Here is a 72,089-nt window from a genome sequence, read left to right as displayed (position 1 = left end):
AGGAGGAAACCCAGTATCTTCAACTTCTGCAGATGGAATGCTCCACTCAGAGTTTGTGAATTTAGAGCTGAATTAGTCAGCTTTAAAGTCTGTTGCCCATTTGAGTATCAGAACGTTGAGACCATGGTCCACAATCCCAAGGAGACAATCATTTTTTTTTTTTAATGTAGGCCTAGAGTTAAGGAGCAAAGCAAATAGTGGCTGGGTAACTTTTGCGCAACAACAACTGATTCAGTGTTCTCCAAGTGAAATGGCTCAAGGGAACAGGGGAAAGCGGTCACCTGCGTCCCCAAAAAAGATCTCTCTGTAAACCAGAGAATTCAATGGAAGAAGACAAGTTGTCCCCGAGCACATACTCGAAAAATTATAGTTGTCAAATCCCATACTAAAAATAAAGGACAGACCACTATCATACACCCAGCTAGTACACCAAAACGCGGGCCGTAAATATGGATCCAGAGCACATCCCATCATTTAATGTCCAAGAGTTACATGAAATGCCCAATATATAGTCGAAAAGAGGTCCAATTAATCATGAGCAGATCATAAGAAATTAGAAACCAAAAAAGGAAAAGAAAGCAGGTAAGGGAGAGTGTGCATACAGGAGAAGAGAGTAAGCATCAGAATATGAAGTGATACATATGAGCAAATTATGGGATGGTTTGAGGCGGGGCATATCTGGGGCCCATCGGGGGCTAAGTGGCAGAAATATATCCTGTATTATGGTCGTTACATTGACGATTGCTTATTAATCTGGACGGGCTCGGATGAGGACCTATAATTATAATTTTTCGAGTTATGTTCTGAACTAGTTATATGTCTTTGGTTTCTCTTTTATGGTTGAGTTAGAGTTAACTCTGTGACTAAACGAGTGTTGGAATTATCAAATTTTCTTTGCAATTCGGATTTTATATAGCGCGATTCCTAGAAAGAGTTTTAGTTTACCATTCAAAAATGGCGGCCGGTCATAAGATGAGTAACTCTGTTGATGTCCTATGTCTATTTCGTGATCAGATTGGAAACTGTGGCACGATCGGGTATTTAAACGCCGTGTAATGGCGACTCGGTTGATGATGAAAACGGAACCCACCTGACGGTGTAGGGAGTACTCTCCCTGGTAAGTTTATGGGTGTTCCTAATGGGTTGTTGTGTGATATGTGTACTGTTGGGGACTCTCGGTTTGGGGAAGTCGGATTGAATGCGTAATGATGGAACTTTGCCCCATTGCTTTTTATATAGATTACCGGTCTGGTTCTTCTTGGTTCGTATGTCTACTGATCAAATAATGCGTAATGTACCAAGTATAACGCTTAGATTGGGCTCTAGAATCTATCGACATTGGTATGTGGGTCATCCATATTTCATTGTCGTTTTAGCGGGAATCTTATTTTATCAGATTGACCTATGCTTTTGTCGTTTTAGATGATGACATATAGATATAATGAGTTTGGCTAATTTTATAAACACCTCTTTATTGTGTGACAATCGGGTCTGAAATAAAATTATAATATTAGTTAAATTCTCGAAAACTTTTTCTTAGATTTAATGGTTTATTAACCCTTAGTATTTATAGCTGTTGCAATGTATTATTTTTAACTTTAAACATGCTATAGTGAATCTTGAAAAATATATATTGGTTCACATTTTTTATTGCAGAAATAACTAAAATATTACTCTACAAGAAGAACTCTGAGATAAGAAAATGAATAGAGGTAACTCTCCCAACTTATCTAATAGGGATGGTTTTTATAAATTAATTTTTCGTTTAGTTTAAAGTGTTTGGACTACGTGGTAATGATGGGTACTATTGACTTACGTATGAATAGTTAGTGGTTTAGCTTAAGTAGCTGAATTTTGCACAATTCGATAGAATATGGGTTCTAATTGCATTTTTGTTTTTGATTCAGTTCTAAATTATTATCTGAGAAACTACTGACTTCTGGAATTGGCTCGCATGATTTTGAAACAAATTACTCTTATGGTGAGTAAATTGCTTGATTCTAGCTAGATTACACCTTTAGTAGAGTTTGTCCTTTTTCATTGGACATGTTTTTGAGGTTTGACACTTTGTCTTTTAAATATGTCTTGGTATCACCCTAATATATGCTCTTACACCCTTTTCTTTTGACTATTACTAATATTTTGGGTAATAAGGTTGTCATTTTTTATTTGGGTGACTTATCACACTACAGTTTTACTTAATCTGTGGCCTGTTCTATTCTTTGTATCCTTTTCCTCTTTTTCTTTATTTGGTAATGGACTTATTAAATAAACTTGATCTTGTGCTCTGCTTTTTCAGTGCAAACTATACAAGTAGTCCTTATGTGACTTTCTCCGCTCTGTATATCTCTTATGTCTTTTTGTATTTTAAAAACTGGTTCTTAGGTGGAGTGTATAACCACTGGTGATGGTTTGGTTCAGAATTGAAAGAGTATTGTACATATTATGTATTTTCCTTATTTTGTTGTAGCCCTGAAGAAGTCATTTGGGTGACTGTACCCCATGACGAAATACGTGTTGGCATTGGTTTTTTGATGTATTGGCTACATTCTATATGAATTTGATGAATTTTGAAGACTGATATTTTGATGAAGAATATTCTGATGTATGAAGAGAAAATAAAATAAAATAAAAGGAATTGATTCAATGGACTCTGAAAGAACATTAATTTGACTGTGGATATCTTTTCTGTTGAGACAATATAAGAAGTTGCTTGTATGTGCTCGGGGACAACTTGTCTTCTTCCTAGAGTTAAGGAGTCATGCTCTCCCAGCCCCATAATATGGCCTTTTGGCTGGGTTTTTATAGAATGCAGGAACTGTGCATCGTAGACTTCAGTTGTGGTCAGGCAATCATATCCTTTAAATCAACAGGCTCAAATTCAAAATGGTTGACCACAGGAAAGCTTCCTAGTCTAATGAGGATTCCTTATTTTTTGCATTTTGGCCCACAAACAGTCCTTGAGGCCGGGTCTGAACTAGACATAGAGTAATGTTCAAGATAGCTTTGTCATTCACCCCTTTGAAGCCTACCCAACACATTTTTTCTAACACTATTTTCTGGAAAGCTAGTGAACATATTCACATCAAACCAAAGACACTCCTCTGAGTAAGGTTCTAGTTTCATACCAAGCTTAATGTAATTCATTCAGTAGTGTTTCCTGTAAAGTGAAGCAAAGCTTTCTTATGACTTGAAAATGCTCTTTTTTTACTTCCTCCATATTTTCCCTCCTGCATGGTTCTTCATGAAGTTAGACATTCTAGGGCTTAATCACAAACTGCATTTGCAGTACAGTTCGTAGTACTACAAAATACTATTTACAAAAATATGTGTGGAGTTTACACCTCTACCTCTCCTATCTTTTTCTTTGCAGCATTTCTGCTTGAGTGGGGAGATTCCACACATGTAAGTATACATTTTATTCACTAATGTGAGTGGCACAGAGAGGAGTGGCTGGAAAACGGGAAATACATCCTACTAAAAAGGATGGGAATAGGGAGGCATAAGGAGAGGTTATGGAAGGGTCTGGGAGCTGTTAGGGGGAGGGCTGTTTACCGACCCACAAAAGAACCAGCCCATTTCTATTCATAAAGCGCACTTCTAAAGTTAATATAAGTATAAACGTAGCCCAAAATGGCAAAACATCACCCCAGCTCAGAGCTGAAGTAAGTCCAGCTCCACACATGCCAACCACTAGTACTGCAAAACCCTTCCATAGAAATCAAAGGAGTTTAAAGTAAAACCAATAGGAAAAATAGTTGAATTAAATTAAATGTATTTAAATAATTAAAGATTCAAATAAATATAACTTAATGTTAAGACATATATAACAATGGCATATATTAATATAATTATGATATATTTAAATACATTTTTGATTTATAAATTAATGTAACAATAAATATTATTAAATATAAAGGCATTATTTATTGCATAGTAAAATATATATTTTTTAACTTTAGGTAGGAGTTTATTTATTTATTTGGCTAGAGACAAATACTTTTATTGTAAGTTAATATATTTAAAAAAATTAAATTTTAAAGTCTTTAGTTCTACAATTGAAATAAATATATAACATTTATTTCTACTAATATTTAACATTAAAAAAATATTTTAACATACTTTTTCCAAGTTGAATAAACGTTCTTACTTTTCCTTATGCTTTACCATACAAAGACCCTGCAGTCTGTGCAGAGATTTCTCATGGTAAAGTATAGGGAAAAGTGGACTTCTTTACAGCTTTGAAAAGGTCATTAGAGCACCTCTATGGGAAAAACTGAATGATGTAAAACCCTCCTGAAACCGATAATTGACCTTTATTCTTTTACTTGGTGGTAGCTTTTAATAGGTGGTGACAAGAGGCTCTGTGTTTATATTAAAGCTGAGAATGGCCTAAAAAACAGGCTGCATGCTGGCTCCATTGTTGATCTCAGTGTACTTGCTTGACCTTCCTAAAAAATGTATCTTCCTAAATAACTATCCTCACGATAAGTATCCTACTATTTTTATACTCTTCCATATGTTAATGACTTAACTTTGTTTCAGATAATTCCCATTGGCCTTCCACACAATCTACAAGCACTTCATCATTTTGCAATACTCAATCATTTAAAGATCAACGTGCAAAAATGTAAGGTTGTGGTATTTTATGCAAAAGGAAATCGGACATCTACACTTGGGAGTTAGGCAAGGACAAACTAGCTCGGATAAAAGTTTACCTGTGATGGGTATTTTCCTATGACTCAAGTTCAATCCATCGGAGTGCCAAAGCTGTGGAACATGTTAAAGCTTTGAACACCTTCTACAAAGTGTTTGTGAAAAGACTTTTAAAGTACCTAAATCTGGGGCGCAAGAGAGCCGGTGAACAAGATGGCTGCACACCTGTGAGGCTCTATTAGCCCGGGAACATAATCCACCAAAATCCTCCTTATTAAAGTGGCGAAAACTGCCCATAAGCACGAGATTTCCTACGTGACCTACTGCAGAGCCGGTGGGACAAATGCGGACTCAATAACCACCATTTAAGCAACCCAACGCAGCACGTCCTTGATTTGCGGACTCTGACTGCTCAAGATGGCGGCAGGAGGAATGAGCTAGCTGGGCTTGCATCGCCTGGCTCTTCCGCCTAACATTGCTGCGGGAAGATCCCTACTGCCGCCGCTGCCGGAGGCCAGTACCAGCCCACCACGGTGCTGAATGGCGGAGAGACAACTGGGTGCTGAGCTGGAGACTGCCGACCAAGACTGTGACCGTGGGAGGTAGCCCTGCACCGGCGCTGTGACAAGATTGGGCTGTGCCTATACTGTCTCCCCCGAAAGATCGCGGACTACGGCTGAGGTGTCTGGCCGGTCTGGTGTGGGACGCAAGACTGCGTGGGTGGCCGACGGCCATATCCCCGCTTCCACGGTATCCTGGGGGCTGAAAAGGCAAAGAACAAAACCCTGTTGGGACACGCCACGAGATGGGCGCTGCGAGACCCGGGCAGCCTGTGCAACACTGCAAGGTGGTAAAAGAAGCTAGGAGGCCTGGGGCGCGGAACAACCTCACCAGGACCCAAATAGAGGTGCTGCTGCCTCGGGAGGACCAGAGGGGCTGGCAGAGGAGAACACTGCTTGTGGCTTTCTGAGCAGGGTGCACTGTTGCTTCACGGCTGCCGGCCCCCTTCAGAGACACAAGCAATGAGGAGCTGGGAGGGGAACCAGGCTGAAGAAGGACTTCGACCTGCTTTCACAATCACGTGAGCCCACTTATTAGTGCCTATTGATCTGGGAAGACTTGAAAACCCTGAAGACCAAGCGGAAATTACCATTATATCCCAGTCTTCCAGAGAGACTTGCCATCTCTGACCTGATCACGCACAGAGGGGCGAATCAAGGGCAACACGCATGGCAAACAGGCCAAACTCCAAATCACAACTCGGAAAAATAATACTTATATGGCCGAAGACACGGACACATGCCTTGAAGAGGAAAACACAGCATCAAATACCCCACAAGATACAGATATAAAAGAACTTCTCCTCACAATGCACCAAAGCTGCAACTCCATCGAGTCCAAAATGGACCCCATGAATATGTGCATGACACAACGATTGGAAAAATACGATGGTCATATTACCAAAGCAGAGCAGCGCATATCCACCCTTGAGGACTCCTCTTCTGAAAGCAGTGGACAACTGGTCGCCTGGAGGACTATGTTAAATGACTACTGCTTGGCCTCTTCGGTTCATAGGCGCTTTCCAAGGTTATTGTGGTTGAAAGGGCCCATCGTTCACTCGCAGCCAGATCACCACTGGGTGCGCCTCTCCGCCCCATACTGGTGCGACTACTCAACTACAAAGACCGTGACACAGTCCCGAGGCTGGCAAGGGGAAAGCAAGAACTGATTTACAAAGGGAACAAACTTTAGATCTACCCGAATTTCGCCATGGTGGTGCAGGAAGCACGCAGGAAGGTTCTACCGATCAAGCAGAAGCTCCGCCAAACAAACATACAATATGCGATGCTCCCCCGCAGGACTGCGAATCCCCTACCATTGAAAGACACACATTTTTAACAACCCGCAACAGGCTCAGGACTTTCTAAAAACCATTGAGAAACGGTCGTCCATGAACCGTGATGATGATCCTGGCTCCCTACGGTTGTCACCTGCTCCTGAAGATGTCTAAGGCCAGGTTTTTGTAGTGTATTGGTAACCGACAACACTAGTAAGAATATGCATTCTCTATCTCATGGCTAATCAGTCGGACAATATGCGTGGGCCAGGATGGAAATGGCCGAGCAACAACCCTGCTGGAACCTGCAGGTGAGGTATTGACAGGACTAATACCTTTGCCAAGTAAAAATGTCTTCCCAGGCACCCTTGCTCCTTCGAGGTGCGCTTACGGTCTCTCTATTGCATTCCCCCAGCAGGAATTCCCCGAATGATGTATTTTGTTGAAGTTATTTTATTAATGGATTTATGTTTGAGAATATTGGGCCCAATTCACAAAAGTAATCTGAGACAAAGCCTAACTTTATGACTTTTGGTATTCACAAAAGACATTTAGTAGTAAAGTTAGGATTTCTAACTTTACTACTTCTAAACTGAGACAAAATCCTAACTTTGCGTCTTTCGGTATTCAAAAAAGGCATTTAGTAGTAGCAAAGTTAGGATTCACAACTTTACTACTACTAAACTGAGAGAAATTCTAGCTTTACGACTCTCGGTATTCACAAAAGGTATTCAGTAGTAGTAAAGTTAGTATTCCTAACTTTACTACTACTAAATGCCTTTTGTGAATACCGAAAGTCGTAAAGTTAGGATGTTGTCTCAGATTACTTTTGTGAATCGGGCCCCTTGTTATTATCACTCCTAGTTTGCTATGAGGCACACCTCTTGCTTATTATCTCATGGTTGTGAATGAGCATATCGAATTGGAGGTGCCAGCATTCATCTCGGAACAACATAAAAGGATGGACATATAGCAGGATGGTTGGTGGGACACTCTTCACCTATGGGTTTGGGCCTTGGGTGTGGGTGGGGAGTGGGTTGGGCTTATGTTTGTTACACACGGCAGCGCGGCACAGACCAATACTGAACACATACGACTACGAACACACAGGGAGCGATCCAAACAAAATTACCATGACAGATCACACAGACTCATCCAGTTCTAGAGAGGACATGACAAGTGGGGAAGTGCCAAGAGCAGGTCAGACCCCCAGCTACCCCTTCCTTTTCTAACATGGAATGTGTGGGTACTCATAGACTCCCACAAGCACAGGTGATCTTGGGATATTTAGACAGACACCAAGTACCAGTGGCCATGTTGCAGGAGACGCATCTGGACCCTAAGGCAACACCCACCTTTGGAGGGAAATGGGTGGCTCACAGCTGCTTCTCTTCTTATTCGGCATATGCCAGAGGCACAGCCATTCTCATTAAGGCTAGCGTGAGATTTTGCATGCTGGGAGCACTACAGGACACACAGGGCAGATTCTGCTTGATGTGGGGCAGACTGGCTGGACACACAGTAACCCTGGTGAGTTGCTACGCCCCCAACATCGACAACATCAGCTACTTCGACACGCTATGGGGTCCCAACCTGGCAATAGGATCCACCTTTATTATATGGAGAGGTGATTTAAATTTAGTATTAGACTTACATGCTGATCACTCGCACAGTACCCCAGCCTCACACCCGCAGGCAACCAAACACCTCACAGGCATCATGGCAGATCATCAGCCTGGAGGTCCCTCCATCCATCACGTAGGAAGGGAACCTTTTTTTCTAGTGTGCTCTCCATCTGGTCCCATATAGACCTATGGCTGATGTTGAGGGGCCTAAATACATGGCTCAGAGAAGTGACACACCTGGCACGAACCTTCTCAGATCATTCCCCCGTACTCATGAGATTATCCCCACCGGGTAATGAGCCCCCATACCATTCCTAGTGACTCTAACCCACAACCTTCCTAGACAGAGCCTTCTGTGAAATCTTTGAGTTCTTCCACCGTAACAAAGACAGTGTCTCAACACTTGGATATGTATGGGAGAGCTTCAAAGTCAGTATTCGGGGGCTGTGTATAGCCAAAAGCAGAGGGATTCTAAGGTCCATCAGGGTAACCCTAACTAGACTAGAGAGAGACATCAAAAGAACAGAGAAGCTGACCTCCATCCTTGCCTGACCGCAGAGGATCCAGCTTAAATAATTATTAATTGAATACTCTAACGAGGCAGACCGTGAGGCTAAATTCCACTCCAAATATCACGTGGCCAGATCATATGTCGAAGGTGAACGCCCCGGCAGAGCCCTGTCGTAAGCAACCAGACCCCCCAGATTTGCTAATCAAATTTTGGAAATAATACATGAGACAGGCACTAGGCATATTGAGTTGCAGAAGATCCTTAATATCTTCACTATCTATTATTCTAAACTCTACCACATGTGTAAGAGGGCCCCTCCTGATGTAGCGTCCTGCTTAGAAGACACTGCCCTTGGGTGGCTTAACGACTCTAGCAGAGAACTTCTGTCTGCCGATATCGAGGAGGACAAAATTCGGGCTGCAATAATGGGCCTGCTCTCCGGTAAGGCCCCAGGACCTGATGCTCTACTGGTGGACTTTTATAAATGTTACATAGACGAACTAGCCCCCTTCCTTAAACAATTATTTGAGGAGGCCAGTAGAATAGGGACTGGGCAAAGAGGCCAGCAACTGCGAGGCCTACAGACCCATGACTCTCATCAACTGTGATACCAAGATCCTAGCCAAAATCATTGCAAATAGGTTGACATTACTGATGGAGGGCCTGGTCCTCCCTGATCAGAAAGATTTCATACCCGGCAGAGACACATCCCATAAACTGCGCACAACATTTGTGTTGCTACATGACATAGACCTGGAGATTAGCGCAGCAGGTATTTTTTGGGATGCCACAAAGGCCTTTGATTCCCTGGAATGGGACTACATGTTCGCAATCCTGGGTAGGAGGGGACTTCCCCAGCTATTCCTGGCATGGATAAGGCATTTGTATGCCCAGCCTGAGGCTATTATACAGATTAATGGCCTGTATTCCTCACCCACCCCCCATAATGTGAGGCACACACCAGGGCTGCTCTCTATCCCCGTTGCTTTTCGCCCTCGCCATCGAACCCCTAGCAGCCAAAATACGGCAACATCATAGGGAGTATGCCATACTATACCCCACACGTCAGATACTAATATCATTGTATGCTGACAACGTCACTCTTTGTATACGAGAGCCACAGATTAGTCTCAATCCGATCCTGCAAGAATGTATCAGATTTGGTTCCTTCTCCGCTATATAGGGATCAGCTGGAGCAAATTGGACATTTTCCCGCTCACGCCCAACACCGTTCAATTTACCCCTGACTTCCCATTGAAATGGTGCGAAATGGAAATAAAATAGCTAGGCGTAATAATAACCAGAAAAAAGTAGAAATGCTCCACGCACACTATGGCACTGCTATCGAAACCATCACCAACTGGGTGTGCCGATGGTTCACAATTCCATTGTCTCTGGCTGGCAGGGTGACCCTGCTGAAAATGATCATACTACTTAAATTATTATATTTATTCACTAATATACCCTAGAACCAGGGGTGCCCCTACTTTGACACCCTTCCCTCACTACTCATCAGACTAGCATGATGTGGGAAACAGCCCCGAGTGGGTTTGCGGACCATGACACAACCATTCTCTAATGAGGGCTTCGAAGCCCCAGATATGGAGATATACTTCCTGGTGGCTCAAGCCATTACGCAATATACTGGCTTCACTCACCACCCTTTATGCCACATCTGGCCATCGAGCAGTGATATATGACTCCCAATGACCTTCTTTCTAGGAACGCGTGTCCCTGGAGAGGGGGTAGCGCACCATACAGTAACCTGCACCAAGCCTGCATGGGAGCACCTAGCCAGAATAGTGGGCAAACCGATACTGTATTCCCCACTCGTGACCCTCCCATATCTCGCGTGTGCACCAGTCACCCATGAGGCTGTGTGTCATGAGGTGGAAGAGGTGTGGCGCAGCACCCAGGGTGCCTGCCTCTGGAGCACAGGGTTCACTGTTCGATCCCTGGCACTGGCAGGCAGGTCAGCCCAGCACCATGTGACTCTGGGCAATAGCTCGTTTAATCTTCCCGAGGGACCCTGGCGCCGGGACACCACTTCGGAGGTAGCTGTGCGCTTTACAAATACTGGTATGAGATGCTCGGGTAGAAGAAACCTAAATTTCTGGGGCGACCTCTACTGGGAGGAGTATTCAGGGAGCTGCGGGAACTACTGACCGAGGACAATGTCACCCTTCTGGACATATTCCTATACATAAGACTGAAACACAAACTTTGAGCCAATGTCCCGGGATTCCCTCAGGAACCTCCCACTCTAGAAACACTGCATACCCTATTTAAAATGGCTGGACCGGCGCTTGCGGTGTCCAGAATATATCGGGCCACACTGCTTGAGAGGACACAGCTGAAACACGGGGGCAGGGAGGCGTGGGATCTCGACCTGGAACTACCCCTGACAGATTGTCAGTGGACATACTGCTGCACACAGACAGAAGCTATCACAGCGAGCAGTCGCTTACGAATTTTACATTTCAAATATCTACACCGAACTTATTATACACCCATTTGGATGCACAAGTACAAACTAAGAAATTATATCCTATGTGAGAGATGTCGACAGGCGGTGCGGATTTCTTACACCTTGCTTGACAATGTGACTAAGTTCATGAGTATTGGTGCAAGGTGATCGCTGCTCTATCCCAAATGATAGGCACCCCTCTCCCTGTGTTTTCCCTACTGGTGCTTCTGGGCTACACGGCTGACATACAAGCACCACACAGAAAATTTGTAGCAATGGGACTGTTACTGGCTAAACGAAGGGTGGCGTGTAGATAGGGCAGAGGGCGAGCCCCTAAATTTAAGGAATGGTTGACGTACCTTGTTTATTGTAAGGATCAGTTAATGACCTATGAAGAGCTCCTGCCGGCCTCGTCTCGCCCAAGAGAAATCTGGGAACCCCATATGCATTATCTGAAGGAACACTTGATCTGAACCTGTGTGCTCTGGATTTGGGTGCCCTAACTAGACATTCAGTGAATGGCCCCGCGGATGGGGAGGAACACATGACAATTATATTTTACCTGCCTGCCTATGCTGCTTTACGGGCCAACTGGGGATGGGGCACTGTCTCACAGAGCTGTGCCTTTATTATGGTGAAGATTTGTGCCCCATCCACAAATGCTTGTCAAAATGCAGTTGCAATCTGATGTAGATACTAAACTGCAGTATGACCATTTGAAGTATATAAGCTTATTGTCTGTGCTGTGCATCTATATGACGCATTGATGTATGTTATACATTCATGTAAGTTGGGAAAATTGATAAATAAAGGTTTTAAAAAAGTACCTAATTCCCATATACAACAATTAAATTCCTGCTACGCTCTTGCATGGAGTGGAAAACTTGCCTTTTGAGATTACGTCTACCTTCCAAAGAATGGAAGGACATATTCTGCATTCACTCTTTGCAGTAGGATCGTATATATCAGCCCAAGACCTCATGGGGAAATTTGGATTATTGAGTATGTGTAGTTTAGCTCTTAACAGTACTTATACATTAGGACTACCAAGTGTTACACTCAAAAGAAGACTCTTTGAGCTTGCTCTAAGAAAGGAGCTGTCATTAAACAATGCCAAAAATACTGTATTCATCCAGAACTATAGTCACACATGACGTACTTTTGACTTTACTAATGAAGATCTACTTAATTTGTGCAATGCCAATTAAAATTAACATTGAAAAGGGCTGTTCTAAAAAGAACGCTACAAATTAGGCAAGGCACACTGCCTGAAATTAAAGCACCATCATGCTATGACTAACTCTGTCTCCTCAAGAAGATGCAATCATATCTCAAATTATTATTATTATTTTGTTTAAACATGTTTGTATTGGTTTTCACAGTACATGCATATTTTATTTATTTTATTTATTTTATTTTATTTATTTTAGCTGTTTTATAGCGCGCTCTGTTACTACCAGAGTATCCTGGCGCGAAGAAGGAAAAACAAGCAGATGGCCAGCAGATAAAAGTTATATATATATATAAAATCTAATATGCAATTCTGAAAAGATACGTTTTGAGTGCTTTTTTAAAAGGAACAACATTTTCGATCGATATCAAGGGTAGGGGCAGAGTATTCCAGGTCCGTGCTGCGAGAACAGCAAGTGACTGGCCTCCCAGACGCACTCGCTGGAAGCGGGGTACTCTCAGGAATTTGCAATTGGCTGAGCGTAGGGACCGAGTGGGAGTATAGTAGCTAAATCTTTTCCTCAGGTAGAACGGCCCAAGTTCATTGACTGCTTTAAATGCTAATGTTAGGATTTTAAAAGTAATCCTTTGAGCAACCGGCAGCCAATGTAGTTCCTTCATATGTATGCGCACACTTTCTCTACTAGGCACATTGTACAGCAGTCGTACCGTCGCATTTTGAATAATCTGTAGTCTAGCGACTAGAAAGGCAGGAGTTCCACTAAAGAGAGAGTTGGCGTAGTCGAGCCGAGATAAAATTAAAGCCCTCGCAACAGACTCTCTTGCTGAAGATGGCAAATAAGGAAAGAACTTTCTCATGGCTTTAAGAGATCCGAAGCACACCCCTGTAAGTTTTTTTATGTGTGCCTCAAATCTCAGATCCTCCCCAAACCAAACTCCCAAGTTCTTTGCAGGGATAGTAACCGAACTTAGTTGGGGAAAATCAGTAAGCCACAAGAGTTCTCTAAAATTAGGCGGAAATTGGCCATACAACAAAATTTCAGTCTTGTCTTCCTTGCATTTCAGCTGTGCTACTGCTAACCAGTTAAACACAGCTGAAAGGCACGAACAAATAACCTCTGTGTTAGTTACTGCTTCAGGCCATGTAAATAAAAGTTGCATGTCATCTGCATACGCTATAATTTGAGCTCCCATTTGTTCGGCCAGCACAATAAGGGGGGTAAGGTATACGTTAAAAAGTAGGGGGCTTAATGCAGATCCCTGAGGGACTCCAGTAGTAAGAGTCCTAGTCGAGGATGAAAAAGGTGGGATCCAGACCTGCTGAGACCTATCCGAAAGAAAAGATTTCACCCATTCTAGTGCTGAACCCAGCACACCAATCTTAGCCAAACGAGTCAGGAGGAGTGAGTGTGGGACAGTGTCGAATGCGGCAGAGAGGTCCAATAAAATTTGAACCGCTCTGCCTCCGCTGTCCAGACACTCCCTAATCGCCTCCATGATCTCCACCAAAGCCGACTCCGTGCTATAAGCTGCACGAAAGCCAGACTGAGCAGGGTGAAGAGCCTCCGAGGATTCCACAAAGGCATTCAACTGAGCAAAGGCGAGTTTCTTTCCAATTTTTGCCATGCTGGGAGTAAAGATATGGGTCTATAGTTGCTCGACACAGCTGGATCCGCACCAGTCTTCTTCAACAAGGGAAGAAGCTTAGCCTGTTTCCATGCTTTAGGAACCCTAGCTGTTGTAAAGGATAGACCCATTATTTGAGAAACCTCTGCTGCCACTAATTCTGCCGCTTCAGCCAACACCCGGGCCGGGCAGATATCACCAGGGGCACCAGATTTAAGAGATTTAATTGCCACCAAGGTATCATCCATTGAAGGGGGGATAAATCTCTCCATAATATGAATAGGAGGAACATTAGGTCCAACATTATCAGCAATCGTACTCCCCTCACCGATTGCTCTAAGACTTTGTTGAATTTTAGCAATTTTTGTTAAAAAGAAAGAGGAGAGATTTTCACACCATTCAGCAGAGGGTTTCATCGATGTTTGCTCAGCGCAGGGAGAAAGAAAGCTCTTAACTATAGAAAAAATTTCGCGGCTGTTATTATTGGCCCTCTCAATTCTTTTGGCGAAATATTCAGATTTAGCCAATTTAATGCTAGCATAATATTCTCGCTGTGCAGAGCGGTAAACTACCTTCGCTTGTGGGCAATAGGCCATCCTCCATACTCGCTCCAATTTTTTGCAAGCTAATTTAAGAGTGCGTAGTTGGGGCGAATACCAGGGCTGCGATGGAGTTATCCTATTTCTGCCTAAATCTGTCCCCTTCGATGAGGCGGACACTGCTGCTCTCATCCAACTATCAAATATCTGCAATGCAGGATCTAGTTCCTCTCCCAGAATAGGTCTGTTTTGATCAAGCCAGGCAGTAAAATTGCCTACATTAATCTTAGGGGGCACGTATTCCTGGAGGACTTGGGTAAGTCTTTCATGGCTGACCAAGTAAATCTAATAAGTCGATGATCAGTCCAAGTTAGAATTTGGGGGGTATCCACCTTCAACAGAAAATTAGAGCATATAACATCTAAAGTGTGCCCACCTGTGTGTGTAGGGGAGGATACCCGTTGGGTTAGAGAGGCCAGATCAAAGGAGTCATATACAAGCTTACTTTCCTGACGTTCCCGACAGTCAACATGGATATTTAGGTCACCGAGCAGTAAAAAGCGAGAGAACCTCACTGCTCGGGGAACCAGAGTCTCCAAAAGAGCTTTAAGAAAAGGACCGGAGGGGCCAGGAGGTCGGTATATAAGAGAGCCACCCAATGTAAAATGTGGGGACAAAATCAAAGAAAAATTCACAATCTCACCTTCGGCTAAATCATCCGAGTTTTCAATATTAAGGGCCCAAGAATCTCTAAAAATGATAGCTAACCCGCCACCCCTACCACTAACCTGTCTTTCCTTCGAATCTTAAACCCTCTGGGAATGGCCAATTCAATGTCGGGAGCACATGAGCCATTCAACCATGTTTCGGTAATGAATAACAGGTCCAATGTCCCATCTTCTAGCAAAGAAAACATTTCTGAAGCATGTTTACACATTGAGCGCGCATTTATTAAAGCCGCGGAAATAGAGGCTAAATCTAAGGTAGAATCTAATGAAATAGTGTCATTAATACAGCATGCAAAACCGCAAGCAGAGCAAGAGTTAAGGCTTGCTGGATCGATGCTTACACAAGTTAAGCCTATATCAAGCGGCGGGCGTAGCGCCATCAAACGCGATCGAGTGTATCTAATCGTAGTATCAGTCGAGTTCTGTGTCTGCAAGGCAGCCCGCCCCGCATCCGCCACGTCCGAGGCGCAGATGGGCTGACCTTTGGCTTACCTTCGGGGCGCCTTAGGCGCGCCGGCCATGCGCGACCGCTGCGCGCTAATGAAGGCATGCTAATTTTATGCCGTGTCCTCTCTCCCCCAGCTAGAACGCTGCCACCAGTTCTGCTGGGGAGAAGGACTACTCCCAAGATGGCCGCCCACCCTCGCCACGACCGTAACACCAGCCGCGGTGAAAGGGGCCAGGAGAGGCTTGTAAAGAATAACGGGTGAGTCCGAGCTCACTCGCGATGTACCTGCACAACAAAAAAGGGTTAGGCAGAATAAAATGTAGATAAAAGAAATACGATCTTTTCGTTTTTAAAATTTCAAACAAACAGTCTTAAAATCACCGCTGTTCTGAATATTATGGCCACAAGCTAAGCGGAAGTAACAGGGAGCTGCCACCACCCCAAACACACCGCAAAGATTACCGGCCTCGGCAGAATTTATGCCGTGTCCTCTCTCCCCCAGCTAGAACGCTGCCACCTGTTCTGCTGGGGAGAAGGACTACTCCCAAGATGGCTGCCCACCCTCGCCACGACCGTAACACCAGCCGCGGTGAAAGGGGCCAGGAGAGGCTTGTAAAGAATAACGGGTGAGTCCGAGCTCACTCGCGATGTACCTGCACAACAAAAAAGGGTTAGGCAGCATAAAAAGTAGATAAAAGAAATACGATCTTTTCGTTTTTAAAATTTCAAACAAACAGTCTTAAAATCACCGCTTTTCTGAATATTATGGCCACAAGCTAAGCGGAGGTAACAGGGAGCTGCCACCACCCCAAACACACCGCAAAGACTACCGGCCTCGGCAGAATTTATGCCGTGTCCTCTCTCCCCCAGCTAGAACGCTGCCACCAGTTCTGCTGGGGAGAAGGACTACTCCCAAGATGGCCGCCCACCCTCGCCACGACCGTGACACCAGCCGCGGTGAAAGGGGCCAGGAGAGGCTTGTAAAGAATAACGGGTGAGTCCGAGCTCACTCGCGATGTACCTGCACAACATATGCAGTATGCAATTCAGTATTCAATTTTATTAAATATGTTTTGGAACTCCGTGGAGATCCACATATTATACAATTACAAAAGACAATGAAAAATTTTGACCGTATAAAACAACTCATACAGACAGTAATTATACAAAAGTAATTTACCATTCTATTAATAAAGTTCTAAGAAACATTTAAAAAAATTAAAAATTTTGTTACAAAAAATTCCATTCGGGGGGCTAAAAATAGCATCCAACAGAGCTGTTGCAGAAGAAATACCAAACTGAATACAAGCCGGTTTTATCCAGAGGCGCCGGTAAGTCAATAATGCAGGACAAGCTAACAGGGCATGTTTGGAGTCTTGAATTGCTAGGTTACAGAAATTACATACATTGGATATTCCGTACCATTTGGCCAACAACTTGTTCAGGGGGAGCAAGTCCTGCCTGAGAAGTAGCCAAAAGCGGCGTAAGCCATGCGGGATGTTCCATGACAGATAGGGTTGTATCTGTCTGATTGAATAGGAATCAAGAACTTGAGTGGCCCCTTTTTTTGTGTTGTTAAATTCCGATCCCTCTCGTAGCTTAGCTTCCATGTAGCTTGTTTTAGTTGTAATTTCAATTGATTCATGGAAAGCTCTAAGATAGAAGCTTCCTCCAACTCCAAGAGAGTGATAGCTTTCCTATAGTTCTTTATTAGGATCGAGTATGCATTTAGGGGGCCCATCAACTCTTTTGTAATAAGAGATCTGAGAGTGGATGGCTTTCCTTTAATCAGACTAATGACCCAGCGAATCACTCCTGCAAGTCCCTGAGCCCAGCTACTCCTAAGGCCGAGTTCTAGACGCAGGGTTGCAGAGCTACAACTATTGTTAACCGAGGTTAAATTTCTCAGTAGGGAGCCCTCCACTGTGTCTAAAAAGCCCCATTCCGCTAGGTCAATTAATTCTACCCCGTAGAGCAGAGTCGGGGGAACTTTTGCCCGAAAGGCCTCCAAAGGATTGAACGAAGTGTCTCTGACCTGTTGATTTATACAGAGTTCTTAGGCCTTTACCCTGTGACTTTGCTTTTCGAGAACTGCTTTCAATGTGTAATTTATTACTTAAATTACTAGTGACTACCATACCTAGAAAGACGTACGATTTTACTCTTTCTAATTTCTGACCTCCCAATTCCCAACTAATGTGGTCCAGTTTTAGTTTGTTTCGTCCCTCCAAGCACATTATCTTACTTTTAGAAATATTTATTTTCAAAAAGTGCTCTTCAGAAAAGATGTGTAGTGCATGCAGACGGTTATTAAGACCCTTAGGGGAGAGGTCTAATATTAAAATATTGTCTGCATACATTAGGCAGGGGATGTGTCTTTCGCCTAAATGTGGAGCAATTCCTACACATGTTGATAGAGTAAGGGGAAGGTCACTAACATAAAGGGAAAATAGGAGGGGAGCTAGTAGGCAGCCCTGTTTGAGGCCATTTGCAGATGGAATGAGCCCGGAGAGACCTCTTTCTCCTCCCAACAGAACCTTGCACCATGTATCGTCATGCAGGTCCTGGACCAAGCGTAAGAGGCTATGTGGCATTCCTAAGATGTGTAGCTTTCTCCACAATACCTGACGGTCGACCTTATCAAAGGCCGTGGAGAAATCTATGAAAGCCACATAGACTCTTCCCTTCCTCGCTCTTATGTACTTATCAACTATTACCTGGAGGGCAGTTAGATTATCCATGGTCCCGTGGTTTTTTCTAAAGCCTGTCTGTTCAAGTGGAAGGATATTTGCAGATTCAACCCAAGCATTTATCCGTTTGAGCAGGCATCTAGTAAAAACTTTGCCGATTGCATCCAACAATGCAATCTGGCGATAGTTCTGGGGGAGAAGACGATCACCCTTTTTGTACAATGGGACCAGGATGCTTCCCTTCCAGGAAGGTAGGACCTTTCCGCTGAATATGCAGGAATTAAAGATAGGGCATAAGAGCTTGCTCCATTTGACCCTGTTCTGCTTTAACACATTAATTGGGACTTCATCGGGGCCCATAGCCCCTGAGCGTCTCATTTCCCCAATGGCGAGTTCTATGTCCTTTTCTGAAAGAGACTCTGTCGGTGGGCAAATGTCTAAAACCCGTACTTGAGGGGAAACTGAATGGTTACTGGCATAGAGGTTAGAGACAAAATCCCTCCATATGTGTTCCTCGATAGGGATAGGGAGTGGAATGGTTCTCGTTCCGCACCCTTCGCCTATAAGGGACCAAAATTGTCTCAATTCTCCATTAGTTGCAGCTTCCCTTATTTTTACCCAGATGGTATCCTCTTTTTCTTTTTGAAGAGCATATAAGAGTCGCCTCCTTCTCCTTTTTAGTGTTGTTATTTGTTGGGATTTATCCTCAGTTCTATTTAAGTATTGGGCCCTTATAAGTTTATTCAGGTCTACATTGAGCAATTTCAGGGGACAGTAGATTATTTTGGGAGATTTTTTCTTATTCTGCTTTTCAACCCCTGTTATTATTGAATTCAGGAATAAGGAAAAAAGCTCGTTTTCACGGCCATACCAAGAGGGGAGCTCGGAGATTGCTATATCTAGCATATCCTCCAGGTAACGGTGAGCCCTTGCATTCCAATAACATCTTCCCGAACTGTTACCAAAATTTATTTGGTTACTGTTCAAGGACCATTGGTCACATTTAGGGGGATGTACGTTCATTAAGATTGAAATGATTTTATGATCGCTGAAGATGGTATCGATTACAGCGATATCCTTTAATAACTCAAATGTATGAGACCCTGTTATAACATAATCAAGAATCGATTCCCCTTGATACGATCTGTGGGTAAAGTTTGCTGGAGAGTCCGAGGGGAGTCGCCCGTTTGCGATTATCCCATCGATTTCTGCCAACTCGTTTAGTAATAATTTACCCCGTTTATTTGTTAATATATTTTCAGGGAACGTTGCCCGAGGAATATGGAGTGTTTCTTCTCTTATTTTGTCAGAAAATAGATTTAAGCTAAAGTTGGAGATTTTACAATTCAAGTCCCCGGTTAGGATAATAACCGTTCCAGGATCTTTCTCCTTAATGCTCTGTATATGGAGGAAGATTTTATTTAAAATTGTGTTAAAACCCGTTTCAGGAGGGATGTAGGCATTTATCAAGGCCAGGTGGATTCCAGCTAAAAGGTTGCCTGACCCAAACAAGGTAACTACCTGGAAAAGTTTACTCGAGTCCAGGAAGTGGTTGTAGTCCCAGTTTATACGGTTGGATAATAGGCAGGCTATGCCCCCGCTGGCGTGGCCTTTTTTATTCGCAGTGGCGCTGCCTTCTAGAACGATATAGTCCTTCCCTATTTGGATATTTTCATTGCACCATGTCTCCTGGAGGCATATAATGTTTGCTTCTAGGGATAGGAGAAATTGTATTTTCTCCATATTGTTTTTTAGACCTGCTGAATTCCACGATATTATAGATAAATCCGTGCTAAAGGAACTGATTAGATAATGGTTTTCCCGAAGATTTGTTGGCTAATACTTTGGGCAGCCAATTCCAGAGATCCTTTTCCTCTCTGGGAGTAGTTTGATAAGTTAAAAAGGAGGTTTGAGCATATGATACCACACGAGAATCACTAGACTTGCTTATTTTTAATTCTTTGATTTCACCCAAGTTATTTATATTGCCTGCTGCGGCAAGCAGCAGGGAAGACGGGGGATTCCGTTGGTTTAGCGTTTTAACAGCCTTATTCCGACAGGAGGGCATTAAAACAGGAATTACATCTATTCCCCTACTCTGGAGGTCTTCAGCCCGTTGCAAGATGAGGTTAGCTACCAGTTTAGAGTAAAACTTCACCCTCGTAACCTTCCCCACTTCGGACTCTTGTTGCAGAACTATATCTAGGTCGGCTGATTGAATAAGTTTCAGATTGGCGGATTCTTGGAAGTATTTCAACAGGAGGGATCTGTTCAGAATACAGTCAGGTTCAAAAAGGGGAAAGAAGTCTACCCATACAGTATCTATATTATTTTCTATGTATTCTTTGCCCGAGGTAACCTTTGCAGGAGCTTCCGTGGGAGTAATTACAAAGGGATTGAAAGAAGACATTTTTTCGGCGGGGTGATTATGCTCTTGCCCTAATGGAGTTGGTTTATCTGCTTCTTGGTTCATAGAGCCTTGGGGAGGAGCACCCTGAGCTGTTACACCCTGGAAGATGGATGCGAAGGGATTAAGTGCCATGGTTGCTTGGGTAAGTGGCTTTAAAACCTGACATGGGGAGGTCGATTTATGTGCCACTTTTGTAACCCTAGTATTATTGCTTTGTTGGCCAAAGGTAATTATGTTAGTAATTGCTGACAAGGGGGATGTATGGGTAGGTAAGAAGGGTGATTTTGCCTTGGATGTTAAGGAAGTGTTTTCTTTGGCTGACATATTGACGGGGTTTTTGTTATTACCCGCTGCCATCTGTGCTTGAGGTGACACTTCCAGTGGGGGAAAGTTTAAGTATTTCCTGAATAAAATTTTCCTCCGCCTATTTTTATCTATCCGTCTTAACAGTTTCCTTTTGTGCTTTCCGTTCTTTTTTAAAGGCCCTATTTTCTCTCTATTATCAGTTTCCCCCTGAATAGCTTCCTCCTCTGTTTCCCCGTCCCCCTTCTGTTTCTTAAAAATTGGGAATAAATTATTTCCAGTTTTTAGCGGGGTTTCCCCATGGGGTTTTATTACAAAATCGTGATTTACTGAGCCATTTAGATTGGAAAATGGATAGGGAGCACCTGTTTTCTCTTGCACTATTTTTGAAGTAGTTGTAGCTACTAGGGGTTGCTCATTTATGCCAATCTGATCTGGGGCCGTGGGAGGGGAGGAGGGCCCCTTCCCGCCCGCTTCATTCTCTTTTTGGGACCTCAGCAGGACTTTTAGGATTTGGGTCACTGTGTCAAGCACACAATCAGATCCCCCCACAAATTTTTCCAATAAGTGTAAGATAGAGGCCAATAAATGTTCTAAGATGCAGAGGGAGTCCGAAAGCGGTTTGTCGGGCCCCTTACATTGGGAGGAATTTATTCCGAACAAGTTTAAAGTTGGGCTAGAGGAAAAGTGAGAGTGTGAGGTTTTGGAAGGGGTACTGCTGTAAAGTTGTAGGCCGGCATGGTTTGACATTAGCGGAGTATTCTGGGGTAACTCAACTGCTGTGGGATCGGATTCTAAATACCGTTGACATAGGGCTTCATCTAGGATCATTGGAGACAAACCATTGTGAAATGAAGTTTTGGTTAGAGAACTGTTTGCAGGCTGAGTAGCTTCATCGAGGGGAATTGCCATGATGTTTAAATTGTCTTGCTCTATATCTTTTTTTGTTTTTATAATTACCTCTGGTACTAGGTCAATATTATTTTTCAGAGTAGAAAACAGGGGGGGGTGAGAACTCACTCTTGGGGGGGGATTGTAGCGTCCTAGCTGGACATGAGTCCGCCTTAGCTTTTTTAATTTCAAGATTTTCTGAAACATCATTTAGGGTAAAGTCTAAATGGATAACTCCGGGATCTTTTGGGTCCATTGCTTTATTGGCCAACCCTAAGGCTTTGTTTTTTCCCTTTTCCCAGAAGTTAAAAAGCTGGCAGGTACTTTTCATGTTGGTAGATTGGCTATGTTTGTTTCGAAGGGGATTTGATTTTGTTTTGGAGCTGGATCTTCCTACTATTATTTTACCAGATCTTAGTTTCTTTGTCATCTTGACTGGGGAACACTATCGTGAGTGCGCTGTAAAGGAGCGAGTTTTATGTCGAACGGGAAGTCTGTGATTACACTGCAAGTAAGTGTTTCTAATGGAAAGGAGCTTAAATGCCTACCCGGCTGCAGATTAGCTTTAGGTGCAGTCTCACAGGTAGTTTACAATAAGGTATGACTTACCGGGCCTAAGGGGATGGGCCTAGCCTAGCCTTCTCGTGCCTCTGAGGGCCCGCCCTTGTCCCGGGCTTCTCCCGGGCGCTACCCGCGCGCTCCCGCGCAGCAGTGCACGGAGTCTCTGTTTATTGACTGACCTTAGGAGGGGGCGTGGCCTTGAGGGAGAGCGTCACCAGGTGTGATCGGTGAGGCAGCTGCTGGGACTCTTGGGAGTTGGAGTCCAGCAGTCTGCTCGCTCGCAGCCCTGAGTGCCTCAAGCCCTTAGTCCAGAGATGTCAGTTACAGCAATGAGCTGCTCCGGCGAAAAGTAGCGTTTACAGATGCGCTTCGACAGGAACACAAAGCGCTATACCAGTCCTCCAGCGCTTGATACAGGAACAGTTCAGCAGGCAAAGGTGCAGAAGGGTATCCGCTGTTGGTGGAAATCCGGCGCCTTTTGCAGGGAAGAAGGGGGCGTGGCCTTGAGGGAGAGCGTCACCAGGTGTGATCGGTGAGGCAGCTGCTGGGACTCTTGGGAGTTGGAGTCCAGCAGTCTGCTCGCTCGCAGCCCTGAGTGCCTCAAGCCCTTAGTCCAGAGATGTCAGTTACAGCAATGAGCTGCTCCGGTGAAGCGGGACCCGCGGAGCGGGTCCGGCGAAAAGTAGCGTTTACAGATGCGCTTCGACAGGAACACAAAGCGCTATACCAGTCCTCCAGCGCTTGATACAGGAACAGTTCAGCAGGCAAAGGTGCAGAAGGGTATCCGCTGTTGGTGGAAATCCGGCGCCTTTTGCAGGGAAGAAGGGGGCGTGGCCTTGAGGGAGAGCGTCACCAGGTGTGATCGGTGAGGCAGCTGCTGGGACTCTTGGGAGTTGGAGTCCAGCAGTCTGCTCGCTCGCAGCCCTGAGTGCCTCAAGCCCTTAGACCAGAGATGTCAGTTACAGCAATGAGCTGCTCCGGTGAAGCGGGACCCGCGGAGCGGGTCCGGCGAAAAGTAGCGTTTACAGATGCGCTTCGACAGGAACACAAAGCGCTATACCAGTCCTCCAGCGCTTGATACAGGAACAGTTCAGCAGGCAAAGGTGCAGAAGGGTATCACAACATATGCATATAATGGAGCACAACATTCTTCCATAGCATTTCAAATGGAATATCGAGTATAGTACATTAAAATGAGTATAGGCAGGCTGAATGAGAACTCGAGCAAACGAGAATAAGTCAAAATTCTGCGGGGAAGGAAACAGAGGTGGAGAGCAGGGTAAATTCTTAAGATGTCACCAGAAGTAAGAGAAACAATCAAACAACAAACATAATTTGAAAAATTTGCCCTCCCATTGGTAGTACGGTGAATCATGTGTGATAAAGATTCGCTCAGTCCTGGTGTTATGATCCAGAAGCCATGAAACTACGAAGGGGGAAGAAGGGACTGGTGTGAGGGGGCGGGGTGCTGAGGCTATGGGGGGGGCTCCCTATGGGAGATGTGAGCCGGATGGAAGGGGTGGCACATAATGCAATGCGAGGTGTTGTGTTGTTCACCGTCTGAAAGGCCTGAGAAGAATCAGTCACTGACAGCAGGTTAGTAAGGAGGGTTGCCATATGTCCTTTGGTCTGGAAGACGGAGGTTGACGTGAGGCCTATAGCTCACTGCTGGTGTAGCAGTAAACTACACTTGTTTGCCAGTCCTTGACAGTGAGTGGGTGCCGCCTCCCCAATGTAGTGCAACTTCCGACCTAGCAAGTAGGAGAGCCATCGCTATGTATCAAAAAATTATTTACGGGAGATCTTGCATATATCCCAGTAACGCCAGGAGGGGAGCAGGGACGAATTCCATTTACACCATTTTGTCCAAAAGTGAGCAATGTGTCTACATGTCTAAGTCATATGCAGGAAGTCTGCCCCTGTGATGTGTCATTTGGGGCAGTCAGGTTATCCAGTGCAGTCAAATCTTTGTTGATTGGCAGGAGTGGTGTAGGATAGGTGCAAGCATTTGAAATGTAGGAACTTATGGCAATGATTATTGGGAGATATGGAACATGTTTGTGTAAAGTAGGCAGCTCATGTTTTGGCCGTCAACCAGCAACCCAGATAGTGCTCTCAAACACCCCTAAGTTTCAGGTCAAGGGTAGGCAACAAATCCAAACTGGTATGGTTCAATTTAGACACCAGCCAGGTGCCTCCATTGTCATTGATCACAAGTGTCAGGGGTGTGAACTCCTCTAGTGCTAATAGGCATGTCTGGATCTGCGCCCTGAGTGCTCTATACATACGGTGCATCACAATTTGGTCCATGCCGGGAGCAGTGACAAAGTACACATCTGTGGAATGCAAGAGAACATGCCCATCAGGAAAAATGCCAACAAATGTGTGGAGGTCATGGCGAGCCAAGGTGTGCTTAGCTAAATTCTCGCAAGTGATGGGGAGTTACAGGTTAACTTATAATTCCAAGGAAGGTGAGTAAAGCGTTGAGGCCCCCAGCACACCCAGGAGTTTTTGCGCTAGACCCAACCTGTAGTGGAAAAGATTTTACATCGTCGGGCTCCAGAGAGATACCTTTTGACAGAATAGAGGCTAGAGGCACACGAGAGGTCTTGTAAAGTTCAGGTTTAGTGTATCGGAACCTGGCGTTCGTGTGGAACCAGTGGTGCGCATATGGCTACTGTGCTGCCAAGTAGTACAGGTAAAAATGAGACACTCTGAACACACCCTTCTCATATTGGAGGGCCAGTGTGTCTCAACCAATGCGGGGGTGTTTATTGCCCAGAGGAGCTTCAATAGTAGTCCAGGTAATGTGGTGAAGAAGAAATTGGTCTAGGGGATCGGGATATTTTGAAAAAGATATAAGAAGTGGGAATGACCACCATTTTGATAATTGCAATGCATCTGGCCATTGACAGCAGTAGGCAAATCCAGCACTTCACCTCCGTGGCCAAAGTGTCTATAGCAGGGTTGTAATTCAGGTGTATTGTCATATGTTCAGTGCATGGCCCATTGTAGTTTTCCCTATGTTAGATTAACAGTGCATGATACAGGCTGTATTTGCTTGGCACACGTTACTATAAACACAAGCCTATTTCTGTGCCACATTGTATTTTCACACATAACTTGCATCTGTTTTCGTGTTCTGTTCTTTCCTGGGATTTAGTCTGAACACAGCAGAAAAGGTCAAACAACAATGTCCCTTGTTATTTCATTCTGGTCAGGCGCTAGCACCTATACACAACAAAAAAAGCTCAGCTGTTGTTTGTGAGCATATGAGCGTTGTCATAGAGGTAAGCACGGAAATGTAATATACATGGAGAGAGAGAGACTTTATGAGAGGAGATCAAGACTGTATTGGAGATGTAGAATGTCAACTGGTGCATGCTAAGGTACGGGATCTGCTACTAATCCAAGACATCTTTGTTATATAATCATTCTGCTTCCGTAGAAGGGGAGGTTAGGTTAATCTGTTTTATAATATGACATGGCTGTATATAATATGTGATTTACGGACTATGCTGACTGTATTTTTGTTATGATTGTGGCATGAATACTTCATTCTAGAGCACAATAGTTTAAATAAACATTTCAAACCTCCTTTGTGTATCTGTTATATCTTATTGTGAGCCAGTACAAGTTTGAGTACGGTGTCCTGTTACCATGACCCCTGAGAGAGTCAAGAGTGTTGTGTTCTGGGGTGTCAATTCACATGTCTCTATAGTAAGGTTGGGAGGGCTGGTGAGACACTATAGCTAGTTGGACTTGGGCTCATTGGTACTGAGGTGATATGATGACTCAGTCCCTACCTACTGATGGTCTATGGTCTATGGTCCCAAGCATAGTTCTGTTCCTGAGCAGAATCCCTGCAACAGTGTCAGCTGTTCCTTGTCCTAGTGTAGGTGAATGCCCAAGTATTTACCCGGGCTGTCGCACCAGTACAATGGAAACTCCCCGAAAAGGAACAGTGGACTCGGTGAGGGGAAATTGTTAGGATTCAGACTAGTTGATCATAAGCTCTGAGTGGCCCCCGAAGCGCACTACCTCTTGTAGGATAAGGGCCAGGTTGCCGTCCAGGTGTCGAACAAACAGAAGCATATCATCTGCATGGAGAGATATAAGGAGTCTGGGACGGAATTGTAGGCCATGATGCATGTGATCCTTCTGTAGGTGGTGGACCAGTAGGTTCATTGCTATGATAAAGAGCAATGGAGATAGGTGGCATTCCTGTTGCGTGCCTCAGGTAACGGGCAAGGGTGGAGTGAGATAGGAGTTAGCCCTAATGCGTGCCAGGAGACTAGAGTACAATAGAGTGATCATCCATGAGAATTTGCAGGGACGGCCCAGCTTGCGTAGGACAGCATTGAGAAATGGACATTCAAGGGAGACGCAAGCGTTCTCCACGTCTATTGCAGCTGGTGGATCCGGAGAAATTTTGTGGACAACAGAGTTTAAGTTTAGGGATGTGGAGCGCTGTGGAACAAACCCACATTGTGTGAGAGAGATTATTTGCTCCATCAAGAGGACAAGGCGGTTTGAGAGTACTTTTCTAAGTAATTTGTTGTCAAAATTTAAGAGTGAAAGGGGCCTATAGGATCCACATTGCCGGGCGGTTCTTGCCTGGTTTGAGGAGTAAGGTATGACTGCCTCCCAAAGGAAGGTGGAGTGCACCCGTCTCAACAGAATCTGTGTACATAGCCAGTATTCGCTGTGCTAGTACACTTTTAAAAGCTCAATTCAAGAATCCAAGAGAAGGCCCTGGACTGGACCACATCCTTCCTCTCCGGCAGAACACAGAGCGTCCGCCTCCCCCTTCCGCTCCAAAGCCACCAAGATCATCTGCGGCATACCCCAAGGCTCATCCCTCAGCCCAATGTTGTTCAACGTCTACATGGCACCGCTCGCCCATGTCGCACGACGGCACGACCTCAACATCATCTCCTATGCCGACGACACCCAGCTGATCCTCTCTCTCACCAAAGACCCCCACATCGCCAAAACCAACCTCCACGAAGGAATGAAGGCCTTTGCTGACTGGATGAGCAACAGCTGTATGAAGCTGAACTCGGACAAGACGAAGGTCCTCATCCTCAGATCCACCCCCGCGGCCTGGGACGACTCCTGGTGGCCGACTGCACTAGGAGCACCCCTTATACCCACCGACCACGCACGCAACCTAGGGATCATCCTTGACTCCACCCTTTCCATGATGAAGCAGGTCAACGCCGTCTCCTCCTCCTGCTTCCACACCCTCCACATGCTTCACAAGATCTTCAAGTGGATCCCCACTGAAACAAGAAGGACGGTCACCCAGGCCCTCGTCAGCAGTAAACTGGACTACGGAAACGCACTCTACGCAGGAGCCCCGGCCAAACTCCTGAAATGGCTCCAACGCATCTAGAACACCTCCGCACATCTGATCCTCGACATCCCTTGCCGCAGCCACATCACACCCTACTTGAGAGACCTGCACTGGCTCCCCATCAACAAATGTAAATGTAAATGTAGTGTATTTTGTAAAGCACACAGCTGCCCCAACGGGGCGTCCCGGCGCTGTATAACGCTGTGGAACCCTTCCTGGCTCTCCCTGTGAGATGCCCCTCCTGGGCACCCCCAAGGTGAAGCCAGGCATCCCAGTGTTGTAGGGGCCATTGTGGAGATTAAGCAAGCTATTGCCCAGAGTTGCAGCGTGGGACCCATGATTAGAGTAGGCGTCGAAGCGAGAATTATCGAGTCTGCGGACATTGAGCCCAAGCCCCGGCCGCTTCGGGACTTGAACCCTGGTCCTGGGCCAGATCTCTGCTTCAGAGTCTGCCGCTCTAACGAGTGAGCCACACTTCTCCACAAGAGGATAACCTTCAAACTCCTCACCCACGCACACAAGGCACTCCACAACAGACCAGCGTACCTCAACAGCCGACTCAGCCTCTACACCCCCACCCGCCAGCTCCGCTTCGCAGACCGCGCCCTCACCATCGTCCCCCACATCCAAAGAGTGACCGCTGGTGGCAGATCATTATCCCACCTCGCCACCAAGCCATGGAACACCCTCCCCATCCGCCTGCGGCAGACCTTCTTACCTTCTTGCCTTCAGGAGACTTCTCAAGATCCGGTTCTTCGAACAGTAGCAGCGCCCCCCCCTAGCGCCTTGAGACCCCCACTGGTATGTAGTGCTCTTTATAAATGCAATGATTGATTGATTGAAAGCTTTGAATCCATCCATGGAGTCTATGGCCAACACGATCTCCCGGGTAGTGATGGGTTCACTGAGGAATTGTTGCTGAGCCGTGGTCAGCCACACCATGACAATCTCCACTAGGTATATGGTTTTGGACAAGGAATCATTGGAGCGTCTAGTAGTATATAGGTGGGCATAGTACCAGAGTACAGTGTTTGGACGTCAGCAATGGTGATTACTGTGGTATCGTTGTGTAGTCCAAGGATAAAAGGAAGTGACCCTAGGAGGGGGCAGTGAAGTCTGGCCAACGTGCACCTGGTGTTCACCATCCCCACATCTCTGAGTCCTGGTGTACTTCTCGAGGAACAAAACTTCACAGTTCGGTTGGTCATGGTACTCCATGAGGAGTGCAGTGCAATTAAATGAATACGTGATACCATGGTGTTGAGGAGTAGCCGAGTCTAGATTGGTCAGATCTTCTTCAATGTGCACCAGTCCACTGCGCAGATCCCGCATACTCTCCCAAGTGTTTGCAGATAGATATCCCTCTAATGTATACTTTAAATGCCTCCCACAGGGTGGCTTGTGTCTCTACTGAGCCCTCATGAAGCTGAATGTACTCCAGAATTAAAGTTTGTAAATCAGAGTAAAAGAGTCCATCTTGCAGCGCCAATGTGGTAACCCACCATGGTCCATACCGGTCACCTCTACATGGGAAATGAAAAGTAGTACGCACTGGGGCATGATCGGAGAGCATGCATGCCAAATGGTGGACTGAGTCCTGCTGAGGACTTAATATTGCAGATATGAGGCAATAGCCAATGCGGGTCCATGTGTTATGAGGGGCCTAGTAATGGGTGTACGCTATCAGTGAGAACCCCTTTATGCACCAATCGCCCCAAAGTGCAAAGGAGCTGCAAATGCCATTAAGGTGTGGAGAGATCATGGTTTAACAGACGGAGAGGTCTTGCTGGATCATAGTCATGCGAATTGGGTATGCAGTGTCTGACAAAAATGCAGGTGACTACAACAGCACCAGGTGGGATGCCAGTATTGCAGTTGCCAGGGCATAGTGGCCATGCTCATCATGGATAGTAGTCAGAGGGCTGAACGGCACACTTTTATGAGTTAAGATGCAGACCCTCTTGAGTATGTGCTGTAGCATAAATAATAGTGGTGGGAAACCTAGTGGGATGCAAATGTGTGTAGCCTACCAGGTGGGTCCCCTGCAGGAAGGAGATTTTAGCACCTTAACACGTGAGATATTTCGGAACCTGCTTTTCCTTGCTGGGATTATTGAGGCCTTGTATGTTCCAGAACAGAAGAGTGCACCTAATAGAGTGTGAGCCAGGGCGGTGTAAAGGTTTCATCAGTGAATTGTAAAAGACAGTAGGACAGTGCAAATGGTGAGCATAGGTGAAGATCAGCATGTGTGAAAAAAACATGAACAGCAAATGTAAACAATGTCATAAACCCTCCCACACCTCCCACCCTGAGTAATAAATAGCCCAGCGAATCCCTAGTAAAATAGTCCCATAAACACAAAAAAGGCAATTGTGAATTTTACTGTGTATAACACTGGGAGGTGACAACGATATGGCGGTAGTTTGGAATACAGTTGGATCCATGCTGAGAATCTAAGGAATGACGCAATATTCTGCTACAAATAGCATTGCTGAGGCAGACATTATAGGTCTATATTGCTAATGTATGGGTCTTGCAGGCATCCATGTCACAGGGGCATGCCAATGGTTGTTGTGAAGGTGGAAGAATCACCCTGAGGGAAACAGGTCAACTCTGGCATTAGAATGAACATCCGACAAGGATCTCTTGGGAGTGGAGAATCACAAAGGATTGTGGTCTTTGGAATATTCTTCACAAATGTTCTATGCAGCTGTGGGTATGTCATAAAAGAAAAGTGGGCTTTACCTTCTACGCCCAACCTGAGACATGCAGGGTAACGGCGTGCTGGAGGCCCAGCTTTCAGAAAGCCACTTTAACTTCATTGAATTTGTGATGAACGTCCTGCACTGCTATAGTGAAGTTAGGAAATAACAAGATCTCAGATCCTTGCCCGTATAGTGAACCATTATTTCATGCCAGTCTGAGGGCCAGATCATGGTCCTGGAAACTAACCAGCGGTTATGAGCGGCCTTGGAGGGTATCTGGAGTTTGGGTGACAACCCAAGAAGTGATGTGCATCCTTCACCTCGAACGTGAATGTGAAGTGCTGTCGGACCATCGAGTCTGTTAGTAGCTTCTCAGCAAAGAGATCTTTGCGTCTGGTATTGGTTGTCTCAGCGACTACCAGGATGCACAGGTTATTACGCCATTCCCTGGCCTCAAGATCTTCGTTTTCTAGCGACAGTCTTCAACAACTTCTCCAGTCTCTCCAGGTGTTTTGTAGTGTGTGATGCTCCTTCCTCAAGACTCAAAACCATCTCCTCCGCAGTTTCCAATCTGGAGGTATGCCTATTGAGGCGTTCGGTCGTAGTGTAGAGGCATCCAGCGAGGTCATCAAATCTCCCATGAATGGCACAAAAGACAGCTCTCAATTCTTCCATGATGGCATCAGCTCCAGATATTTGTCCTGGTTTAGGGCCCTCCACAGCACCCTATCTGCCATGAGTGTGGGATCCACGGTGTCAGACTGTTGAAGGCAAGTTTTCATTGTTTAGGATCACCCCAAAGCTTAACTGGAGCGTAGGACAGAGTGGTAGCTCTACAGCGTAAGGGGGAACCAAGGCACACACAGGATGGTTGCAATTTGCCCTCTAGGGACAGGAGAGATGGTAAAGGACCTCAACTGGTGTTGCAATTGGGGTCTGCAATTGAAATAAGCAGGCTCTGATTGAGTAGACGGGTAGTGTCAAAAGAAGTCCTCAACAACATCAAGGTAGGTATGTGGAGATGTACAGTGGGAGTCAGACCTGGTGTACCCAATGATGGGGATGGCACCCCATCATACAGTACAATGTCAGGCCATACTATACAGAGAGGCATCCAAGCAAGCACAGTAGAGGTAGTTATCCAGGCAGCGCCACATTGCAGGACCCCCGGTGGCTGCAGTTAGGAGGGAGTGTACAGAGCGGAGAGAGTGACCCTCGTGTAGTGATGCTCCGCCTGGTGATGCAGTGCTGTTTCTGTAGAGGCCAGGGGAGCAAATGTGGTTGAGGCGTCCAACCTCCACACTCAAACAGGTCATGCAGGAGCGGCAGGGCAGTCATCAGCCCCTAAGGGGGAGGGGAAAGTATCCCAACAGGTGTCAGAAGGCCACAAAGGGCAAGCCAGAATCTCCACAGCGATGTGCCCATGAAGGAGGAGGCCCACTTCCACCAATGCCTCTGGATGAGGGTGAATTAGTGCCACAAGGGGGGTCCACATCCCACCTCAGAGAAAATATGATCTGGCCAAGCAATCACCGAGAGTCATGTAGATACAGGGTATGGAGAGGAGCGTGGTCAGGCCACCGGGCCCTCACAGCATGATACCCTACACTGCATCAGAGGGTGTATTCCAGCATCCCAGCCATGCCACTCAACCACCCAGGAGCTGCACATATGCTGCTGCACCGCTCCAGCCAAGCTGCAAAGAGAGGCATGCTCTATTGGTGTCAGTAGGTCCTACTGGTTGATGATCTCTCAGGGGGTGGCCATCGGGAGGAGGCGGGCAGGTGCAGGACAGAAATCAGGGGAAGCAGGATGTGGCAGGACCACATGAGTCCAAAGAGGTGATGGCTAGCCTGCTGCCAGGAAGGCCGATGCAATGGGTGCAGCGACCCTGGGGCAGAATGCACCTCAGTACCTGCGAGCCGTGAAGGCACCTGCGAGGAGCCCAGGGTTCGTAAACAGCAGATCGGGCTCCAAATGGAAGGGGAGAGAGGCGTGTGACCCAACATCTCAGGCTCACTTGCAGTTCCTGTCACCTTGGGGCCTCCGAGGGTAGGCTGGCACGCCCACCATCTCACCCTGTCTGCGTGGTGTACGTCTCCATTTCCACACAGCCAGCACCCTGTGCACCAGGCGTGTATCTCCAATGGTTTAGTGCAAGGCAGGATCTTGATGGATGCAGAAGTGATCCCTTTCCAGCAATCTCCGGGGCCAAGCTGCCAGAGCTTCAATGCTGTGCGGCTAGCTTGGTCGGCCGCTAGGCCATACCCCCCATATCTCAAATTATTAATGCAACATAAATTAGAAGAACCATAGTGCTTCTTAGAACAGATAACCTATAAACACTAGTCTTTGGGATTAAGATGGATCACTCCCTTGTCCCCTGCCTATGACCCGTATGCAAAACTGGTATACAGGATCCTAATCAGATATGATTTCTTTGTCTGGCCCTAAAAATTCAGCGTAGAAAAATTGTGTACCCCCTTTTTTCAAACTGGATGGCAAACACACGAATAAACATGTTTGCTTTAATTGTTATTGCCTATAAACAGGACAGTGGTCCCTAGACAAAGCAATTGTATCAAATAAATATAGGCTAAATAGACGCTATATTCTTAGTCCAGCCGGACAGATTTATTTTGTAATAAACAATTTTAGAAAAAAGTTTTTTGAAAAGTGTTGCAGCAGGACACCAGCCGATGTCAACTGACACACTAAGAAAAACAAACAAGGCAACTAAAACAGTCTGTGTAGTCAATTCACAATCAGACAATAATACAAACACACTATTGCCGATACAAATTAGTACATTTCAACTGCATACAGTGTGGTATAGTCGACGACGTTTCGAACCTATGGTTAATACATGTTCATCCTCAGGACATTACATATATGCCTTTTACTTTATTGCTATTTTGATTCTTCCAGAGATAGTGGGCAAAAGCGACAGGCTATACTGGGGGATTACATAAATGTAAATGATCCTAGTGCAATGAATAATTTATACATACAGAGCAAAGGGTAAGCATAGTACCAACACATGAACCACATCAGAGATTAATTTCCAGAGTTCATAGTAGTGGGGTCCAGTCTTCGGCTCGGTTGAGCCCATTCTGTATACTCTTAGTTTTAAGTATCCAATGGAACTCTTCTTTATTGAGGAGCTATTGTACGTTGGCCCCTCTTGGAGGTATTTTGATTTGGGTAATCACAGTCCATTGAAAATCCAGTTCCGTATGGTCCAATGCACTGCAGTTTGTTTACATGCCCTAATCTATGAAATTTGTTTGTCTCCCTTTTGTTTCCCAAATTTTTATGTTTGTTACAATGTATGGTTTGGCAATTTTTGTTATATATAGAGGCTGAGCAAGTCAATTCTGATTTTGTTATATTCTCTGATAAAGTAAAAGGCATATATGTAATTTCCTGAGGATGAACCTGTATTAACCATAGGTTCGAAACGTCGTCGACTATACCACACTATATGCAGTTGAAATGTACTAATTTGTATCGGCAATAGTGTGTTTGTATTATTGTCTGATTGTGAATTGACTACACAGACTGTTTTAGTTGCCTTGTTTGTTTTTCTTAGTGTGTCAGTTGACATCGGCTGGTGTCCTGCTGCAACACTTTTTAAAAAACTTTTTTCTAAAATTGTTTAATACAAAATAAATCTGTCCGGCTGGACTAAGAATATAGCGTCTATTTAGCCTATATTTATTTGATACAATTGCTTTGTCTAGGGACCACTGTCCTGTTTATAGATATAACTACCCTAAGGTCCCTAGCTTATTGCTTCCTTGGGTTCCCTTGTATACTGAAAATGTTAATTGTTATTGCCAACAATGCACATACCTGCTGTTGTGTGTTTAAAATGTTTAAATATTTCTTAAATATTCTTAAATTTCCGGGAGATAGATGGCCTGCTCACAAAGTTTTTATGGGGGGGAGAGGAGGCCCAGGCTGGCCGTGGCCCAATGTCGCATTCCACCTTTTGACGGTGGTCTTGGGCTGACAAGCCTTTATTCGTATTATTTAGCAACCCGACTCCTCACGCTGCATGACTGGTTTAACGGCGGATGGGCTGACCCTGTGTGTCGCCTGGAATTGCACACCCTGGGCTTCGCCTCCCTTCAGGGGATGCTGTATGGTGCAGTTGTCCCTCGGACTCTCCCCTAGGTTACCCGTGGAGTGTTCCTGGCTTGGCGGGCCTCATTGTGCCACACCTGCTGGTCGGGCAGGCTGACTCGGTATACCCCCCTGGCTCAGAGAGGTGGCTTCCTTGGCAGGGTTTTGCAGGGTTCCGGCAGTGGGCCCTCATTGGGATATCCCTGTTGGGCGATGTCTGGAGCGGTACCCATTTGCTCTCCTTTCAAGATCTGCAGGCCAGGCACTCTCTCCACTCCTCCCAATTTTACCGCTATCTGCAGCTGCACCATGCCCTACACCCATATATCCCGGATGGTACTTCCTTGCCGGAATACAGTCCGCCGGAAGCTCAGATTACGACTGGTGACTTGGGGAAAGGTGGGATTTCCAGAATATACCGTTCACTTACCAATAATACCCCCAACTCCCTCTCTCAACTCCACGATAAGTGAGAGGGCTGGCTCGGGGCTCTGGAGGATGCCGACTAGAGGGATGCCTTGATGGGCCCTAAAACTATCACGGTCTCGGCACGGCTTCGGGTTGGTCCAAGTCTACTTCCTGCATGCTGCCTATCTTACCCCGCTGCGCCTTCACAGTGCGGGCTCTGATTTGATGCTCTTTGCCCCCGCTGCTCCCACCCCCGCGCAGACTTCTACCACATGGTGTGGCTCTGCCCTGCGATACAGCGGTACTGGGAGTCCATAATAGAAGAATTGACGGAGGTCTTGGGCTGGGTGGTTCGTGTGGCTCCTACACAGGTTCTTTTGGGTATCACTGATGGATTGGATGGTAGCTGGGGCGAAAAGCTTTTTCTGAACACGGCTTTGGTGGTAGCAAAGAGAGATATTGCTGCCCATTGGCTGACTGCTACCGCACCAACATTGGTGCGTTGGCGTAGGGGGATGGACTGGTGTGCCGCCCAGGAGCGGCATCTTTAGGTGTCTAGGGGTTGCCCCGAGAAATTTTGCCAAATGTGGGGGAAGTGGGTGGGAGTGGTAGAGAGATAAGGTGGGCTGATTTGATCTACAGATTGCCTCTGGATATGTTGACCTTAGGTTTGCATGTACATCACTTTTCGTAGCGTTGTGGAAGGTGCTTACCCTTAACTAATCTAATGTGATGTAATTCTGAATGGTGCTGTTTGTTTGGTCACATTAAAAACAATAAAATTGTTTATCCAAAAAATATTCTTTAATATAGTATCTCGTTTCTAAAATTGTAATAGTTTTTTTCTATTTATTCTGAAATGTTATTTTGTCTATTTTGAACGAACGTTTTCATGGACAGTTTATTTTACTGTTTTTGGCTTTTGCTGTCCTCAGTAGGGGTCTATATCACTAAATCTACTACTAAGACTTGGCATGGAGTTCTGCACCGCACTGATATGAGACACAGACAAGACTTCTTCATCTTTACACCTCCTCAGGGACTGTGTGGGAGAGCAACATTGCGGAAGGGGCATCTGGGAGGCCATACAGTGGTCCACAACCCATTAGTGCCAACTGACACCAATAAAGTACAAGCTCTCCCTCATTGGATACTTTACCTGTGCAAATGAATACAGATAAACACGAGCAATGACTAATCTTTAAATGCTTTGCGAGTACTGGGGCTGTTGCAGAGCATTGATACACATATCTTTGTGAGTTTCACAGAGGGAGTGAACGACCATTTGCTGCCATTTTTGCCTTCTGATTCATAATAAACTACAATGCAGAGAATTGCATTTCCATGTTCCACCCTTGCAAAGGTTAGCAATGGATGTATGTGTTTCACCCTTGCAAAGCTTAGCACATTGAAGTTGACTTGTATACCCACTTCCAAATCATGCGAAGGAACAAAACAGCAAAGTCCGTTTTTCTACAACGTGGGACACAGTTTGTTCATTGGCAATAAATATAATTATTTCGATAAAGAGAGTGTGGAAACATTTTTGGCACTTTTAGTTTTGGAGAGGAAGTTGGTATTTTGTGTGTTGTTTCCAACACATCGATCACTCACACAGCCCGAGACCTGATGCCCATTGACATGATTTTTGGTCTATTTAACCAAGACGGGCAAGTAAGTTAGATTTCCGGCTATCAATTTGTCAAAGATCCACAAGAACCCCTTAAAGCTTCATGGGAAATGCCACTAACAACTGTCTGTACACACACGCTGTTTGTTATCTCTTTGGAGTTATATTACTCCATTGACTCGGCTTCTCCAGACAATGAAACACCAGAGTTATCCTTTTACTTTGGCCTATCTGAAGTGACATAGGAATGGCGAGGGTCTTTTTAGAGAGTATCGGTTTTCACAGCAAATTCGACAATCAGGCGCACGAACTCCGAGCCCTGGAATGGGGCCTGCACTCGCCTCTATAGAAGCCCAGGCGCGCTGTCAGCTAGACAGAGATGAAAGTGCTGCTCAGCTTTTCAGATGGCGCGCGATTGTTTTGAGTTATCCACATCTTAATTGCGCCAGCTTCAACAAGGTGAAGTGTGAATTTCGAAGTGCGTTTCGGCAAAAGTCAGAGGATTCCATTCTTGTAGTTAAGATATTTCAGACAATGAGCATAAGTTTTCTTTTCCAGTAAGGAGTTTTAAATGTTTTTTTTGCACCCAAATGAAATTAAGGCTCTCTTTATGAGTAAAGGACTTAGGGGCAGATGTACGACCTGCAAAATAGTGCATCGCAAATTGCGAATCATTTGAGACCAGCAATTTGCGAGGTGCTATTTTGCATGTAAAACAGTCTGTTTAACACTGTTTGCGATTCTCAATGGGGTCGCAAATTGCGAGGCTCATGAATATTAATGAGCCTCTCGCAATTTGTGAGCCCATTGGGAGTGACAGGCCTTCCCAGGGATGGTGGCCTGCTGGGCTCAGCAGACCACCATGTCTGGTATCGCTTTTTTAATAAAGCAGTTTTTTTAATGCAGCACGTTTTCCTTAAAGGAAAACAGGATGCATTTAAAAAAGAAAAATTAAACTTTTCAGTAACATTTTTCTCTAGGACCACTGCCTGCTCTTAAAACATATTTTCCAACATACTCACAAAGAGAATGGGGTTGTCTGAGGACCCCTTCCCCTTTGCGAGTGGTATACCACCCACTTGAAGTAGGTAGCAAACTTCGAGTGTTTTGCGGCCGCAAATGCGGTCGCAAAACACTAGTACAAAGCATGTTGACTCGCTTTTAGGAAGGGATGCCCCTTCCTAATAGTGAGAGTTGCAAATGCTATTTTGCGAGTCAATGCTATTTTGCGAGTCAGTGAATCGCAAAATAGCATTTAAACATGCTATTACCCTTTTTTGTGGCTGCAAACCGGAGGTTCTCAGGTTTGCGGCACCAAAAAAGGGTTGTCATCTGGCCCTCAGAGCCAGAAGTAACAAGGCTCTTTACAGTGGAAATAGGTCCGATTTGCAAAGTTGGACCATATCCGATTGCAAAATTGCCTTTTTTGTATGTACCAAACGAAATTGTGATTCTGTACCATGTTACAATTTGAAATTTGGATTTGCAATTAAATGAGTTCACATCAGTGATGTAATATGTTGGATAATTAGCAGTGCATGATGAGGGTTATTGTAACTTTAGGGCACAAGCTATAGTTATGAGAGATAAATAACTGGTGAATTTCAGTGCTTTTTTAAGTTCAAAACATTACGTTGTCAATGAAATTTTCACCTAACTATAATGTTACTTTAACCTTTGGGATTTTCAGTGAATTTCTACGTTTTGTTATTGTAAATTATCATGTATTTACAATTCCTGACTATAACGTCACTTTAGGCTGTGTTTTTTCAGTGAATTTCTAGGTTTTATGTAATGTAATGTAATATTTTATTACCAGGCCAGGCTGCGCATCCAACCCCTCGTAGGTAAGCAACCCCACACTGTGCATGGCGTTCGCCCGTGTTTGGCTTTCGACCTTGCACAGCATTCGATCTGCAAGCTCCCTACCACCACTGCTTAACACCTTTGGCGGTGCGCTCTGTGGTGTTGGGTGCAAGGGCTGGGATTATTACGGCCTTCTGGCATGTGCAGCATGCGGTGGGTCTTGCAGGTCCTGGCCACATTCAGGCAGACTTGCTGACTTTGTTAAAGAGTTACAGCACAAAAATAGAAAAATTGGCCTACTTGCTTTAGCAAAGGTTGAGCATATCAATATATATATAAAGTATATCTATTATCTTTCTTCAAAAACCACCAAATGTAATCGAATGTATATATGACTAATTAACACAATGCAATGTTTGATAATAGAGATTATTATAAAAAATGTACTTAAGATTCAATAAAAAAAATTAATGTGTCTGTTAGTCTTTCTCGTAACATAGTTTTTATCATTGCATTGTGTATTCTGAAAAATGTTAAAAGTAATACTCAAAGACATATATATATATATATATATATATTCATTGAAAAAACCATAGGTTATAGACCATATATAGTTAGGAATTAGCATTTACAAAACCTTGAAAATTCACTGAAAAAACCAAAGGTTATAGACCATATATAGTTAGGAATTAGCATTTAAAAAACCTTATTTTACTCACACAAAACCAATGAAATTCCATATATAGTTAGTTGTACTAACTATATATCGCGCACTCGCAATCCACTGCTGATGATGTCACATATTACATCATTCATGACATGGTCAGTGACATCACTGATGACATCACTGATGACATCTCAAATGACATCACTGATGACATCACTGATGGCATCACTGATGACATCTCAAATGACATCACTGATGACATCACTGATGACATCTCGAATGACATCACTGATGACATCACTGATGACATCTCATTTGACATTACTGATCACATCACTGATGACATCATTCATGTGATAATACGATGAACCTCTTCAGACTCTAATATAACCTTAGATACACTCAGTGTAAACAGACACTCACAGACTGTCACTCATCCATGAAGTTACACACACAGCTAGTCAGTCATGCAAAGAATCAATCACACCTCCATTTTCTCAACTATACAGTTATACACACCTTACTTATTCAAACACATACTAACACATATTTACTCTCTTATACAATCCCGGATACAAGTTCAAAATGATCCATACAGCCACTCACACATTCACTGGCTCTTATGCACAGTTATTTATATATGTCAACTCTCACATGTACTGTGTTTTACATATGTACTTACTTTGACATGTAGCACTGAGATATCCATTCACTCACCAATACACTCATGCACACAGTCAACCGCCCATACAGCTGTTTCCACATGCACTTTTGAACCCATACATCTAGTAAATCAACTGCTCACACACCTATGCATAGAGTCATACACCTCCCAGACACCCACACACACACTCAGTCTCGCATACAAATACATGGGCAACCAATCAATAACCCATATAGTTACTCATATAGCTACTGATCAACACATGCAGCAGTTTACAGAACAACAGATATAATGATGCACAAATGAAAAGGGGGGGCCCTCGGCCCCCCCGCACGCATGGCGGCGCGGCGACCGTCGCCCCCACTGTCCCCTTTGTTGCCATTCGGCGGTGGGGGCGTGCCCTGGGGGGCGCGGCCCACCGCCGGTTGGCTGGCGGCCACCTTGACCCGGATCCTGGGAAGTGGGTCTGGGTCAAGGGGGGCGGGCTAGAGGAGGGGCCACCTGGCCCCTCGGGAATAAAGAGATAGGGAGCGCCCAGGAGACCCCCTTGTCCCTGGACGCTCCCTCGCCGAAACGGTGTGCCCCGCGCTCGGGGCTTCTTTGTTTTTAATGATCTCGCTTTCTTTTCCAGGTGCCGATTCGGTCGGCGTTGCAGAGCACCGGGACCTCGCTGGAAGCTAACCCCTTGTTTACAGGAGGAACATTGCCCGGAACGTCGTGATCTCTGTTTTGTATTTACAGGCGGAGCAGCTTCGGGGGAGCTACAGGCCGTCGTCCGGCGTTTAACAAACAGAGGTGGAGGTCGTCCGGCATGTCACAAGCAGAGGCGTTGACCAGGGTTCGGGATTGACGGGTGTCGGAGCGCGAGCATGAGTCGGAAGGGCGCGGAGCTCGGAGGAAGGCTGCGCATCGGAAGAGCGGGTCGACTTGTGATTCCCGAAAAGTTAAGTGGAGAACACAGCTGTTGCAAGTGTACGGTTGAGAAGCCGGTTATTTTATAATTGCTTCTTTAGTGCGATGCAGGTCAGAGAAATAGGTGGTTTGAGTCTCTCCTTTGTGATTTACCCTTCAGCATTGCAATGAGCGGGAGTGGCGAGTTAAAGGATTGCGCGCTAAAGTGGGTTAAACACCAGTAGATAACAGAATGCTGCTCCTGCTGTGCATATTTCTCTCGACACCGCGTGATTTTTCTGGCATTCCACAGGCTTCCGAGGCAGATGGTTTACATCTCGTTAAATGGATGTTTTTCTGAGATATAATTAACGTTCAGGCAACAACACTGACAGTGTTACCCTACATGTTCTGATCAGCTAACACATTCTCTACAGAACAATTCACGCCCTTCTTATATATGCTTCATCTGTGTTTACCATTTCTATTCACATTTTACACTGACATACGAATTACCGCTTTCTCTTTCTTAAATAACGTGTACAGTCAATATTATGACAGTTACTTTCTCTGCTTGTGTTTCCTAAAGGTGAGAGGCACAAACGAGTTTGGTTTGCTTGTAATTGCCAATTGTAAAATGTGGGCGATCTGGTTAGGGGGATTTGCACTGCTTAATTAATACAACTGCAGTAAGAGCTTCCCTCTCATTAACATGTATGGTTCCAGGAAGCACTTTGTCAACAATGGCAGCTTTGTGTTCAGAGACGTGCGCAGTGTGGCTATACTGATATTCAATCTTGTACGCCATTAATTTAAAACAAACACTACACTGTACTGCTATAAGTATTCTCCGACTGCTGTTCCAGGGAGTATTACAAAAATCAAGGGGGTCCGCACTCCGCAGAGGCTTCACCTGGAAAGGACTCCCAAAGCGTTTAATTTTGAGACAATGTAGTGCAATTAGAGGAGATGATTTGGTCTAGCGGCTAGGGCACTGAAACTGGGGATCTGGGTTCTAGTCTCGGTAAGGACGCCAAAACCTCCTGTGATTCTGGGTAAATCACTTAAATCTCCCCGTGCTAAAAAATGAATGTGGGTCCGTCCTCATGTAACGTAACTGGGGCTATGTAAAGCGCTCCGATACCTGATTCGGTTCGGGTCCTGAGAGGGATTCACGGTGCTGCTCGAGTACCGCACTTGATGCGGTACCGGTGTTGTAAAATCCTTGACTTTACTGCCTGAGTGGTTTGCCCTAGGTACAACTTCTCATAAGGGCATTTTACAACATAGAAGGAATTGGTTCGCATTTCAATTGGAAATGTAGTCTAGTCTGGACCCCCGACTAGAAGTGGGTACACATTCTTTGAATAATAATTTTCCAGTTTTATTTCAGTACACTAATAATTGGATTAGTTAGTACTTGCCTTGGTATACTGAAAGGGTCTCGTAGGGAAAACATGTCCTTTTTAAAGAAGTTTGAACTAATTCCTTGCGCTATCCTCCATTGCTAAGCTTATTAGAGAGCGAATTGGCATTTGTGAGGTAGTCCTCTTCAATGGTACAATACTTTCGGATACGGGGGACTTGCTCAAAGGGTAGAGTTCCTTCCAGTGTTCTTGGGTGCCCTTCGGGGACGTGTAATAATGTGTTGAGCTTTTATTGGTTTTGTGTACAAGTTACACGCTTATTCGCCTTCTATAACTAACATGGCTAGGTCCAAGAAATTGGCTTTCTCCGTATCATGCATCATGGTAAATACTCAGTCTGCTAGAGTGAGAACCATGTCCTTTTTAAACAAATCATATGACATAATTTATATAGCGGTACCACTTGTGATGCCATTTCAACAGAAATTCTAGAGGGGCCTGGGGTGGCAGTGTCCTTGAGTTCACCACATCTTTATTCCCAGATATGGTCTCGTCTTGGGTGACATTAGAGAAGGGAGTCCTACATCACAAACTGCCCCAGTAGTACAATAAACGGTTTGAAAAGGGTGTCTAGATATTGTGTGAGGGTTCTGCTAGGAAAGGCGGGCATCCACATGCAGAGATGACGGGTCTGCCTGGACTACCATTAGGGTGTTTGTGAAGTTTGGGCAGGATATAGATCAACCACAGACAAAGTGGCTGTAACGGCTAGGGTGGTTGCTCTCAATTCTGGGGAACTGGGTTCGAGACTCTGTGATGACGCTCAACATCCCGTGAGTCTGGACAAAGCGCGTAATCTCCCTGTGCTTGACAAAACAGAATGTCCCGGATCACGGAACATTGTTATGTCCTTCGTAGTAAATTGAGACATTCGGGTGGGTGTTAAATAAATACTTCAGGGTTGGTCGTTACCAAATTGTGTGACATCTTAAGAGGAAGGCGATGTGTTCTGATAAATTTGGTTTTGCAGTGTTTGTACTTCATTATTGCAAAAAATACTGCGCTGGGCTATAGCTGTTGGGCTGGAGGCAGATCTGACTATGTCGCGATGTTGTGCCCTGAAAAATTTTAATTTTATTGTTATATTACTTTGTGTATATTATCGGGGTATATTGTTACATTAAGGTTATTGGGGGGCATGCTGCTGCCTTTCTAGCAGAAATTAGACTTGTACCTTTAACATTTCTTTCATCAGTAACCAGTGTAACATAAGTGTGGTAAGGTAACACATCCCCAGCTCTTCAAGCATTTAAGAATCCAGTCAGCCCAAAAAACGGTGGCACCTACGCCATCTTAAATTGGCACGGGTGGTATCCGCTGTATTCAATGTGACCCGAGGTACACAAAGTCACCAATGCCCATCAACTGGATCGCATCCACGTGCCGGGGGGGACCCAGCAATGGGGAACTTGGGCGTTTAAAATGCTCGGGTTGTACTTGGGTAGAATTCACAAGGCAGACGCAGCTCCCTGATGGGACGGGTCCCCACCAGGGGTGGTGAGTTACCCAAAATATGCTCTGTTGGCATTCGGTTGATGAGTTCAGTTCTGAAAAACTCATTGTCTAAATCAGAGCTCACGCAAAATGGGGACATTAAATTTCACCTAGAGAATGGGATGGTTGGTGACATGCCTGGGCTGCTTATTCATGTCCCATAAGCACTTGCTATACTTTATCGAAGCCATGGTTGCTGCTTAGTTCTCTTACGCGAGGAACAGCCATTGCCATAAGTCAAATTTGTCATTATAGAACGACTATCAGTGGTCTGCTAGGTGATAGTTGGAACAATCATGGAACCATTCACGAATAGGGTATACCACCTTCCATTGGGGTCAACCTGGGGGTGAACGACATCTAAGGGTAGGGCTTAGCGAGACTGAGGGACAGTTTCCCAGGTCCCACTTTCCTTTGCAAGCCAAAGCAGAAAGCCAAACAATGGACTTATTTCATTGTGGAGCTAATCACCATATGAGGTGCTGTTCACTAATATAGGGGGGATATACGCCAGTCCTAACATTGCACCTGTCCAAACGCCCCCTTCATGGATGATAGGTTTAAACCAACATTATTAGTAAACTATCCTAGGGTTAGCTGTATTGCGTGCAGCCTTCAGGCTAAGTCTTGAGGGAATATAGAGCTACTTGTTTTACCACTCTTTAATGTCATGAATGAGTAAATGGAAAAGGGCAGGTGTATAACAACAAATATATGTATTTGTACTAAACACACCCCCTTTGGTTCAGTCAGTAAACTTATTTTACACACAGGTAAATGGGCCAATATACGTTGAGCCTAGGATGAGATTGGAGGCAAATGATTCGGTGTGAAGACCTCTATAGCACACAGTAATTTACCACCATATACGTTGAGCTCTAGGGGTACACCAAAGCCATATATTAATAATATGGTGGGGGAACCACGAATGGCATAGAGACAGGGCCTAGAGCCTCTAGAACGACTAATGGGGGTCCTGATAAAGATACACACCCTGATGTCACACCTAAAAGGTGCCCAAGAGCCTAGTTGCGGCATCACATAGTTCTGGGGATGCATGTGATCATGTCCGGGTGGCTGGGATGATATTTCCCGGAAGCCAAAGTGGCGTACTTAAAAGGTCCTTGGGGCCAGCTTAGGGCCTGGCGGAGTTTGGGCTGTGCTAATTCATTAGCCAACAACTGTGATACTGCACTGCTAAGTAAGCCGTCTTGTTTTAACACATAGATCCTATGCATAAAGACGTGGGTAGGAAACAGACAAACTGAGGCTATGCTTAACATTTGCTGTCGGCGTGTTGAGATGTACGGATCTGGCATTAAGATTAGCTAAATTTAGCGACTGATGGTAATGTAAGTCTGACACGTGTACAGCAGTTATTGCCGGAAAGACTAATGGTGTGTGTCTATCTTTCCAATTTATGTATGACCGGGTCCATGGTTGATACCTGGTGTGCTCCATATCACAACAGCTGCATCAGGTGGACAGCCCAAGGGATGCTTACGTCAGTCACGGCTGGGTCCATGGCGGATATCTGAGGAGTACTCCACACCGCAACATCATCAGTGGGTGGACGTCAAAGGAAAGCATACGTCGAGAAAGAAGACACCAAGGGCCCAAGTATTGCTGGCAGGTGTTAGTGTTACCCATTCCCTATGGTGGAAGTGGGAATGGTTACCCAGGTTTTCTTGGTCTTTTTCTGGTTCTTGCAGTTTCTCAAACCTGCCACGCAGGGGAGGAACTCCTCACCAGAAGTTGAGGAGCTAAAAATGGTTACCCAGGTTTTCTTGGTCTTGTCTGGTTCTTGCAGTTTCTCAAACCTGCCACGCAGGGGAGGAACTCCTCGTCAGAAGTTGAGGAGCTAACAATGTGCCAGCACAAACAACGTGCCGGACGCAGGACAGGGAAGAGTGGGTTTGAGGGTCTGTGCCATGGTCAGTTCAGGAACTGCTTTCAGGGACTTATAGCTCAGCAGCCCGACCCCCTGTCAGTGGTGATACCTCACCTAGGGGGGACTGAATGGGCCAAACTGGGGAGGCGAATACTCATTGATGGGTTCATCTCCACTGTGGGTGGGTCTTCAGGACTAGCCCGGGTGGCACAGTGGGTGGGTCTCAACTGATCCCAGGGTGGCAAGGACCCGGTCAGGGCGTTGTATCACTCGATAAAGAGGATCAACACACAGTGGGACAAATTATTTCAAGCCCCGGTTCCAGATGATCCAACATGGGTGTATTTGTCCTACCTGGTAAGGGGAGTCCATTTGACGGAGGAAGGAAGGGGCCTGGGGTCTGGGCCTGGTTGGAAGGTTTGCTAGAGTGAGAACTTTCTAGGGTAGGTCTAGGCAGGGGGAGGCCAGATCGTCGGGTAACAATGCTGGCCTGTGGCGGTAAGGTCATTATCGGTGAGCACATATTTGAGGTCTGAGGGGGCGGGCATCATCCTATGGAGGTTCCCGCCCAGGGGGAGGGGCCTGCGGGCCACTCCCACAACTCCAGGGGCAAGGTAATGGATGCTACAAAGCAAAGGAGCGCGGGTAGGAGTAGTTCACGCTTTCCTTAGGCTGGTAGCCACCCCGCGCGCGTGGACTCACGACGCCACCGGCGCAGAGTAAGGGCCCTCCTTTAGTGGGTAAATGGAGTTCAGGGCGTAGACCGGGCAATTCCCGGGGTAACACTGCGCATGCGCACATCCAGAGGGGAGGCGCAGCTTGTAGGACCTGACACCGGTAGTGACCCTGCCATATGGCCAGAAATGTACAAAAATTCTAGATGAGGATGTTTAGTATAAGTTAGGAAAACAACATGTATTAGAGTTTTGTTAAAGTCAGGCTCTCAAACTTATTGCTAAACCTAAATGTCCTGCTGAATTTTTGTATAAATTGTTGATTATGCAATTAAAAACCTTTTTAATTTCATACTTTAATAAATACGGCTGGGCGACTAGCGCCCGCCTTCCAAAAAGTAAAGACGTCTCGTGTCCACGTTCCTGGGTATTGGGTGCCGGATTGGGGGGGAGGCGGCAGCTAGTCGCTGACCATGTGAAAAGGGGGGGCCCTCGGCCCCCCCGCACGCATGGCGGCGCGGCGACCGTCGCCCCCACTGTCCCCTTTGTTGCCATTCGGCGGTGGGGGCGTGCCCTGGGGGGCGCGGCCCACCGCCGGTTGGCTGGCGGCCACCTTGACCCGGATCCTGGGAAGTGGGTCCGGGTCAAGGGGGGCGGGCTAGAGGAGGGGCCACCTGGCCCCTCGGGAATAAAGAGATAGGGAGCGCCCAGGAGACCCCCTTGTCCCTGGACGCTCCCTCGCCGAAACGGTGTGCCCCGCGCTCGGGGCTTCTTTGTTTTCCCACCCACCATCCCTTGGAACAAAATGTTTGGTAGCAGTTCTTATGTCTGGTTGAATGGTAAGTTATGGATGTACGGTCCACGGGTCTCACAGGGTAATAGAGATGAACTGTTGGTATATTTTGTTGATGCTTTTGTCTAGGAATTTTTCCCCCTTTTATCAAGTCATGTGTGAAGTGAACTGTATTTAATGCTATGTGTCTTTAGGCCTTTTTTCCCTTTGTAGCTATACGTTGATACTGTTTGAAGTGAACTGTGTTTAATGCTATGTATCTTTAGGCCTTTTTTCCCTTTATAGCTATACGTTGATACTGTTTGAAGTGAACTGTATTTAATGCTATGTGTCTTTAGGCCTTTTTTCCCTTTGTAGCTATACGTTGATACTGTTTTATTAGCCAGTGTAGCTGTCCTTTAGAATTTTTTCCCATAGGTCGTCGTATTTATTAGGTATGGGGCATGCGGTAAGGTCATTATCGGTGAGCACATATTTGAGGTCTGAGGGGGCGGGCATCATCCTATGGAGGTTCCCGCCCAGGGGGAGGGGCCTGCGGGCCACTCCCACAACTCCAGGGGCAAGGTAATGGATGCTACAAAGCAAAGGAGCGCGGGTAGGAGTAGTTCACGCTTTCCTTAGGCTGGTAGCCACCCCGCGCGCGTGGACTCACGACGCCACCGGCGCAGAGTAAGGGCCCTCCTTTAGTGGGTAAATGGAGTTCAGGGCGTAGACCGGGCAATTCCCGGGGTAACACTGCGCATGCGCACATCCAGAGGGGAGGCGCAGCTTGAAGGACCTGACACCGGTAGTGACCCTGCCATATGGCCAGAAATGTACAAAAATTCTAGATGAGGATGTTTAGTATAAGTTAGGAAAACAACATGTATTAGAGTTTTGTTAAAGTCAGGCTCTCAAACTTATTGCTAAACCTAAATGTCCTGCTGAATTTTTGTATAAATTGTTGATTATGCAATTAAAAACCTTTTTAATTTCATACTTTAATAAATACGGCCGGGCGACTAGCGCCCGCCTTCCAAAAAGTAAAGACGTCTCGTGTCCACGTTCCTGGGTATTGGGTGCCGGATTGGGGGGGAGGCGGCAGCTAGTCGCTGACCATGTTAAGACAGTTTAGTCACTAACCCATGCACTCAGTGAGACACATTTAATCACTCACTCATACAGTCAGTCATGCACCTACTAAATCCTTCATCCAGACACTTATAAATCCACTCATTCTTCAATATGTAAGACATATTTTAACTTTACAGAAACATTCAGTCACTGGATGTTGTCATCAGTGATGTCATCAGTGATGTCATTTGAGATGTTATCAGTGATGTCATCAGTGATGTCATTTGAGATGTCATCAGTGATGTCATCAGTGATGTCACTGACCATGTCATGAATGATGTAATATGTGACATCATCAGCAGTGGATTGCGAGTGCGCGATATATAGTTAGTACAACTAACTATATATGGAATTTCATTGGTTTTGTGTGAGTAAAATAAGGTTTTTTAAATGCTAATTCCTAACTATATATGGTCTATAACCTATGGTTTTTTCAGTGAATTTTCAAGGTTTTGTAAATGCTAATTCCTAACTATATATGGTCTATAACCTATGGTTTTTTCAATGAATTTCATTGGTTTTTTAAAAGCTAATATCTATAGCTGTAAAATTTATTCTTCTTTAAATCCAAAAATATATTTTATATGTTTATTAATAATTTTTTTTAAATATTTTTTTTGTTTCGCTCCCGGTCCGCGAACCGGGAAGCTTCCCGTTAGCTCAATTTGATTCCGCGATCCGGTCCGCGAACCGGTAAGAAATCAACATAGTGACGGTATCGCGTTGCCGCGTAATGCGTCTTATGACGTACTGCGTTAGCGCACCCGTAAGTGCCCCGGGGCGCGGACCGAGGCGCGAAACGCAGCTCCCCGGAAGCGATCCGCGGCACGAAAGCGCGACGTATCGCGTTGCCGCGAAATGCGTCTTGTGACGTATCGCGTTAGCGCACCCGGAAGTGTCCCGGGGCGCGGACCGGGGCGCGAAGCTTAGCGACCCGGAAGCTAACCGGGGCGCGTTCCGCAGCGCGTAACATGAGCGTGAGAGGTCATGTGACTTGTTAATAAAACTTTTCATTGGTTCATTTCACTTTTAGTTTCATAATTATGGAAGGCTAGGTCAGGTGACCTAAAAATAACACTTTTCATTGGTTGAGAAGTATTGTTTTTTCCAAATGATGAAAACCCCTCCTTCTTTCCTCACTCTGACTTTCATCATTGTGAGAGGAAGACCTATTTTGCTTGTTGGAAGACCTATTTTGCTTGTGTGAAAATGGCTTCATTGGTTGCTTCAGCTGGTGGACCCCCACCACCACCTCCACCTCCTCATGGGAAGAGAGGACCACCTCCCCAGGTGATTACCAACACTGAGGAGGAAGATGAAGAAATGGATGAGGAGGGAGAAGAACCACAATTCCTGGAAGAGTTGCCCCGGGTTTCCAGAAAGAAAGCCAGTTTCATCTGGCAGTTTTTTTCGATGCCTCGTGGACAAAAAAAAGTCAACGCGAGGTATGTCACCTGCCTCATATGCAAGGAACAATTGTCCAGAGGGACGGACAAAAAATATAGTTATGGTAATCACACCATGCATAGGCACATGACGAGGAAACATCCCCTAAATTACAGCCGGGCGGAATTAAGGGATATGCTGGACAATCCTAGACCAACTCCTGTGGCCAGACCAACAATACCGGTTTCTTTAACACCAGAGGAGGCACGGGAAACTGTGCCAAATATCCAAGAAAATTTTGGGCATATGATACATTTATGTATGCACTGTCGTGCATTATTAGCTTGTGGCAACATGAGCATCAATGCACTCAACCTTTCATATGAACACCATGATTGCCCTAACCGCCCCCAGTAATTTTTTTTTGCTCCTGTTGAGCCCTTTTCAACGCCTGTTTTTTGTTGTTTCCCCCCCCCCCAAAAAAACCAAAAAAATATAAAATTGTTCAAAAAATACAAAAAAAAAAAACAATGTTCAAAAAAAAAAAATATATATAAAACAACAAAAATATAAAAAAAAAGTTCTTTTCAGAACTACCTTCCCTTTCAAAAAAAATTGCTACAATGTTTAGCACTCTGACAAGCTCTATTTCTTTTGGTTCGCTCCCGGGTTAGCTTCCCGGTACGCGGACCGGGAGCTAACCAAAAAAATTTTTTTTATAAAAAAAAGTGTAAGTATAAGGAAAGTAAACAGAGAGTGATGTTAAAAGAAAGACAGCTATAGGGAGTAAAGAAGAGATACTGTTTAATAGATCTATTTACCGAAGAAAAGACAGAAGAGGGTATAATTGTGAAAAACAAAATAGATAACGAAGTGAAAGAAAAAAAAAGAGAGTATAACATTAACAAAGAAGAGTTTCTTGGAGAATGTGAGTGAATGTTCAAAATAAGATTAAAATATGGGGAATAACAGAGAGAAAAAATAGAAAACAGAAAACAAAAAATAACAGAAAAAGATTAATTGAAACAGCAAAGAAATGTAAGTAACATAGAGCCATATCATCAACATAGGCAATAAAAGTTTTGCAGCTTTTATTGGCAGAAATGTGTCGCTAAAGCCGCTTTTGCGGCAGAAAACTGCCGCTAAAACCACTTTTTAACCAGTTTTCTGCCAATAAAAAGAGCAATAATTTTATTGGCTGTGTTCATAATATTCCCCTTAGTGTGCTTCAACTACACAGAGAAAGCATTATGAACAAGTAGTGATAGAGTGATCAGTCAAAGACACTAAGAGTAATAGAGACGGAGTGAGTGAACAAGAGTGAGGAACTATGAGAAGAGAGGGACTGAGAAAAAGAGTGGAAGGAGTTGAGTAAGTAGATAATAGAGAAAGGAATGAGGGAAGTAGCAAAGGCAGGAAACTGAGGGTTAAAGAAATGAAGCAGTGGAACTAATAGAAGTTCAATGTGATAGAAATGTAACGAAAAGAGTACAAAATATTTACCTTATAATTGTCGTTAAATTACTCACTTTTTGTTTTTATACTTTCAATCTGTGAAAGAGAGAACAAACATTTGAAAAATATTAAAACATGTATTTAAAAATTACAAAAGACAAGGGCAAAGATTGAAGGACAAACAGTTTTTCAACAACTTTGACACTTACAGAAGCTTCTGCTTCTCCAGGCCCCCTACACAGTCCTAAAGATATACATTTTAAACTAACAGTATCTTGATGCAGATGAAGTGAGGCCTATCTTAAAACATGGTGCATATTTTGCATTGCTGTTGTTTCAGAAAAGTGTCGCAAGACACTAAAATTTTAAATAATTGCTTCAGGATGCCAATAAGATCTAGAGTTTTGTTTCAGGTGAGGCCTACTCAGGGTTGCAGATGAAATTTCGAGTTGTTGAAGAGAATAGAGGACATAATACATGTGAAGGTCTACCAATGAAGTGAGTCATGTCCACTGCACTCTTCAACAAAGTCCAAACCTCCTATGTTTCCCTGGACAGACCTAAACTTGATCTGCACAATGTGATTCGTAATGATAGGAAACACAGGTGATCTAATTGAAATACATGCAATTTATTTTGCTCATTTCTCAATCACATCACTTGCGTTTCCTTTGCTTAGGTATCTCATTGTGCAGATGTAGTCTAGCATATGAAAGAATACGCAGAAGTGCAGCACTGCATGCAACAACTTTGACACTTACAGAAGCCTCACCTTCTCCATGCCTCCTACACAGTTCTACATATACATCATAAATGCAAACAGTACAGAATTAATTATACATGTTAAATGGTTTATTTTTGCTGTTCTCAGAATGTATCAAAATTCACTAAAAACAGTGACTTGAAGGTATTCATCATGTAACAGCGGGGAAAAAAAAACACAATCAAAATGATTGTGTTTAAAAAACCCATACAACATCAGAAATCAAAATTCAGAACTCCTTAAAGTTAACTTACTTTCCATGACGTCCAAGGATGTCCTATGAACAGCTTACACTCTTTTGTGCTGTTATTACTTTCAGCCCGCCACTTTCTGAAAGAAAATCTCCATCGTTTTTAAAAACACGTTACATGCAATAAATGACTTCTTGCTCTCTACCACAATTTTCCACAAGGCCAAATCTTGTCAGAGCCATTTATAACTCTTGGATTTCTTGTAAGCCAATCCCGTCATTTGGCATTTCCGCAACTTTCAGAATTAAAATGTTGAAGATCATTTTCACAATCCTGGAATAGTAATATCTTCCCCTTCTTGCTCAGTCATGTTCTACTTTTCCTATGACACTGATACAAGCAGACTTACACTACCTCTATGACTACTACAATTATTTAATTCTCTACATCACTTTTAATCACAAAGCAATGTAAAACAGTAGACAGCATTGCAGACTTACATTCCCTCTACTCCATGTTTTGATTGGCTGCTTCAATTAGTTTATAAAAAGATACAGTTTTTCTGAACTCATTCAAAGTGCACGTATTTCTCCATAATGTCCAGTCCTATGGTTAGAAGTTATGTCTCTGAACTACACTTATCCTCAAGGCCAAATTGTGTAGGAGCCATTAGAACTTCTTGAAATTCCACAGAGCACATCCCGAGATTATTTCCCTAAAATTTTGGTTTTAAAAACACCAGGTAAGAGTTTTTAAGGTCATACGGCAATTTTTTTTTGAAAATTAAAACAGAATCATTGCAGAATGACCAGCCATTTCTAGACTTTAAATAAGCTGTGTAATGTCCTGATGTTATTGAAGGGCCGTCATGATATATAATTGCTGCAGTTACAAAAGTCCTTCCTGATATTGACAACTGCGAAGCTACAAAATTTTTAATTAAAGTTGTCAATTTTGTTCCATCAGGCCTACATCGTTGGAACATTAAAATGACATACTGGCCATATGTTCGTATAAATAATGTGGACATCATTTCAGATTTACATTGGCTACACTCCATGTTGTGATCAGCTGCTTTTACTAGCTTATTAAAGGAGACTGATTTACTGTCTGGCAAAGTTAAATATATAAATCTTTCTGAGTCTACACTAGTAGTACTTGATACCATACAGTTCTCGCAGTCATGCTGCCATTGATAAGAAAGCCCAAACAGCTGATCTACATCTACACCTTCAGCATGTAATACATCAAGCATATACATTAAAAACTCCTGACAATCTTGCTGAATATTTTGAGAGAATTGTGTTTGGCCTGAACATCTGTCTAACAGATTTCGAATTTCAGACACACTTTCTATGTTTCTTCTATCAGTGGTACATTTCTCTAACACAGAATTTAACAAACTGCAAAATCTTTGATCAGAATTGACCACAATCTCTTCTTTTACATTTTTTAGAGAAAATAAAACATTAACCACTACATTAGCATAGCAGTTGACACCAGAACTGTTTTCAAACTGAAAACCAACAACATCTTCAACAGAATCCTTTTTGTTTCTGCTTGTAATTTTAGGTTCATTGACTTTTTGTCTTTTTGCTACAACCTCCCCAGTATTGTTCTCATTTCTTCGTTTCCGGCCTACCACACGTTTCTCAAACAAAGGATACTGAGGCAAATGTGGCGCATACTCTCTTCTTAACCTATTGTATTCCTTAACACAATCTAGATCCGCACAAATGTTTGTGACATCACACTCAATCAAGTACAATCCCGATAAAGTTCTAACTCGTGACAATGCCACATATGCCATACCCTCCTTGAACACAGAACTGCCAATATTAACCAATGCACTGTCTACACTTAAACCTTGCGATTTATGAATTGTCACCGCATATGCCAAGCAAACAGGAAACTGCTTACGGCGAACATATAAGTCTTTTACAAGCAAAAATCTAGCAGAACAACGAGCAATTAGCTGTACTTCCTCAATGCCATCAAACTTTAATTTTTAAAAATTCAATTCCATCTCTATTTCTGTATTTCACAAAATCAACAACATTACCCATTGATCCATTTACCAGACCTCTTTCAACATGTAAATTCCTTCTTAAAATTATACGGCAGTTCAAGCACACATTCAGAGTCTTTTCAAAACCTGCAGTTTTAGATATACTCTTCTCTAATGAATCCAATTTTGTTTTCAGATTCTCAGACAAAATAATTGTTGATCCCATATGCTCTACTCTATCAATAGCTTCCAGTTTCACAATTTTTTGGTAAATTTGGCACATTCTGCAAGAGTTGGCATCAAACATATTCCAGATTTCTTCTCAGTAATTTTCTGAAAAATATTCTCAGGCACAACATCTTGTTCTGGATATAAATTTGACAGTAATCGTGCATGTAAAGCTTCTTTCCCATGCTCGGTCACTTTTCCAATTCTAACATCTTGTAGAATAGTCTTGTAAACTTCATCCTTCGCCTAACGCATATTTTCATGCAGTTCAGCATAATTGAAGTTTAACCATATATTGACGTTGCCAATGCTGCCTAGGCACTTCCTGGTATCTTCATGCGTGAGCATTTTGAACACAGGTTGCCCTTTCACTGGTGTCAGCTGCAGAAGATCTCCGAAAACAATGATGTGTTTGCCACCAAATAACACATCATACTCTGTTTTGAGAACTTCTTGCATCCTCAAATGCACAAAGGCAAGCATGACATTGGAAACCATGCTTACTTCGTCAATGATAAGAAGTTTCATTTTCCTCAAGATTCTTGAAACTTCAAAACAAGCATCTCCAGATAGCTTGTGATATTGTAATTTGTTGTCATGCTCCACTGGCAGCATCAGTAAACGATGTAAAGTAATCCCTTTAATGTTATGTGCTGCCAGTCCAGTTGGAGCGGTGACAACACAAGACAGCGATGACTCTGTCCTTTCCTGCAAATAGCATGAAATTGCTTTAATGAGGAAACTTTTTCCAGTTCCCGCTTCTCCACTCACGTACAGTCGGACAGGCTTCAACGACGTACATGAGCACTCTTTCTTGTCATGACTTAATCCATGATCAATTTGCATGGTAACTTCGTCATATATTTTCCTCTGCTCAACGTTGAGTTGTCTTTCCAACTCTTCTAAGTTAACCGCATCCTCCTCAGCATGTGCCATGGCTCTTTCCACTTCATTCATAGCAGTGGCAGCTTCATTTTCAATAACAGGTCCTCCTAGTGGATCCTGACTCAATGAAGCAGAACTCTGACTGTCCTGAGAACTGTCTCTGGCAATCTCGGCTGCAATCGTTGCTTCCTGCTCAATTTCCGCATTCAACATTTCTACATATTTGGGAAAAGCAGGACATTCTATGGTCTCCTTGGCGGCATTGAAAGAGTCTTCGTAACAGAGGAAATCTCCAAGCAGTTCCTCTTCTGCACGCCAAGGCTTGAAAAGTTGCAAAAGTGCTAAATAGAAAAACTCCTTTTTTTCAGGAGATTCACCACTCAATTTTCGATGGTTTACCAAGTGGCATTTTCTTTGCTTGACCAGACATCCCTCACTTCCTATTACAGCATACACTCCTTTCTCAGTATCTTCTTTGATGTTCCTCTTGAATATGTAATTTTGCAGAACCTCATACAGACAAACATTCTCGAGGTGACTGCTTCGATTTGGATAATATGTATCCAACATGTTTGTCTTCAAAATGTCGGTACTGTTTGGCTCCTTTTCCGCCAAATACTCAATTTCCCGCACAGGTTTGAGAACTCGATTACGCGTTGCTGCAAGACCAAGACTCGCCCAAACGATACTCCTGGACTTGGCATAGAGACTTGCTGAAGACAACCGGTCAGAACATTCGTACGCTCCGATTTCTCGATGCGACAACATCTTCAGACTGAAACTGTACAACTTCTTGCTGAGGCTCTTTTCATGGGAAATGTCCTCCCACATATCCTTCAATTCTGTCTTCTCTTTTTTGGTGATGTAAGACGTCACATACCGAGCCACAGCCATACAGTTATCAGCCACAAACTGTATATCCATGTTAGCATTCCACATGGACAAAATCACCGGGTTGTAGTCGTTGATGTACTTGGACTCTTCGTTCCTCTTCAAATTGTAAGTGTTTTTAGGTGATTTCTTCATGACATTGTGTCGCAGCGAAGACATCAAACTGTTTACTCTTCCTTTAGAAATCACCGGTCGTGGAAAGCCGAAACGACATTTGGTGTAGAACTTGTCTTTGTTTCGGAATTTACGACGGCAGTACTTTCCACATCGATGGCTTTGGAAACGCAGAACTTTTTCTCTTAGGCTTTTCTTCTCCTTTGCGTTTGGAACAGCACACGTAGAATACTGTTGGATGAAACTCATCACTGAGTCTTCTGGATCCGTTCCAAATTTAGGTGCATCCTTGATCCACAGCAACATATGTATATGAGGAGCACCTCTTGCTTGGTACTCTTTTCTCCAGAAGAAATCCAACACCTCTCCAAGAGGTGGATTCTTCTTATTCATGATGAAAGACATCATAGCTTCAAATCTATGATTGAAGTACCTACATACATTGACTGGATCCAAAGAGCACAGTTCTCCGGGTGTCTTGAATTCGATGTTATCTACGTTAGCATTTGCCTCTCGTAGAAATTCAAGTAAGTCTTCCCAGCCATACTCGGCACAGCTCAGAGTGAGGAACCATGTGGGAGTACCTAAGTTCCTCAGCATACATTTTAAATCACCATGACGACGGTACCAGTACTCATTAGTACCACGCTGACATGCCATGAGATTAATCAGGTGAGAATCCAAAATACTATCTTGGACATTGACTTTATCCATAAAGTCACTTGCCGAGATGTTTTGCATGTGTATACCACTTTTCAAGATGTGGTTCACTGCATATGACAGTCCAGACAGATCGCTTTCAAACAGGAGATGAAACAAATAAGGAATGCATTGTCGAAACCTAGCATCTCCTGCATACAATCGCAAAGTCCGGTATTCAGAAGCAGGAATTTGATGAGGTCGCTCATCATATCTTCCTCCCTGACCTGTTGGAAAAAGCTGTGGGAAACACCGAGCTTCCAAACTTTCCTCCCAAACACTAATGGGACTCCCTTTGGCTTGTTTCATTTGAAACAACTCAATAGCATTCCCCATGACTTCCTTGGAATGCAAAGGATGAACACTATAATGTTCATATATTTCTTCACTAGTAGAGGGTTCTACTTTCTCAATTTGACCAGCACACAAATCGCTATCCTCTTCCTCACTTACTTCCTCTTCTGCAACATATAGATTCTTATAGTATTTATTATTTTTTTTCAAATACAATGTTGCCTTTTTAACTTTCCTAACATCTACTAAATCTTGCCATATTTTCTTATTCTTTGTCGGAACCCCATTAACTAAGATAACCAGAGGTTCCTCTTCCACTTTTTCTACTCCAATTGTGTTAATGTTTTTCTTCAAATCTAGAGGCAAATAAACAACTCTTCCCTTTAATCCTCTCTGTAAATCTGATGGAGGCAATTTCCCTGTCTTTGGCTCCATTCTTACAATAGCCTGAAAGGGATGGATACTTTGAATCAAAATAGATTCATAAGTATTTAAATCCTTCAATTCAGAAGGAATCTCAACCAATTCCAGATTATTATGAACTGCTCTAGCAGGCATCTGGTTTTGATTTAATTTGCAAGAACAATAAGTACACACACGTTGATCCAATCCCAAATCAAAACAATTTTCTACCATCAAGTATGTTGCAAAATCCTTCCATTCACTATTATTTTCCCTTTCACTTTTTGCATATAAATCCACTAACTTAGTCTGATTCTTATAATAAGTGCGTCGACAACACACACAAGTGAAATTCGGCCTCTCACTTGATTTCACCTCAAACGTCGCAATTTCCCTCTGGAAATTATCTGTACTGGAAACCTGTACACTATCTTCCACAAGACCCTCTTCTTCTTGCTCAATTTCAACATTCTCCTCTTTACTTCCAAAGTAACAAAACTCAATTTCTTCACATATATTCTTCACATCTATTTCAGAACCATGCAAAAGAGCAGCGCATAATTGTTTAAGCATAATTGCTGGACTCTTAGCATAATACAACATTCTAACTAATTTCCTCACTTTGTTATGATGCACTGCTAGCATCCTGAAATGATGAAAAACACTCTGGCATACTCTCCTGGAAAGACAAGCCAGTGAATGTCCATGCAAACCTGTCACTTCTCTTACTCTGCAAGGATCTAATTCTTGCAACAACATCATTTTCTGCTTCAAACTTTTCTTATTAAATGACCGTACAAAATCACAAAGCAAATTGATGGAATCCTGTCGCACACTGCAAATACTACTACACTTCCAGGTGTACACAGGACCCTTAGCACGTCTTCCTAAAACCTCATTACCTAACACCTCTTCTGCCTCTGTTGTCACAAGTTTTTCTTTTTCAACTGGACAACCATCTTTCACTTCATAAGCACGACCACTGGTGTCAACTGCATGCACCAAATCATTATCCTGGAAATAACTCTCCTCATTAAAAAATGCCTCACAGCTTGAACTATGCATCCATTCTCCAGAAAAAACTTCACAAAAATTACTACGATTAACTATTCTCTTCCATCTACTATTTCTTTTGAAATCAAAAATTGCCTTGTTTAGCTTCCTAATTCTATTGATTATCAAAATAAATAACTTACGTTTAATTTCAAATGCCTGATCAATAACTTTCTCAACTTTTTTTTTTGTCTTATAAAAAACTAGTTTATGTTGACCTTTCTTAATATTTTTTAACAAATTGCCAATTATCCTGTTCCGGAACATTCGTTTACGAATCTCCCTAAACTGTTGTTTCCTTCTACTATCATGCACAGAGTTATCTCTTGCTCTAGCAGTAACATTTTGCATTGGCCTTTCTTTTCCATTTGATTTCCTTCTCGTTTTATGGACTGAAACATTTTCTGTAGTAATATTTTTTTTATTACACATATTTCTTATAAAGTGTTTTGTGCTCTTACCCGGTGCTTTCTTCGTGACTTGACAAATCTTTTTGTTAGAGGACTGCTGCGTATTATTTTTCACCTGCTGTCTTTGACGTTTTGCAGCCTTTCTCTGTCTTTCTATTGTAGGCATGGTGAAATCTTGAAATGATCTGCAGTTGAATCTGTGGAAAAATATAATAAATAATGTTATTAACCATTATTACCAAACAGTAAATCAGTAACAGTGATAAAAAACTTAACACACTACTTGACATTTTAATTAGAAGATGTTTTAGTCGTTGGCAAATTTACAATACAGAAATACCAGAAAAGAAATGACATTTATATTTATGTTACCTATGCTATTTTATATGTGAATCTGATCTAATTTTATGAGCATATTTTAATATTTTATTGAAGACACTACACATCACCTGCTTTTGAAGGTGTCTTTATTTTTAAATTAAACGGTTTACCTTTTTACTTTTTATTAATTATAAATTTTAAAAATAAATGTTTATAGTTCCAAAGGCTCAAGCAGGTCAGCTTCCCATCCTATATCATATAATTCGGACAAATCTGCATCCTCATCACGCTCTTCTTCATCCTCAGGATTTAAATCATCCAATGGATCAACATCCACTGATGTTTCAATTACAAGTTCAATGATGAGGTCAAAATCAACTGATTGCAGATTGTCGCTCATGTTGAGGTTGTCTTTATCTTTAAAGAAAGATAACAACAATGAGATGTTGCAGAGTAAGAGACAAATCTCACAGATTATAATAGTAAAATTGTTTAACAAGAGTAACATTTTGCAGCTATTATTTAGCCATGTCCAGCGATGCTGAGCAGGTGAAGCCTATGTCTAATTTTTCACTGAACAGGACTCATCTGTTCTTAACCTTGGATAAGCCTCACCGACTCTGTGTCCCCTGCACATACTTAAATGTAAAGGGGCAGATTTATGTTAAATGGCACATCCCCAGGCATGCACCAGTTAACGTGCACCACTGCTCTGCCACCCATGGTGTGCCGCATTTACAATCAGATAGGAGAAACCTGTGTCAAAACCCTGCGCCTGCTTGAAGCAGGCATAGGTCTTGATGCAACATTGTGGAGATGGTGCACCCCTGAGCCTTGCTGGAGCTGCATCGCACTTGCGATACAACTCCAGCAATGCGCCACCTTAACGGCACAGATGCGTCAAGCATCTGTGCCGTTTTTGCCCCATGCTGCGCCGCATTGTAAATGCAGCACACCATGGGTGGCGGAACAGCGGCGCAAGATGACTGGCACATCCCTGGTGATGCACCAGTCATCATAAATCTATCCCTAAGCTTCTTATCTTGTTAGAGATGAACTGCCATATGTATCATCAAAATATTTTGCATTTCCTAAATAGCGAATTTTAAGGAATAAATAGCAATTCTTTACTATTCCTAATTTGCAATGAGCAAATTGCTAATTGCAAGTTACCCATTCATTTCCATGGGCTAGGAGGCTCATAGGAATGAAGGTTGCAATTTGCGATTAGCAATTAGCTCATCACAAAATAGGAATTTTTTCAAGCGTGCAGGGGTATCTCAAGAACACCCTGCTGCACCCCTGAAAAAGAAATTTGGGGGCATATGGCACACCTACATGCCCTAAGGGCATGTATGGGCGTCATATGGGACCTTTTGTTTTTTGGAAAAAAATGCTTTTTGAAAAGAATTCGCAAATTACCACAAACTAGAAGTTGGTGGTAGTTTCCAAATCCTTAATATCATTTTTTACATATTTTTTGTTTGATACATTGCATTTAAGGAATCGCACATTTTGAATTAAGGACATTTTAAGTCATTTCCACATGTGCAGTGTTTTCAAATTATGATTTGAAAATCGTTTTTGGGGAAAAGTAATGGTTTGCAAATTTATGACAAGGACATAATGGTGTATGCTTCTCTATAAGGCATTTCAGTGTCTCTGATGTCATTTTTCCCATATTACATTATAAGACCTTTCCCCATGGAGCACATTCCTTGTAAATATGCTCCCACCTGTGCATGGCGAATTTAGATTTTGACTGTTTGAGTCACATAGCCATGTTAAAAGTGACCCAAAACAATTGCAAACGTTTTAAAAAAACACATTCATGTGTCTTAAGGACATTTTAAGTCATTTCCCCATGGACAATGTTTTCTAAGTGGCGCAAAAGAGGCATACACCTATCATAAATCTGTCCCTAGCATTTTAAATGATTAAATCAAGATAACAATAAGATGTGGCCTATCCAGAGGTTTGTTTAAAGTGAGGCCTACTCAGGATTGCAGATTAAAGTTACGCTTGATGAAGAATACAGAGGAGATAATACATGTAAAGCTCTACCAATGAAGTAAGTGATTTCTACTTCATTGCGCCAGTCATCATAAATGTATGCCTAAGCTTCTTATCTTGTTAGACATCAACCGCCATATGTATCATATAACTATATTGCATTTCCAAAAAAGCGAATTTTAAGGAATAAATAGCGATTCTTTACCATTCCAAATTTGCGATGAGAAAATTGCTAATTGCAAATTACCCATTCATTTCCATGGGCTAGGAGGCTCATATAAATGAAGGTGCAATTTGCGATTAACAATGTGCTCATCACAAATTAGGAATTTTTCAAAAGCTGCAGGGGTGTCTCAATAACACCCTGCTGCACCACTGAAAAAGAAATTTGGGGGCATATGGCGCACATAAATTTTAACAACATTCCTTTACCTCAAAAACGATTTTCAAATCATAATTTCAAAACACTACACATGGGAAAATGACTTAAAATGTCCTTAAGACACATAAAAGCGTTTTTTGATTGCCTTTCCTGCATGGTTGGGTCACTTTTAACATGTATATGTAACACAAACATTCAAAATCTAAATTTTCCATGCACATGTGGGAGCATATTTACAAGCAATTTGCGCCACAGAGAAAGGTCTTACACTAAAATGAGAAAAATAACATCAGGGACAGTCAATTGCCTTATAAAGAAGCATACACCATTATGTCCTTGTCATGAATTTAAAAACAATTCCTTTACCCCAAAAACGATTTTCAAATCATAATTTCAAAACACTGCACATGGGAAAATGACTTAAAATGTCATTAAGACACATGAAAGCGTTTTTTGATTGCCTTTCCAGCATGGTTGGGTCACTTTTAACATGGCTATGTAACACAAACATTTAAAATTTAAATTTACCATGCACAGGTGGGAGCATATTTACAAGCAATTTGCGCCACAGAGAAAAATCTTACATTAAAATGGGAAAAATAACATCAGGGACAGTCAATTGCCTTATAAAGAAGCATACACCATTATGTCCTTGTCATAAATTTAAAAACAATTCCTTTACCTCAAAAACGATTTTCAAATCATAATTTCAAAACACTGCACATGGGAAAATTACTTAAAATGTCCTTAAGACACATAAAAGCGTTTTTTGATTGCCTTTCCTGCATGGTTGGGTCACTTTTAACATGGCTATGTAACACAAACATTCAAAATCTAAATTTTCCATGCACAGGTGGGAGCATATTTACAAGCAATTTGCGCCACATAATTCATAATTTTCTCCTTAAAGCACACTATTCTCTATCTAAATTAAAGAAATATTTTCTCACCTTAGCAAATACTTTGAGTTTGAAAACAGTCTCAGAAACACACCAATTTGTCTTCAGCAGAGCAAAAGGTATGCACTCCAGAGTCTGCAGCTATCAAAAGCACAGAAATGCTGTAATTCTTCACACATATTTCTCATGTCACCCAATCAAAACTCTTCCCTCACTTTTTTTCAAATGAAAACCCTTCCCCCCTCTGCCCTTTCTGTCTTTTCTGCATGGCAACCACCTCTTGGAAGACTTCTGGTGTTTGCAAGTTCACACAACTTTGTTGCAATTGAACTCTGAACTCTCAGTGCACCTGCATATCCAGTGCATTCTTTCATTTAATGATTTTTTATTGACCATTCAAAATACATCTTTCAAAGAACACATCCGTGCACCCTAACTTTCTGTTTTCAGCAATCAAAATCCACCAATCACTGTTACTGCTTCATGAACACAGAAACTCCACAGTTTTTTTCATTTTAAACTCTCATTTTTTCAACTGCCATTTCATTGCCACACTTCATCCGACTGCAGGAGAACCTTCTCTCACCATGTTTTCTGTCTGGATTGTTGGACATAGTTATATTCACTGGGCTCAAAGGTACGTTGAAAACAGGAAATTACCTAACCTCAATTTACAAGATGTGGAAATTAAGTGGTTTGGCCACAGAGGATTAAAATGTCACCAATTGATACCATTGGTGAAAACCTTTATGCATTTGCCCAAACCTGACCTGTTAATTGTGCACTGTGGAGGTAATGACTTGGGCACTTTGACTGGTGTAGGTCTGGAAATGCTTTTAAAGGACACCTTTGAGCAATTAATGGCACTTTTTCCTCAGACTGCCTTGGTATATTCAAATATATGCCAAAGACAGAAATGGAGGTGGTCAAACCAATTTTGTCCACAAATTGAGAAGTCGAGGAAGCATGTAAACAAATCTGTTTCAGCTTACATGAGAGACCATGGAATGGGCTCCCTGTACAACAATAACTTGCGTTACTACATGCAAGATATCTACAGAGGAGATGGAGTTCACTTCTCAGATGAGGGCAACAGAGTTTTCACTCTGAATTTAAGAATGTGCATTGGTACCTACTTATAAGTACCTAAATGTACCATAAACCCAAAAGCTCTTCTCAGAGCTACCCTACATCTGATCACTCACAATTATTATTTTACTCTAACATTTTTCACTAATTTCCAACAAAATACACTCCCTGGGGCGCTACCCGGTACGCGAACCGGGAGCTAACCTCGCGAAATTTTTTTAAAAAATGTTTTTTTTCCGCACATATAAGCCTCCTCAGCCACCCTCACAAAACCTAGGGTGTCAAGATAAGTCTACCGTGCCCCCTTCTACCCATTCTGAACATTATTTGCCCTCCATCTTGTATCTTAATTCGACCGAAACACAAAATGGTGGACTCCCGTTACGCTTAAGGTTCGCGAACCGGGGCGCTCAACGGTTCGCGTACCGGGTCGCTCCCTGGGAAGCGCACCATCAAAAAAGGTGGGAAAGTAGTTCACAGAAAAGCCACTGGAGACAATTTCACCAAATATAGATTAGCTCATACTACATACCAATCCCTACCATTTTCACAAATTTGATTGGAATTCCATTTAGTCATTTAGCCTGTAGACCTCTCTAAATACCCTGAGGTAAATTACTTCACAAAACACATCTGAAGTGTTGGAATTGACAACCAATGAAAATGTTACTTTCATTTTCTATTTTTTTTACCTGACATTTCATTGGTTATATACCTGAATATATATAAAGGAAGAGAAGAAAACACAGCCATTTTGACTACTACTTCTTGCTGTACATTTCAATAGTATTTTCACTAATTCCTTCAACTTCTTTCTAAAGGTAAGTTTTTATTTTTAAAACTGAAGTATATTGTGCACTATAAGTTAATATGGTAAACTTTTTCTGATAGATATATACTATCCCTCTGTAGTAGTTATAGATTTAGAGAGACTTCTCTGTTATAGTTATGGATGGAGTTAGGCTTCTCTTGTATAATTATGAATTTACTTACGTTAAATCACATACACATTTTTATATTCCTACTTCCACTCTGATACTATACACTGCCCAAAGATAAATTCACTGATAAAAAATGCCTATCTAAATTTATTCCCAACATTGCCCTATCTCTACTAATATATATTTTTTTAATTCAAATTTCAGGCAAAATGGAAGGCGAAAACCAAGTTTCTTTTGAAATGGACCTGCAAGAGAGCAGCCAAGAATTGATTGATACAATTGATCAAATTGACATTGAATTTTTCGATGAAACTTGGGACAATGAACTACTGCAATGTGTACAAGCAGTAGATAACCTCCTTGCAAATGAGGACATTTTACACCCTCAGAGACTACAATGTATATTCCATGATAATTATGAAATTTCTGACAATGAAATGTTAGAAAGTTTAATAAATTATGAAACCCAATCACATTAAAAAAAATGCTTAAAAAATAAAGAAAATAAAAAATAATCAACAAAAACAACAATCAATTAACATACAGCATTTGAAAAGTCTATCATTCATTTTTCATTGCAGTACGCTGCCCAGAACGCTTCCCGGTTCGCGGACCGGGCGCTCCCCACGCAAAAAAAAAAAAAAAACAATTTTTTGTTTTTTTTGCCCCGCGGGGCCCTTTTAAAACCTCCACATTAAACCTAGGGGGTCAGGGAGGATCTAGTATGCCCCCTTATGGTCATTTTCGCCTTTGTTTTGGCCTCCTCTTGTCTCTCAATCCTACCGAGAGACAAGATGGCGGCCGCTCCGGACTGTTTAGAATGTTGACAGACACCGGAGAGCCAATCAGCTTAGCTACGCGAAGTTCCGGTACGCTTAAGGTCCGCGGACCGGAGCGCTGCCCGGAGCGCGCTTACAGATATATATCTTTTTTTAAACGTTAATTTCTCAAAATCCACTGGAGCACATATATTGAGACCTAGAAAAGGCACATCGGGCTACCAGTCCCTACAATTTTGCCAAGTTTCATGGAAATCCATTCAGCCGTTCGGGCTAAAAGTGAGGCCAACCGCCCTATGGAAAACTCAATGTTAAAAACACGTTTTGGGACCCCCCTTTTTTCTCGGCCCCCCCTTGACGAAACCCCCCCAAATTTCCAAGGGCTGCTCAGAAACAAAATGTTCCATTTTCCAGAAAATTTCAGCCAATTCTGTCCACAAACGCCAAAGTTATTAGACATAGAATTTTCAAAAATCCCATAGGGAAAAAATCCTAACTATATATACCTACTGGCGACCGCCAGTAGGTAATATATATATATATATATATAGATATATATATATAGATATATATATATATATATATATATATATATATATATATATATATATATATATCTATATATATATATATATGTATTACCTACTGGCGGTCGCCAGTAGGTATATATAGTTAGGATCGATTTCCATAGGGAAATCGCAACATTCTATTTGGAATAACTTTGGCGCCGGTTGAGCAATCAGGCTGAATTTTTCAGCAACTTTGCCTCGCGGCTCTCCTCTCCTTCCCTGGAAGTTTGGGGGGGATTCGTCAAGCGGGGGTTGAGATAAAAGGGGGGTCCCAAAACATGTTTTCCCCATGTTAATTTCCATAGGGCGGTCTGTTGCAGTTTTAGCTCGAACGGCTGAATGGATTTTCACCAAACTTGGCAAAATTGTAGGGACTGGTAGCCCGATGTGCCTTTGCTGTGTCTCAAGATATGTGCTCCAGTGGATTTTGAGTAATTTAGGTTTAAAAAAATTTATATATCTGTAAGCGTGCCCCGGTACGCGTACCGGGGAGCGCTCCGGGCGCGCCACGCGACTTGCGCACGGCAAACTGATTGGTTCTCGGGTGTCTGTAAACATTCGAAACAGTCAGCAGCGGCCGCCATCTTGTGTCTCGGTAGGATTGAGATACAAGAGGTGGCAAAAATCAAAGGGGGAAATGAGCAAAAGGGGGCAGGGTAGACCCCCCCTGACCCCCTAGGTTTGATGTGGGGGCCATAAAAGGGTCCCGTGGGACAAAAACATTTTTGTTTTTTTATCGATTTTCGCGGGGGGAGCGCCCGGTACGCGCACCCGGGAGCGTACGAGGGAGCGTACTTAGGTGAAAAATAGTGAAAATAATAGTGTAAAATAATCATTTTGAGTGATTACATGTAGGGTAACTCTGAAAAGAGCTTTTGGGTTCTGTGGCTGTTTTAGGTACCTACAAGTGTGTCCCACACACACCCACATGCACACAACCCCACACTCACACACCCACACACTCCCCACACACACTTCACACATGCACACTTCCACCCACAGTCAAACACCCCACACCCCCACATCGACACCTTACACATCCACAGCTACACCCACATCCCACACACCCACACTCAAACACACACCTCACCCCCCTTCCACCACACACACACACACATGCACATACACACAAATATCTCACAGACACACCACACACATCCCACACACACACATCCCCCAACACACACAGAGACAACTCACAGACACATCCACACATCTCATACATACATACACATCCTAAACACATACCTCCCACACCCACACACACCCCACACACACCTCACACACCCACACTCCCACCTACACTCAAACACCCCACACACCCACACCCACACACACACCTTACATACCAATATCCCCACCCACATCCATATACCCCACACACCTATACACCTCATCCCCCCTAGACACACAGACACACACATACACACCTCACAGACACCCCCCGCACATCCCCCACACACACCTCCCCCACCCCCACACATGGGGAAAACTCAGTGAAACACTAAAATAATAATTTAAAGTGCTTAGAGGTAGGGTATCTCTGAATAGAGTTGTTGTGTTGTGTGGGTGATTTAAGTACCAACATGTAGGTACCAATGCAGAGTCTTAAATTCAATGTACACCGTTTCCTCTGTAGATAATTTGCATGTTGTTATAGAAGTTAGTGTGGTATGTATATGGAATCTATACCATAGTCCGTCAGGGAAGCAGAAACAACATGAAGGCAGGAGATGAAAAAGAGATGTCAAATACACATTGGAGATAATATAGTGGGAGAAAGGAAGTAACTATGAGCAAAATTACTATGTAACACAAATACTTTGCACAGTATTCTATAAGTCTGACTTTATATTATAATCAATTTGGTAATAGTTTATGATTTACATATAATAATGAATAATGTCTCGAACAATTTTTGATTATTAAATATAAATTTATTTTTCTGATTCTTTTTCAAAATTTAATAGAACGTCTAACATTTGACTGTCCGAAATGTTCTCTTGTTGAGTGAACATAACTTCCAACATTTGACTGTCAGAAACGTCCTCATATTGAATTAACAAATCCACAGATTCTACACATTGTAGAAGTTCATGGTCCCGTGATTCATCCATGAATTCCAAGTCAATGGGTTCAATGATTTCCTCATTGTTCATCTCTAGGACAATTTCAAAGAAAATGTTCTGTTCTCCTTCCATTTTTGTGCTGAAATTTACATTAAAAAAAATCAGTAGAAATATGGCACTGTTGGGTTTAAGTTCAGACAGGTAGTTTTGATTTTTTAATAGTGAAGTTAACTTTGGGCAATGTATGGTAACAGGCAGGAAGTAGAAATATTAAAAAGTGCCTGTGAAGAAGCGTAAGTAAATTCATAACTATAGCAGAGAAGCCTAAGTCAATTTATAAATATAACAGAGGAGCCTATCTCTATCTATAACTATAGCAGAGGGACAGTAAATAATTATCAGAAAACGTTTTTACAAATTAACTTAAAGTGCCCCTTACAAATTATCAACTTACTTTAGAGAGAGGTGGAGAAGAAAAAATGCGAAAATCCTTTCAAGATGTACCTCAGGTAGTTGTAGTCAAAATGGCTGTGTTTCCCTCTCATTTTTCATTTATATTCATGTACATAACCAATCAAATGTCAGGAAAAAAAATAGAAAATGAAAGTAACATTTTAATTGGTTGTCAATTCTAACACTTCAGATGTGTTTTTGTTATGTAATTTACCTCAGGATATTTAGACAGGGCTACAGGTCAAATGGCTGAATGGAATTCCACCAAATTTGGGAAAATGGTAGGGACTGGTATGTAGTATTGCCTATTCTATATTTGGTGAAAGTGTCTCCAGTGTTTTTTATGTATATTATCTTTTATTATTTTTTTTGGAGCGCTTCCCGGTGCGCGCCCCGGTACGCGTACCGGCAGCGCTACGGGAGTCCTCCATTTTGTGTTTCGGTAGATTTGAGTCAGAAAATGGCGGACAAACAACGTTGGGAATGGGTATAAGGGGGCACGGTTGGCACTCCCTGACCCTCTAGGTTTTCTGAGGGGGTCTTAGGAGGCCCATATAGGACAAAAACAAATATATTTTTAAATTTTCGCGGGGGGAGCGCCCGGTACGCGCACCGGGAAGCGTACCGGGGAGCGTACTTGGTGAAAAATAGTGAAAAAAGTTAGAAAAAGATAATCATTTGGAGTGATCAGAGATAGGGTAGCCCTGAAAAGGGATTTTTGGGTTCTGTGGCTGATTTAGGTACCTACAAGTAGGTACCAATGCACAGTCTTAAATTCAGGAGGAATATTCTATTGCCTTCATCTGAGAAGTGCACACCATCTTCTCTGTAAATATCTTGCATGTTGTAACGCAAGTTGTTGTTGTATATTGAACCCATTCCATAGTCTCTCATGTAAGCAGAAACAGATTTATTCACATGTTTCCGTGCTTTTTCAAATTGTGGACAAAATTGGTTGGACCACTTCAATTTCTGCCTTTGGCATATATTGGAATATACCAAGGCAGTTTGTGGAAAAAGTGCCATCAATTGATCAAAGGTGTCCTTTAAAAGCATTTCCAGACCTACACCAGTCAAAGTGCCCAAGTCATTTCCTCCACAGTGCGGAATTAACAGGTCAGGGTGTGGCAAATGCAAAAAGGTTTTCACCAATGGAATCAATTGGTGACATTTTAATCCTCTGTGGCCAATCCATTTTATGTTCACGTTTGATAAATCAAGGTTGTGTAAATTTCTGTTACTAGCATACCTTTGAGCCCAGTGGATATAACTATGTCCAATAATCCAGACAGAATACATGGTCAGAGGAGATTCTGGTGCAGTTAGATGAAGTGTGGAAAAGAAATGGCAGTTGGAATATTAGGAGTTTGCAAAAAAAACCTGTGGAGTTTCAGTGCTCTTGAATCACAAGCAATGATTGGTAGAATGAGATAGGTAAAAACTGAAAGTTAGGGTGCATGGTTGTGTTCTGTGTAAGAAGTAATTTGAATGGTTAAAAAAAGTTATTTAAAGAAACCTTACACCAGATAAGCTGGTGTATTTGCAGGTCAAACATCCTTGCAGAGGTGATTTGCAACATTGTAGAATAAACTTTTAACCCTGGCAGCTCAGTGAGGAGGGAGTTGCTATGGTAACAGGTAGAAAGAGCTGATGGGGGGAAGGGTGTTGGTTTGAATATAGAGAGGGAAGAGTTTTAATTGGTTAACAAAAAGGGATATCTGTGTAGAATTAGAGGTTTTCTGTGCCTTTATGGTTTGCAGTGGTTGGAGAACATACCTTTTGCTCTGCTAAAGAATATTGGTGTGTGTATCTGACACTGTTGTGAATGTCCTAAAGCATTTGTAAAGGTGAGTTATGATTCATTTAATATACATAGAGACTTGTATACTCTATGGAGAAGATTTGGAAGAAAATTGTGGTCTTTACATGTTGCTTTGTGTCATGCTTTTTGATAATGCTTGGTAAAAAGTTTTTACTGCATAGAGTAATTGTATTTTGTAAAATTGTGAATTTTTAGTCGTGACATGGAATGCTTCCACGTAGGACTTGTGCTGTGTTTTGTAAATGTGATGTAAAAAACGATTTTGGGGGAAAAAATAGTTTTTACATTTTTTAAAAGGAATAAAAAATGTGTGCATGTTTAATAGAAATACATTTGACTCTTTACAATGATGTTACCTGTGTTAACTCAATATGTTTCCTACACTGAGTTTGTTTGCATAGAGGAATTGTAATTTGTAAAATTGTGAAGCTTCATGTGAAAGCTTTTGCCTTAGTCTTATCATTGCTGTGAGGCAGATGGTTGTACATAGGATCTGTGCTGTGTTTCCTAAATGTGATGTTAAAAACGATTTTGGGGAAATGAATGTTTTTTACATATTTGAGTATATTGTGGCACAGAGGTTTAAAAAGTGACGCATCTAATTACATGTGTCTCTTTTTAAATATGGTGCAAAAAGGTACATGTTTGGGCTTTCTTGGGGAGCGTAGGTGGTGAGGCTTGTGTCTAAGAGTGCAGTGAACTAGGCTTCATGAAGCCTATCCCTGACTGCACTGTTAGACACAGGTGTGAATTTGACTCTTTACAATGATGTTACATGTGTTAACTCAGTGTAGGAAGCATATTGAGTTTGTTTGCATAGAGGAATTGTATTTTGTAAAATTGTGAAGCTTCATGTGAAAGCTTTTGCCTTAGTCTTATCCCTGCTGTGAGGCAGGTGGTTGTACATAGGATCTGTGCTGTGTTTCCTAAATGTGATGTCAAAAACGATTTTGGGGAAATGAATGTTTTTTACATATTTGAGTATATTGTGGCGCAGAGGTTTAAGACGTGACGCATCTAATTACATGTATCACTTTTTAAATATGGTGCAAAAAGGTACATGTTTGGGCTTTCCTGGGGAGTGTAGGTAGTGAGGCTTGTGTCTAAAAATGCAGTGGACTAGGCTTCATGAAGCATAAAAATAGTTTTTACATTTTTTAAAAGGAATAAAGAATGTGTGCATGTTTAATAGAAATACATTTGACTCTTTAGAATGATGTTAGCTGTGTTAACTCAGTGTAGGAAGCATATTGAGTTTGTTTGCATAGAGGAATTGTATTTTGTAAAATTGTGAAGCTTCATGTGCAAGATTTTGCCTCAGTCTTATCCCTGCTGTGAGGCAGATGGTTGTAAATATGATCTGCGCTGTGTTTCCTAAATGTGATGTCAAAAACGATTTTGGGGAAAATAAATGGATTTTACATTTTTGAGTATAATGTGGCGCAAAGGTTTAAAAAATGACGCATACATGCGTCACTTTTTAAATATGGGGAAAAAAGGTACATGTTTGGGCTTTCCTGGGGAGCCTAGGTGGTGAGGATTGTATCTAAGTGTGCAGTGGACTAGGCTTCATGAAGCATATCCCTGTCTGCATTCTTAGACACAGGTGTCAATTTGACTCTTTACAATGATGTTAGCTGTGTTTTAAAACAGTGTAGGAAGCTTATTGAGTTTGTTTGCATAGAGGAATTGTATTTTGTAAAATTGTGAAACTCCATGAGAAATTGTTTGCCTCACTCTTATTCCTGTTGTGAGGCAAGTGCAAGATTTTGCCTCTGTCTTATCCCTGCTGTGAGGCAGATGATTGTAAATAGGATCTGTGCTGTTTCCTAAATGTAAT

Source organism: Lissotriton helveticus, chromosome 6 (genome assembly GCF_964261635.1).
Source record: "Lissotriton helveticus chromosome 6, aLisHel1.1, whole genome shotgun sequence".
NCBI classification, from domain to species: domain Eukaryota; kingdom Metazoa; phylum Chordata; class Amphibia; order Caudata; family Salamandridae; genus Lissotriton; species Lissotriton helveticus.
The sequence above is the reverse complement of the archived record's forward strand: the minus strand, read 5'-3'. Positions refer to the sequence as shown.